Raw genomic sequence first — 57,373 nt, forward strand, 5'->3', positions numbered from 1 at the left:
TTGTGACTAATTAAATAAAGAAGTACAAATTGAAGACAACAATTTTAAATTAACCTTTGTGGTTTATTTCTAATTGACTAGAGAGATTTATACTCTCTAATCCATAAAACACATTAGAATGCATGGACGAGTAGTTAATGGGCCGGGTTGTGATTGTTGTAATCTTTAACTCTTAGTAAGATTGAATAATAAAAATAAATATAATAATGACTTCTATACAAAAGGATATTTTTTTTACATATTCGTATATGATCTGATTATTATTTTCATATATAAATAATATATTTGATGAACATATCTAGATGAAGGCATTTTATTAATTCAATGTGAATAAGAAGCTAGCCTTCACAGTCTAATAGCCAGTATTAACAAGAGTGAAACAAGCTAAACTCAAGCTTGATATATAAAAGTGGGAAAAGAAACAAGAGTGTTAAAATCAGTGTCCCATAGTGACACAACAAAATGAAGCAAAGAGTCCTGCACACATTAATTGTTGCATGTGCTTACATTTATTCTAAGAAATCTCATTAGGTCCATTATTTTTCCTTCCAATATAAGCTTATAATCAGCAAAAAGTTCTTGCTATATAAACTAACTCCTTGATCCAGAATATTTATGGGCCCCACTTTGTATAACATATATGGAGTACTTCGTTTTAGTATGCTTTGATCTAGTCAGCTTATTTTTTGTTGATCATAATATCATATTGAGCTTATTTTTTGTTGATCATAATGTCATATTGATCATTTTAACAAAAAAAAAAAAAAAAACCTTTTATTATTAACGCATTATCTCAAATATTATATGAATGCAAAGGTTATTTGGTCAAATTATAAAGTAATTATAATTGTAATAATGCTAAGAATTATTTACAACTTTTTATTGCATGATTATTACTGTTATTCGTTGTTGTTATTGGTTGACACTGCTTTAATATTGAGCTAGCCAGGCATATTATTGATATTACTAGCTAGTGTTTAAATCATGGCTAATCATAATTTCAAAAAAAAAAAAAAAAAAAAAAAAAAAAAAAAAAAAAAAAAAAAAAAAAAAAAAAAAAAAAAATTGTTATCATATTATTATAATTAATTATTTTATAACTACTACTATAGGTTACTAATAATGTTTATTTTCCAAAAGTAAAAGATACCCTAATACTTTATGTTTTAATAGTAGAATAATAAATAATACACGACAAAGGTCAAATAAAAATAAAAGTGTTACACGCCAAAGGTTTCTCACTTTACATGAGAAACTTTGAATTTTTTCCATCAATCACACAGTACAAAAGATGATGAATTCTTTGCACCTCTTTACTTATGCTTTGAGATGGTCGTGGCACGATTGGGAGGTACGAACATTGGTCTAACATGGCACGAAAATGACCTGATTTGGTACAATCCCGCAACAAATTCGATATGACATGGTTCGTTGTGGGTTATGAGCTATGTATGAAAATTATTTTTAAAATTTGGCCTATAAATTTAGAACGAGCACAATAGACTTACTTGGATGCATGTTAATTAGCTTAGTTTTGACTAATTTGTATATAAAATTGTTTAAGGAGTTAACTAGTACGACATGACAACACATAAAAACTACATCTATTGAAATTGAAATTTGTTACTCCTTGAATCTCATTTTACTTACTCCGTTTGACCCACTTTTGTAAGATCATTTTGTGTAAATGGAGCAAAAATGAGACAGAGAGTAATAAAAAGAGTTTTTTTGTCAGAAACTACCTAATACAACCTAAAATTTGTGAGAAACTACCTAATAAAAAAAATGTTATAAGAAACTACCTTATAAAAGGTAAAATGTTGTAAATTACTACCTTTGGCCGAATTTCCAATGTTAATCTAATTTTAAGGCGTTAACCTACCTCAAAACACCCCCGAAACCACCACAGAGGTTGCTTTTCAAGGTGGTAAGGTTATTTTTGGGGTGGTTAGAAGATATTCCGAGTTGGTCAGGGTGGTTTAATTTCGTGATTCGGGATTTTGATTTTTGGGGTTAGAGGTGGTGGTTTTGGAATTGGAGGGTGGTTTTGGCTTGGTGAAGGCAATTTCAAGTAGATTGTGTTGGTTTTAGGGTGAAAAGGGTGGTTTTGGGGGTGTTTTGAGGTGGGTCAATGGTAGATTTCCGGCGGAAGTAGTATTTTACAACAATTGACATTTTGTTAGGTACTGGTAGTTTCTTACAATATTTTACCTTTTATTAGGTATTTGTTTACAATATTTTTTTTATTTGGTAGTTTTTCACAAAATTTGGGCTTTATTAGATAGTTTTTCACAAAAAATCCTAATAAAAATCATATATTGACTGTTGAACATAAAAACAAGAGTCAACGCAAACATTGGGAGTAAGTACAAGATTCCTACAGTTTGGGCTGCACGATTTTTGCATGGAAAAATATGTTGTTGCGTGCAAATCAAATTTTGGTGGCGCAGAAGAGATCAATTATGGCGTAAATTGCACTTTTTTTCATAGTAATAATAATGATTAGTAAGATAATCATAATGTTTCAAGAAAGGAAAATGAGAGTGACAATGAAAATTCACAATTACAAATTTACAACTACCATTCCTACTCTTATCTGCACCTATATGACTAATGGCTTAGCTTTTGTTCCAGTTGGAATCCGACAGCCCGTATCCGAGATCCGTGAATACCCTATCGTCCAACTAAGCACCTACATAGGAAATGAGGATTAGCTAACCTCGGGGTGAATCCAGGGATAACCACTCCGATGATAAAGTTAGAAAGTGTTTAAGAGAAAGAAGAGATGATATGAAGAGAGAGAAAAAGAGAGAGAGAGAGAGAGAGAGAGAGAGAGAGCGTAATAAATGACTACCTTTTAATTAGGATAAACTCACCTATTTATAATGACTTCAACTACCAGGTGATTGCATGTCATGCAAACCATTTTATGCCAAGTGTTGATTAATCAACGCCACGTGCTAATAATATTCAAGAGGCCGATATCTATACCGTTATGGGATCTCACCGATATGACCCATACCCGTTTAGTCTGTGAACCAATAGATATCGGCACTGTACCAGTTATTGGTATCTTCCCGTACAGCTTTATCCTTAATTTTTTGGCTTTTAGTTGTCAATTTTCATTGTTAACGAATGTTAAATTAGCTATTAGCCTATTATGGCATTCATAATTCCATATGCCCAAATTTGAGCCCAGCTGCACTATTATCTATCAAGCTGTCATCAATCACAAAAGGAAATTACAACTCTCGTTCTCATAGATCATCCTTAGCTTCACAATGAATGAGTAGGGTGTTTACGGTCTGATTTAATTTGCTACAATTTGACATGGCCGGATTTTCTCAAAGCTAGAAATCTTCAGTCTTTTCACATCCACACCTTTCTCCTTTACTTAATTGTAAAAAGACAGTCCATAAATTAAATGATCAAATTAAACTTTTAGAGTTTCTGATATATGAAACTGATCAACTATAGAATTAAGTACTCCAAATAAAGACAAATTATAATAAGGAACCCATAGGTTAAAGATTAAACTCAATTTCTAGCAATTCCTTTTAGCGGACTGTGCCCCTTCCTAAAGCCACATGGGCCCTTCCTTTCACTGTATGTGTGACATGCGTAAATAGGGTTTATTCATCTCTATATATTTTTCTAATTATGACCAAATATTTAATATTCCCTCCTCTTTATACAGAGGTTTAGTACTAATGTACTATTATTGTCCTTTAATTTGGGATTGGCATTTTTTTCTCTTGTACATCCTATTATCCTAATTGCTCGATGTAATCAATATACAAAAAATCTAACAAAGTCATAGTGCACGAGCGTCATTTGAAAGATTAGTATGTACGAGTTTGACATGACATGACTGTTTCTTGACTCATTTTAGACAAGACTCATTTGAGCATAAGGCCCGTTGATACAATCGGTTGTAGTTTGGCTCTTACCCAACTTTAATTACTGATCAATTAACTAGTTTCCCACCCCCAAACCTCCTATTTTTTTTTCTTTCCTGATCATTAGTTTTGACCTCTTATGGTTGATAATATGTATACGAAGTAATAAACTACTAGTCTACTACGTACAAGCCAAGAACATTTAAATGACTTCATTTGAAACAATTAAACACAGAAATCCTATGAAATCAATAGACCCTAATAAGTTCCATTAATATAAAATATTCTATATATTTTTTTTATCTAGGAAGTGTTATTTGATAAAGAGATCAAGCTTTAATTTACTCATTTTCACCTCCAAAAATAGTTTCAAGAAAGATACAAGGTCGATCACCATAGTCATAGTTAAACTAGTTAAAATAAATTCTATAAAGTTCCAATAACTCTTGTGTCTCAGAAAAAGAAAAAAAAAAAAAAAAGTTCCAAAAACTCTACTATTTGTATACTTGGTATGAATTCCATAATGTTTAGGGTGAATATCATGTGAATAAAAACAAAAAACGTAAATCATAATTGTAACACCTACTTCTCCATCCCTTAGTCCCTTACCCTTAAAATCCACGCACTTCTTCCCCTCTCCTCTAGTCCACTTCCTCCCCCCCAAAAAAAGCTTTTATATATCTAAATTTCAACACAAAAAAACGTCCATTCCTTCTCTCTCTAAACCAAGCCTTCCATTGAAAAAAAAATAAAAATACAACTTTGTTTCCTTATTTCTTCTTTCAAAACACATTCTATGTAAGTATGTAATAAATAAGAAAGTACTAATATAGTAATAGAGCTAGCACAAGAAAAGTGATCCTAATTAATTTGAGAAGAAGCTAAGCTAGCTAATTAAGGGATAATTAGGAATTAATTAATGGGGCATCACACATGCTGCAATAAGCAAAAGGTGAAAAGAGGGTTATGGTCTCCTGAAGAAGATGAGAAGCTCATCAACTACCTTACCACCTATGGTCATGGCTGCTGGAGCTCTGTCCCTAGACTTGCTGGTTAGTGGTTCTTCTCCCTCTTTCTTTCATTTTTAATTTCGCGCCTTTTGGAATACTAGCCCCAAAACCCGTATCCTCTCTCTATATATATGTATATATGATCTATACTGATTTAGTTTTGCGTCGTCTTTCATAAACAAATTTTTGTTATACATTTTTTAGGTTTACAAAGATGTGGAAAAAGTTGCAGATTAAGATGGATAAATTACTTGAGACCTGACTTGAAACGTGGGAGTTTTTCTCCACAAGAAGCTGCTCTCATCATTGACCTCCACAGAATTCTAGGCAACAGGTTCTTCTTTCTCCCCCTTTTCTTTCTTCTTTTCCCCCCTTTTTTGGATTGACCGTTGAAAACAAGTAACATATTTTATCTGTTCACATTTCTATAGTATATATATATATAGTGGTCTTGATAGTGTAATTTGAATTGCTTCCATAATTTTACAAAACAGTGTAATTTATTTGAACAATGTTAGAAATCTATAGTTGTCTTGATGGTGTAATATGAATTAGTAAATATAATACTAAAACTAAGTTTGGTACTCGAGAGGTATAAATACATACATCTTGTCATCTTTAAGCATGATGTTTGATTATTAACATATAGTATTAATGATCATATTATATATGAATACGAAGTAATTACACCTATCATTTCTTCTTTATGATTTTTTTTTTTTTTTTTTGAGTGTAGATGGTCTCAAATAGCTAAGTATTTACCAGGAAGAACAGACAATGAAGTGAAGAATTTTTGGAATTCAAGCATTAAGAAAAAACTTTTCTCTCAAGTTGCTACCACCGTGGCCGCTACGACCTCCATGGGCTCCATCCCTAATACCATCACTGATGATCTTTATGTTAATTATCTTCCTACCACCAATTCCTCAAATAGCTTATTAGCTCATGATAATAATAATCATGATATTGGAGGAGGATTTACCACCTTTTATCCTTCTCTTAGCCCTAATTTGCTTTCTAATATATATGATTATCCAAATAATGATCTCATCCTTACCCAAGCTACCCCTCATAATTCAGTTCCACCCATTATTTCTTATGACAATCCTACATTATCATCATCATTAAGCTTTCAACACTTGATTAATGAAGTTGGTATTAATCAAAATCAACACCAAATTGTTACCCAAGAGCCAGATTACTCATGTCCACAATCATCAATTTATGCACCACCACCTTATGATGATGATGAGGCAATCACGAAGATGAAGCTAACAACAACGGCGGCGATGATGATGGCCGGAGAATTCCCAACCATGCCAAAATTAGAAACCATGTCATCCTCATCACCATCTCATCATCATAACAATTATAACTCCCTTATAGATGTTATTTCTAAGCCACAATTTGAGTACTATAATAATTATGCCCGTATGGTTGATCATGTCATGATACCATCCTCATCATCATCCTCATCATCGCCACCACGACCGCCACCATCATCATCGCCGCTAGCAGCAACAACAGCCTTACCATGTGGTGGCAGCCAAGTTGTTCTGAACCCTAGCACTCCTAGCTGTTGGAATGCCTGATTATGGTAAAACTTAGGCTTTTATAACATTTATTTCTTAGTACCTTTATATATGTAAATTTGGACTATATATAATAATTATGAACATTTTTAAATAAGCTTCATATATACAATAATGAGTATTAATCAATATTTGCTGGTTTTTTTCCAATTAATTTTCCATCAGAAGGAAACCTAAATATTTCTAGTTCAGGGTCTTAAGGAAGAAATATAGGATATGCATTCACATGTTTACCATTAAAATGAAATTTGGACCTACATGCATGAATACTATATAAGAATATAAATATGTTAATATGTATAATTAAATAATATGAATCGGTTATTTCTCTGTCAAAATTAGATTTCTATTTTAGGTACTTAAATGTCTCTTAGTGTATCAAGTACTTGTTCTATTAATTACTTTACCTGCTGTTTACCCTACAGTACCCCAGAAAATCTCAACAGTACAAAATTGTTCACAGATAATATTTGATTCTCATAAGTCAACTCTATGATCATTGAGCCAAAATATTACCTTAGACAGCTGTAAATTATTCTTTCATTTTTTATTTTTTTTGCAGTGTATAGATCAAATTAAATAAGTGAAGGTGATGTATCATATACATAGATAGGTATGTTTGTATGTAATCTTTATATGCATTTGATGGTAATTTGATAACCAAACAATATTCTAAGTGAATAATCTTTATACAAATATCGTATGGTACGTACTACTTTGTAATACTACGTAAGTGACAAGGAATTTTAGAACATATGAAGTGTTATAAGGATGTGTGTCGATCTACGTACAATGATGAACAGAAAAAACATGGAGTTATATACTTGAATTGTAGCACAGTTCATCATAGGTAGGGATGTCAATGGGGCGGGGCAGGGCGGGGCGGATGTTGGTTTTCCCATCCCCATCCCCACCTAACATTTTCATCCCCATCCCCATCCTCACAGCGGGTCCAAAATTAATTCCCATCCCCGCCCCACCGCCACCTGGATATCCACCTCCACCTAATCCCCACCAAAGACCCGCCTAATCCCCGCCTAATCCCCACCTAATCTCCGCCTCACAAATACACAACTACATAATTAATACGGATTACAATTAAAAAAAAATTCTTAATATTACACACGTTTTTATTTATAATATAAGTGTAGTAAAAAGTATTATAATTATCTTATAAAATAGTATAAAAGTATATAACTTTGTTTTTTAATATATATAGATGTGGGGATGAGGCAGGTACGAAGTGGGGTGGGACGAGTACAACTTAAAATCCACCCCCGCCCCGTCATCCATGGCGGGTATGGTTTTTATCCCCATTCCCGCCCCACCACCCGCCAAACCGTGACCCATCTTCGCCCCACTGGGGCGGAAATAGGGCGGGTCTCCTACTTAACCGCCCCACTGACATCCCTAATCATAGGTGTAGTAATATTTGGCAATAATTTTGATCTTATCATTAGAGAAAGAAGGGTACGTTGTCATGCAAAAAAAAAAATTCGGGTTAAAGGGAATTGAACTAGCTAGATTAAGTACTGAGTACAACGAAAGACAATTATACTTTGAACCAATGAAATACTTGCTCTAGCTCATCGTACGTACATAGGCAGCCAAGCTATTATTCCACAATTTTCAATATTATAATGTTAAATTTATTCCTCGACTATAAATGGATTCCAAGAATACTAACTTGAGGCATATTAGAGGTAATAGTAAATGATAGCTATTACGGTGTTCCATACATTAAAACTTAACTTATAGTTGGGCCATAATTTAACCTAGCTATAATCACATGTGAATTATCTAGGGACTCCAATGAACGAAGTTACACACGTACTACTCGTAAGAACTTCTACTTGTTAAACAAAATAGGAGAGCACTCGATCTTAGGTTGATGTAATATGAGGTTTACATGGACCAGAAGTAAGTGCCAGGGAAAAGAAAGACACTAATTAGTTGTCTTAACACATTGGTCCCATTCGACAAAAGTACGTAGTACTGTAGTAGTTAATGTATCGGAAACTATATATTAAGTATATAGTAATCGTAGACATTATACTTTATATATTACCTATAGAATTATGATTGTTCAATGAAATTAATTGCTTGATCTGTAAATAAACCTGAAAAATCATGACGAAATTATCACTTTTGAAAAAAAATATAATTGTGATGCCTCCCACTATTCTATAAAAGATTGCCTTCTTTCTTGACGGGGTTGGATTACATACAAGTACGTGTATGAATGTTGATCATCTAAACTTATTATTTAATAAAAGCTGGTTAATTATGATAATAGTATCATATCAGAACCTTTATCATTAGTGCTAATCCAGAACATCTAATTCTTCCTTTTGGGAGCAATTGACTTTTAATCAAACTAATAATTATTCTTTATGAAAAACTAAAAGGGAACAGTTACGTGGTATGAAATATATCAATAGAATTATTCAAAATCAATAAAGTAAGACATTTATTTAATATTTTGGGGGACATAGGTAGTGTTTAGTTGATATTAATTCAAAATTCACTTATTATCATCAGTAATTCAGCACGCTGTTGAACTATTCGTTAAACTCAGGCTTCCAATTGTTGCAAAATTGAGGAATTAATTCAAAATTCACTTATTATCTTCTTTTGGTCTTTTTATATACGGAGTTTTTCTCACTAGCATGATGTCCTCCTCATTACGTCGCAATGCAGGAATGATGATGAAGATGATGATGAGACAGGTAAAGCCAATCACTTTATTCCACTAAATCAGGGATATTGACTTTGGGAATTATGGGTATGATGTTCGGTGTGCATATTCACTGTTCGGTATGTTTTTAATCAAATGTAAAACTTTTTTTAAAAATTATAAACGAAAAAAAAACGCCGTCTGTGGGGATCGAACCCACGACCACGTGGTTAAAAGCCACGCGCTCTACCACTGAGCTAAGAAGGCTTTTGTTGAATAGTATATATATTATAAATTAATTCCCTTTTGTTAATTAACGTTCATTAGTATATCATCATCATAAACCAGTGAAACTGAGGGAGAATATCAAAGCAAAATAAGTACACCACTAGAATTTAGAATATGATTTAAAATTTAAAAGATTAGATTACTATAGTTGCAGAATAACAGAAGTCTACAAGTTACCCTTCTTTCTTACCAAGAATGTCATAGAAGTCTTTGGCATCAATGATTTTTGGCAAATAATTGACATTTAAATAAAGTTAAGATGTATCACGTGTTTAGAGAGGCTAATAGAGATTTGTTTTTTAATTAAATTTTGATGAAACTGTTTATAAAGTCATGAAGCCTATGCTACTCCTTAGTTCTTACGTATGGTAGGAAAAATCATACTACGGGTCTGTTCTCATTGACTGAAGTGAATTGAGCTGAACTGAACTGAACTGAGCTGAATTGAACTTAACTTAACTTATTAATTAGTGATTATTAACTACGGATTAGTGATATTTGATTATTTATTATTATACATATGTGTATATACAAATATACATATTAAAATATTTATATAATTAAAATATTTTCTTTTCGAAGAGGATGAAGAACTAACCGATTATGAAAATGTGTATCAAAAAAATATAACCATTTGAACAATGAATTGTATCAATATTATTATTATTATTATTATTATTATTATTATTATTATTATTATTATTATTATTGTCGTTGTTGTAATAAGAGCTTAAAAGAATGAAATTTGGCTTTATATCATTAGCAATATCATTAGACATAAACTGAACTGAACTTATTAGAGCTGAATAGAACTGATTGAACTGAAATGAAATGAAAATAAACCTATGAGAACAGGCCCTACCTCTGTTAAATTAAATATTATGTACAACTTTGAAATATTTTATATCTCTCAAAAAATACCCTAGTACATAACATTTAATGGAGGTATAGTTAGGCCGTCATTAGCTTAAGTATAGAGGTTGAATTCTAAGAGGGAATTGATGTTTAATCATCTATATATGCCCGAATTATGGATCAGGTACTCAAGCAGCTATACGCTTCAGTAAAATTCCTGCTATTCAGTATTCACCAGTCACCACCCATTGGTATTGATACTCGTTAGAAAGTACGGAGAACAACATACAATTCAACTTATTATTTTCTCCACTTGAATTCTAAAAGAAAATTAAATAAATCAACTGTTTATACAAACCAGCAAAGCTCGGTTTGACTTTAAAAATATAAAGCATCGTGACAATACTACCTGAGAGTACCAGCATCCTATCCAAACAAAAAGAAGGCTAATCCAGCAAACCCAATTAAGGAATTCACTTATGTGCTTTAATCTTACAAGGCTTGAGAGCAAATACAACTGATCAACACATAAAATCTAAGCTGTGACTCTGTGTCGTCCCTTTGCTATTCTCCGAGCAATCACTCTCCGCCCACCTTTTGTAGCCTTGCTGCAGAGTAGCAAGTAGTATATTAATAACACACATTGCCTGCTACAATCAGCCACAAATCTCTCTGTTTTTATGTTAGTCATCTCAATTAGCTTTTATTGGCAAGGAGTGTTAGGGAGAAGTTACTAAATCTCTGTAGCATGTTTTTTGATACACGTAATCAAAGCTATAGCACACATATTATGAAACTTTTGAATCCACCAGGCATTGTACTTTTCCTCTCCAAAAAGGAAAGGGCACCAAAATCCTTACATGACTTGGACTAAACCCTAAACCCTAAACCCTAAACCCTAAACCCTAAACCCTAAACCCTAAACCCTAAACCCTAAACCCTAAACCCTAAACCCTAAACCCTAAACCCTAAACCCTAAACCCTAAACCCTGAACCCCTAAAACCCTGAACCCCTAAACTCCTAAAACCCTAAACCCCTAAAACCCTAACCCCTAAACCAGAAACCTTTCATTGTTTGTGACTTGCAAGCAAGACCTTTGAAGGAGATACTTTAATTGGGTGGGGTATTTAATTGTCTGATAACTAGGAAATTAGTCAAATAATGCAGAGTTATTAAATCTATCTCTTTTACCCGTCAAAAATAAATAAATAAATAAATCTATCCCTTTGAAAAGAAAAAGTAAGCCCCATCATTAGAGGTTTTTTTTTTTCAAATGTGTAAAGCACAATATTTGGACTGCAAAAGTTTGTAATCAATTAATAATTGCAACTATCAATCAAATTATAATGTGAACAAAAGAAATTATACACTATTTTTAAACTTCTAACACTGCAAAAGAGCAAAGTGTTCCATTACGAAGGGCTACAACCCCCGCTAAAATAGCAGAGCAAGACGTACTTAAATTGATTATAAACTATAAGTCCTACTTGCTAAATGATTTCCTTCTCCAATGACAATGCTAGCTATAGCCAATCAGATAATTGACATCAGAACCATCAAAATTGTACAATATACTTTTTGTCAATTTAGAACAATCAATTTAGAATTTTTTTGTCAATTTAGAACAATCAATTTAGAATTTTTTTGTCAATTAAATTGTAAATGATCGAAGCAGTCCCAATCTAATTAAGCATGAGATTTTAGTAACTGAATTCTACCAGGATCATTGAACAGTGTGGATAACTCAATATTAATTGGTTAAAACGTCAATCTTACTTTTAAGACATTTTGGAACCTAGTGAGAAATTTGTTGATTGGGTGTAAAAATATTATGAAAGAAATGTATATTGCAATCAGTTATAAACAACCTCTTTTTGGCAGTTATCCAATTGGATATTGCATTGGACTTTATACTACTTGGACTTAATATTTTTGAAAAGTTGTACAGTAACATTGTTTGAATGTTTCATCGAGGGCGATCCAACCAGGCAACCAGCTAACGAAAATTGTGACTAATTAAATAAAGAAGTACAAATTGAAGACAACAATTTTAAATTAACCTTTGTGGTTTATTTCTAATTGACTAGAGAGATTTATACTCTCTAATCCATAAAACACATTAGAATGCATGGACGAGTAGTTAATGGGCCGGGTTGTGATTGTTGTAATCTTTAACTCTTAGTAAGATTGAATAATAAAAATAAATATAATAATGACTTCTATACAAAAGGATATTTTTTTTACATATTCGTATATGATCTGATTATTATTTTCATATATAAATAATATATTTGATGAACATATCTAGATGAAGGCATTTTATTAATTCAATGTGAATAAGAAGCTAGCCTTCACAGTCTAATAGCCAGTATTAACAAGAGTGAAACAAGCTAAACTCAAGCTTGATATATAAAAGTGGGAAAAGAAACAAGAGTGTTAAAATCAGTGTCCCATAGTGACACAACAAAATGAAGCAAAGAGTCCTGCACACATTAATTGTTGCATGTGCTTACATTTATTCTAAGAAATCTCATTAGGTCCATTATTTTTCCTTCCAATATAAGCTTATAATCAGCAAAAAGTTCTTGCTATATAAACTAACTCCTTGATCCAGAATATTTATGGGCCCCACTTTGTATAACATATATGGAGTACTTCGTTTTAGTATGCTTTGATCTAGTCAGCTTATTTTTTGTTGATCATAATATCATATTGAGCTTATTTTTTGTTGATCATAATGTCATATTGATCATTTTAACAAAAAAAAAAAAAAAAACCTTTTATTATTAACGCATTATCTCAAATATTATATGAATGCAAAGGTTATTTGGTCAAATTATAAAGTAATTATAATTGTAATAATGCTAAGAATTATTTACAACTTTTTATTGCATGATTATTACTGTTATTCGTTGTTGTTATTGGTTGACACTGCTTTAATATTGAGCTAGCCAGGCATATTATTGATATTACTAGCTAGTGTTTAAATCATGGCTAATCATAATTTCAAAAAAAAAAAAAAAAAAAAAAAAAAAAAAAAAAAAAAAAAAAAAAAAAAAAAAAAAAAAAAATTGTTATCATATTATTATAATTAATTATTTTATAACTACTACTATAGGTTACTAATAATGTTTATTTTCCAAAAGTAAAAGATACCCTAATACTTTATGTTTTAATAGTAGAATAATAAATAATACACGACAAAGGTCAAATAAAAATAAAAGTGTTACACGCCAAAGGTTTCTCACTTTACATGAGAAACTTTGAATTTTTTCCATCAATCACACAGTACAAAAGATGATGAATTCTTTGCACCTCTTTACTTATGCTTTGAGATGGTCGTGGCACGATTGGGAGGTACGAACATTGGTCTAACATGGCACGAAAATGACCTGATTTGGTACAATCCCGCAACAAATTCGATATGACATGGTTCGTTGTGGGTTATGAGCTATGTATGAAAATTATTTTTAAAATTTGGCCTATAAATTTAGAACGAGCACAATAGACTTACTTGGATGCATGTTAATTAGCTTAGTTTTGACTAATTTGTATATAAAATTGTTTAAGGAGTTAACTAGTACGACATGACAACACATAAAAACTACATCTATTGAAATTGAAATTTGTTACTCCTTGAATCTCATTTTACTTACTCCGTTTGACCCACTTTTGTAAGATCATTTTGTGTAAATGGAGCAAAAATGAGACAGAGAGTAATAAAAAGAGTTTTTTTGTCAGAAACTACCTAATACAACCTAAAATTTGTGAGAAACTACCTAATAAAAAAAATGTTATAAGAAACTACCTTATAAAAGGTAAAATGTTGTAAATTACTACCTTTGGCCGAATTTCCAATGTTAATCTAATTTTAAGGCGTTAACCTACCTCAAAACACCCCCGAAACCACCACAGAGGTTGCTTTTCAAGGTGGTAAGGTTATTTTTGGGGTGGTTAGAAGATATTCCGAGTTGGTCAGGGTGGTTTAATTTCGTGATTCGGGATTTTGATTTTTGGGGTTAGAGGTGGTGGTTTTGGAATTGGAGGGTGGTTTTGGCTTGGTGAAGGCAATTTCAAGTAGATTGTGTTGGTTTTAGGGTGAAAAGGGTGGTTTTGGGGGTGTTTTGAGGTGGGTCAATGGTAGATTTCCGGCGGAAGTAGTATTTTACAACAATTGACATTTTGTTAGGTACTGGTAGTTTCTTACAATATTTTACCTTTTATTAGGTATTTGTTTACAATATTTTTTTTATTTGGTAGTTTTTCACAAAATTTGGGCTTTATTAGATAGTTTTTCACAAAAAATCCTAATAAAAATCATATATTGACTGTTGAACATAAAAACAAGAGTCAACGCAAACATTGGGAGTAAGTACAAGATTCCTACAGTTTGGGCTGCACGATTTTTGCATGGAAAAATATGTTGTTGCGTGCAAATCAAATTTTGGTGGCGCAGAAGAGATCAATTATGGCGTAAATTGCACTTTTTTTCATAGTAATAATAATGATTAGTAAGATAATCATAATGTTTCAAGAAAGGAAAATGAGAGTGACAATGAAAATTCACAATTACAAATTTACAACTACCATTCCTACTCTTATCTGCACCTATATGACTAATGGCTTAGCTTTTGTTCCAGTTGGAATCCGACAGCCCGTATCCGAGATCCGTGAATACCCTATCGTCCAACTAAGCACCTACATAGGAAATGAGGATTAGCTAACCTCGGGGTGAATCCAGGGATAACCACTCCGATGATAAAGTTAGAAAGTGTTTAAGAGAAAGAAGAGATGATATGAAGAGAGAGAAAAAGAGAGAGAGAGAGAGAGAGAGAGAGAGAGAGCGTAATAAATGACTACCTTTTAATTAGGATAAACTCACCTATTTATAATGACTTCAACTACCAGGTGATTGCATGTCATGCAAACCATTTTATGCCAAGTGTTGATTAATCAACGCCACGTGCTAATAATATTCAAGAGGCCGATATCTATACCGTTATGGGATCTCACCGATATGACCCATACCCGTTTAGTCTGTGAACCAATAGATATCGGCACTGTACCAGTTATTGGTATCTTCCCGTACAGCTTTATCCTTAATTTTTTGGCTTTTAGTTGTCAATTTTCATTGTTAACGAATGTTAAATTAGCTATTAGCCTATTATGGCATTCATAATTCCATATGCCCAAATTTGAGCCCAGCTGCACTATTATCTATCAAGCTGTCATCAATCACAAAAGGAAATTACAACTCTCGTTCTCATAGATCATCCTTAGCTTCACAATGAATGAGTAGGGTGTTTACGGTCTGATTTAATTTGCTACAATTTGACATGGCCGGATTTTCTCAAAGCTAGAAATCTTCAGTCTTTTCACATCCACACCTTTCTCCTTTACTTAATTGTAAAAAGACAGTCCATAAATTAAATGATCAAATTAAACTTTTAGAGTTTCTGATATATGAAACTGATCAACTATAGAATTAAGTACTCCAAATAAAGACAAATTATAATAAGGAACCCATAGGTTAAAGATTAAACTCAATTTCTAGCAATTCCTTTTAGCGGACTGTGCCCCTTCCTAAAGCCACATGGGCCCTTCCTTTCACTGTATGTGTGACATGCGTAAATAGGGTTTATTCATCTCTATATATTTTTCTAATTATGACCAAATATTTAATATTCCCTCCTCTTTATACAGAGGTTTAGTACTAATGTACTATTATTGTCCTTTAATTTGGGATTGGCATTTTTTTCTCTTGTACATCCTATTATCCTAATTGCTCGATGTAATCAATATACAAAAAATCTAACAAAGTCATAGTGCACGAGCGTCATTTGAAAGATTAGTATGTACGAGTTTGACATGACATGACTGTTTCTTGACTCATTTTAGACAAGACTCATTTGAGCATAAGGCCCGTTGATACAATCGGTTGTAGTTTGGCTCTTACCCAACTTTAATTACTGATCAATTAACTAGTTTCCCACCCCCAAACCTCCTATTTTTTTTTCTTTCCTGATCATTAGTTTTGACCTCTTATGGTTGATAATATGTATACGAAGTAATAAACTACTAGTCTACTACGTACAAGCCAAGAACATTTAAATGACTTCATTTGAAACAATTAAACACAGAAATCCTATGAAATCAATAGACCCTAATAAGTTCCATTAATATAAAATATTCTATATATTTTTTTTATCTAGGAAGTGTTATTTGATAAAGAGATCAAGCTTTAATTTACTCATTTTCACCTCCAAAAATAGTTTCAAGAAAGATACAAGGTCGATCACCATAGTCATAGTTAAACTAGTTAAAATAAATTCTATAAAGTTCCAATAACTCTTGTGTCTCAGAAAAAGAAAAAAAAAAAAAAAAGTTCCAAAAACTCTACTATTTGTATACTTGGTATGAATTCCATAATGTTTAGGGTGAATATCATGTGAATAAAAACAAAAAACGTAAATCATAATTGTAACACCTACTTCTCCATCCCTTAGTCCCTTACCCTTAAAATCCACGCACTTCTTCCCCTCTCCTCTAGTCCACTTCCTCCCCCCCAAAAAAAGCTTTTATATATCTAAATTTCAACACAAAAAAACGTCCATTCCTTCTCTCTCTAAACCAAGCCTTCCATTGAAAAAAAAATAAAAATACAACTTTGTTTCCTTATTTCTTCTTTCAAAACACATTCTATGTAAGTATGTAATAAATAAGAAAGTACTAATATAGTAATAGAGCTAGCACAAGAAAAGTGATCCTAATTAATTTGAGAAGAAGCTAAGCTAGCTAATTAAGGGATAATTAGGAATTAATTAATGGGGCATCACACATGCTGCAATAAGCAAAAGGTGAAAAGAGGGTTATGGTCTCCTGAAGAAGATGAGAAGCTCATCAACTACCTTACCACCTATGGTCATGGCTGCTGGAGCTCTGTCCCTAGACTTGCTGGTTAGTGGTTCTTCTCCCTCTTTCTTTCATTTTTAATTTCGCGCCTTTTGGAATACTAGCCCCAAAACCCGTATCCTCTCTCTATATATATGTATATATGATCTATACTGATTTAGTTTTGCGTCGTCTTTCATAAACAAATTTTTGTTATACATTTTTTAGGTTTACAAAGATGTGGAAAAAGTTGCAGATTAAGATGGATAAATTACTTGAGACCTGACTTGAAACGTGGGAGTTTTTCTCCACAAGAAGCTGCTCTCATCATTGACCTCCACAGAATTCTAGGCAACAGGTTCTTCTTTCTCCCCCTTTTCTTTCTTCTTTTCCCCCCTTTTTTGGATTGACCGTTGAAAACAAGTAACATATTTTATCTGTTCACATTTCTATAGTATATATATATATAGTGGTCTTGATAGTGTAATTTGAATTGCTTCCATAATTTTACAAAACAGTGTAATTTATTTGAACAATGTTAGAAATCTATAGTTGTCTTGATGGTGTAATATGAATTAGTAAATATAATACTAAAACTAAGTTTGGTACTCGAGAGGTATAAATACATACATCTTGTCATCTTTAAGCATGATGTTTGATTATTAACATATAGTATTAATGATCATATTATATATGAATACGAAGTAATTACACCTATCATTTCTTCTTTATGATTTTTTTTTTTTTTTTTTGAGTGTAGATGGTCTCAAATAGCTAAGTATTTACCAGGAAGAACAGACAATGAAGTGAAGAATTTTTGGAATTCAAGCATTAAGAAAAAACTTTTCTCTCAAGTTGCTACCACCGTGGCCGCTACGACCTCCATGGGCTCCATCCCTAATACCATCACTGATGATCTTTATGTTAATTATCTTCCTACCACCAATTCCTCAAATAGCTTATTAGCTCATGATAATAATAATCATGATATTGGAGGAGGATTTACCACCTTTTATCCTTCTCTTAGCCCTAATTTGCTTTCTAATATATATGATTATCCAAATAATGATCTCATCCTTACCCAAGCTACCCCTCATAATTCAGTTCCACCCATTATTTCTTATGACAATCCTACATTATCATCATCATTAAGCTTTCAACACTTGATTAATGAAGTTGGTATTAATCAAAATCAACACCAAATTGTTACCCAAGAGCCAGATTACTCATGTCCACAATCATCAATTTATGCACCACCACCTTATGATGATGATGAGGCAATCACGAAGATGAAGCTAACAACAACGGCGGCGATGATGATGGCCGGAGAATTCCCAACCATGCCAAAATTAGAAACCATGTCATCCTCATCACCATCTCATCATCATAACAATTATAACTCCCTTATAGATGTTATTTCTAAGCCACAATTTGAGTACTATAATAATTATGCCCGTATGGTTGATCATGTCATGATACCATCCTCATCATCATCCTCATCATCGCCACCACGACCGCCACCATCATCATCGCCGCTAGCAGCAACAACAGCCTTACCATGTGGTGGCAGCCAAGTTGTTCTGAACCCTAGCACTCCTAGCTGTTGGAATGCCTGATTATGGTAAAACTTAGGCTTTTATAACATTTATTTCTTAGTACCTTTATATATGTAAATTTGGACTATATATAATAATTATGAACATTTTTAAATAAGCTTCATATATACAATAATGAGTATTAATCAATATTTGCTGGTTTTTTTCCAATTAATTTTCCATCAGAAGGAAACCTAAATATTTCTAGTTCAGGGTCTTAAGGAAGAAATATAGGATATGCATTCACATGTTTACCATTAAAATGAAATTTGGACCTACATGCATGAATACTATATAAGAATATAAATATGTTAATATGTATAATTAAATAATATGAATCGGTTATTTCTCTGTCAAAATTAGATTTCTATTTTAGGTACTTAAATGTCTCTTAGTGTATCAAGTACTTGTTCTATTAATTACTTTACCTGCTGTTTACCCTACAGTACCCCAGAAAATCTCAACAGTACAAAATTGTTCACAGATAATATTTGATTCTCATAAGTCAACTCTATGATCATTGAGCCAAAATATTACCTTAGACAGCTGTAAATTATTCTTTCATTTTTTATTTTTTTTGCAGTGTATAGATCAAATTAAATAAGTGAAGGTGATGTATCATATACATAGATAGGTATGTTTGTATGTAATCTTTATATGCATTTGATGGTAATTTGATAACCAAACAATATTCTAAGTGAATAATCTTTATACAAATATCGTATGGTACGTACTACTTTGTAATACTACGTAAGTGACAAGGAATTTTAGAACATATGAAGTGTTATAAGGATGTGTGTCGATCTACGTACAATGATGAACAGAAAAAACATGGAGTTATATACTTGAATTGTAGCACAGTTCATCATAGGTAGGGATGTCAATGGGGCGGGGCAGGGCGGGGCGGATGTTGGTTTTCCCATCCCCATCCCCACCTAACATTTTCATCCCCATCCCCATCCTCACAGCGGGTCCAAAATTAATTCCCATCCCCGCCCCACCGCCACCTGGATATCCACCTCCACCTAATCCCCACCAAAGACCCGCCTAATCCCCGCCTAATCCCCACCTAATCTCCGCCTCACAAATACACAACTACATAATTAATACGGATTACAATTAAAAAAAAATTCTTAATATTACACACGTTTTTATTTATAATATAAGTGTAGTAAAAAGTATTATAATTATCTTATAAAATAGTATAAAAGTATATAACTTTGTTTTTTAATATATATAGATGTGGGGATGAGGCAGGTACGAAGTGGGGTGGGACGAGTACAACTTAAAATCCACCCCCGCCCCGTCATCCATGGCGGGTATGGTTTTTATCCCCATTCCCGCCCCACCACCCGCCAAACCGTGACCCATCTTCGCCCCACTGGGGCGGAAATAGGGCGGGTCTCCTACTTAACCGCCCCACTGACATCCCTAATCATAGGTGTAGTAATATTTGGCAATAATTTTGATCTTATCATTAGAGAAAGAAGGGTACGTTGTCATGCAAAAAAAAAAATTCGGGTTAAAGGGAATTGAACTAGCTAGATTAAGTACTGAGTACAACGAAAGACAATTATACTTTGAACCAATGAAATACTTGCTCTAGCTCATCGTACGTACATAGGCAGCCAAGCTATTATTCCACAATTTTCAATATTATAATGTTAAATTTATTCCTCGACTATAAATGGATTCCAAGAATACTAACTTGAGGCATATTAGAGGTAATAGTAAATGATAGCTATTACGGTGTTCCATACATTAAAACTTAACTTATAGTTGGGCCATAATTTAACCTAGCTATAATCACATGTGAATTATCTAGGGACTCCAATGAACGAAGTTACACACGTACTACTCGTAAGAACTTCTACTTGTTAAACAAAATAGGAGAGCACTCGATCTTAGGTTGATGTAATATGAGGTTTACATGGACCAGAAGTAAGTGCCAGGGAAAAGAAAGACACTAATTAGTTGTCTTAACACATTGGTCCCATTCGACAAAAGTACGTAGTACTGTAGTAGTTAATGTATCGGAAACTATATATTAAGTATATAGTAATCGTAGACATTATACTTTATATATTACCTATAGAATTATGATTGTTCAATGAAATTAATTGCTTGATCTGTAAATAAACCTGAAAAATCATGACGAAATTATCACTTTTGAAAAAAAATATAATTGTGATGCCTCCCACTATTCTATAAAAGATTGCCTTCTTTCTTGACGGGGTTGGATTACATACAAGTACGTGTATGAATGTTGATCATCTAAACTTATTATTTAATAAAAGCTGGTTAATTATGATAATAGTATCATATCAGAACCTTTATCATTAGTGCTAATCCAGAACATCTAATTCTTCCTTTTGGGAGCAATTGACTTTTAATCAAACTAATAATTATTCTTTATGAAAAACTAAAAGGGAACAGTTACGTGGTATGAAATATATCAATAGAATTATTCAAAATCAATAAAGTAAGACATTTATTTAATATTTTGGGGGACATAGGTAGTGTTTAGTTGATATTAATTCAAAATTCACTTATTATCATCAGTAATTCAGCACGCTGTTGAACTATTCGTTAAACTCAGGCTTCCAATTGTTGCAAAATTGAGGAATTAATTCAAAATTCACTTATTATCTTCTTTTGGTCTTTTTATATACGGAGTTTTTCTCACTAGCATGATGTCCTCCTCATTACGTCGCAATGCAGGAATGATGATGAAGATGATGATGAGACAGGTAAAGCCAATCACTTTATTCCACTAAATCAGGGATATTGACTTTGGGAATTATGGGTATGATGTTCGGTGTGCATATTCACTGTTCGGTATGTTTTTAATCAAATGTAAAACTTTTTTTAAAAATTATAAACGAAAAAAAAACGCCGTCTGTGGGGATCGAACCCACGACCACGTGGTTAAAAGCCACGCGCTCTACCACTGAGCTAAGAAGGCTTTTGTTGAATAGTATATATATTATAAATTAATTCCCTTTTGTTAATTAACGTTCATTAGTATATCATCATCATAAACCAGTGAAACTGAGGGAGAATATCAAAGCAAAATAAGTACACCACTAGAATTTAGAATATGATTTAAAATTTAAAAGATTAGATTACTATAGTTGCAGAATAACAGAAGTCTACAAGTTACCCTTCTTTCTTACCAAGAATGTCATAGAAGTCTTTGGCATCAATGATTTTTGGCAAATAATTGACATTTAAATAAAGTTAAGATGTATCACGTGTTTAGAGAGGCTAATAGAGATTTGTTTTTTAATTAAATTTTGATGAAACTGTTTATAAAGTCATGAAGCCTATGCTACTCCTTAGTTCTTACGTATGGTAGGAAAAATCATACTACGGGTCTGTTCTCATTGACTGAAGTGAATTGAGCTGAACTGAACTGAACTGAGCTGAATTGAACTTAACTTAACTTATTAATTAGTGATTATTAACTACGGATTAGTGATATTTGATTATTTATTATTATACATATGTGTATATACAAATATACATATTAAAATATTTATATAATTAAAATATTTTCTTTTCGAAGAGGATGAAGAACTAACCGATTATGAAAATGTGTATCAAAAAAATATAACCATTTGAACAATGAATTGTATCAATATTATTATTATTATTATTATTATTATTATTATTATTATTATTATTATTATTATTGTCGTTGTTGTAATAAGAGCTTAAAAGAATGAAATTTGGCTTTATATCATTAGCAATATCATTAGACATAAACTGAACTGAACTTATTAGAGCTGAATAGAACTGATTGAACTGAAATGAAATGAAAATAAACCTATGAGAACAGGCCCTACCTCTGTTAAATTAAATATTATGTACAACTTTGAAATATTTTATATCTCTCAAAAAATACCCTAGTACATAACATTTAATGGAGGTATAGTTAGGCCGTCATTAGCTTAAGTATAGAGGTTGAATTCTAAGAGGGAATTGATGTTTAATCATCTATATATGCCCGAATTATGGATCAGGTACTCAAGCAGCTATACGCTTCAGTAAAATTCCTGCTATTCAGTATTCACCAGTCACCACCCATTGGTATTGATACTCGTTAGAAAGTACGGAGAACAACATACAATTCAACTTATTATTTTCTCCACTTGAATTCTAAAAGAAAATTAAATAAATCAACTGTTTATACAAACCAGCAAAGCTCGGTTTGACTTTAAAAATATAAAGCATCGTGACAATACTACCTGAGAGTACCAGCATCCTATCCAAACAAAAAGAAGGCTAATCCAGCAAACCCAATTAAGGAATTCACTTATGTGCTTTAATCTTACAAGGCTTGAGAGCAAATACAACTGATCAACACATAAAATCTAAGCTGTGACTCTGTGTCGTCCCTTTGCTATTCTCCGAGCAATCACTCTCCGCCCACCTTTTGTAGCCTTGCTGCAGAGTAGCAAGTAGTATATTAATAACACACATTGCCTGCTACAATCAGCCACAAATCTCTCTGTTTTTATGTTAGTCATCTCAATTAGCTTTTATTGGCAAGGAGTGTTAGGGAGAAGTTACTAAATCTCTGTAGCATGTTTTTTGATACACGTAATCAAAGCTATAGCACACATATTATGAAACTTTTGAATCCACCAGGCATTGTACTTTTCCTCTCCAAAAAGGAAAGGGCACCAAAATCCTTACATGACTTGGACTAAAGAAGTGGGGAGTCAATGATCAAATCATAATTTATTTCATCAGAGAATGGTTATCTGAAAATCTTACAATTTGCTACAAAAGAAAGTTGACAAACAAAGCGATGCACTTTATATGAGACAGAAGAGGAGACAAAATAACTCCATGGATAATGAACAGCAAGTAGTTTTATAATAATTCATAATGTAATGGGAAATAAAGATGGTTAACGCTTAGCCCATATATCCTAGTAGTTCTATAAAAGTTGAGAAAAATAACATTCCATCATAATCAGACAGCTCGTTAGTGATAAATTTTGACATATAAAATAAAATTAAAAAACAGGGACAAGTGATACTTACCGAGCAAAGAATCCGTGATTCCTTTTCCGGCGAAGGGTGCTAGGCTGGAAGGTTCTCTTGGGAAATAAGATCATTGCATCGCTTGAAGAATCATCGGCTGCACAGAATTAATGATATTAGATAATACATAATCAAAAATAGGTATACCACACGGTCATGAACTCATGATGCTGAGGATAAGAGTCATAACTCTCATAAGACAAACATGAAACTCTATAGTAAAATGATTACAAAAAGGTGGCACATAATATTCACTATCCAAACAGTCGGGAGCAGGGAGTTAGTCAAACTGACATCCATCAAAACCAGCTAAAATCAGCAGATCATGCAATTGTAGGGAAAAATATAGAAGGGTAATATTTCTTAGAACTCTTACATATTTTTGATCAATTGACCTACAACCTCACAGTAAGGAGATAATGCATTAAATTTTATTTGGCCTGACACAAAATTTGGTGCATTGAAAAAGTTGAATGAAAGAGATAAAATCCTGAAGACAGATTTAATTTCCATTTTTGCTGAAAGCAACCTATACAACTAACTGTTCCATCTCAGAAATATTGAAAACTTTCGGGTATCTAGTTCAATATTAACTGTAGTTAAAAGAGTATTTTTTTTTTATTCACAGACCATCGACAATTCTAACCATAATTTCTGAACAAAGCCTCATGATACAGGCACAAAACGAAAAGGAGATTGTGGAACAAGAATACATTGAGCTACCAAAATAATACAGTGTATGTTGGTTAACATTACAGAGACCATCGGCCCCTTGTCGTCTATACTATGCATCAAAAAATTCTTCATTTCTAAGCTCAAAATATGGGCAGCATCGCCTGATAGTCAAATATAGGCCAAAACTCAGTTACTAATTCAAGTATTCAAGCACATGACTACACTCTATTCAGCTCTTAAATGGACACAAAAGACTGTACACAATCATGCAAGTCCCCTAACACTTAGCTTTTCAGGGCACCACATCTGAGCTCTGCCAGAAGTCATAAGTTCATAACCCAGCAGAAAGCTCAACAACTAATTCAAATAACTTGCTAGCTTTCTATGTTTGAAAGAACCACAAGGATACTCTCCATACAATTTTAACTGCAATATTCCACTAACTTTACAGGCAAATAATCGTAGAACTGTCACCAACCATGTTTTCATCCATACAACAACCCACAAGTTTCAATTTGAGAAATAAAGTTCACTTGGCAGTTTGAGGTCAGTATCCTTTCCTGCTCTTCATGCTGATAGCAGGCAAGGAAATCATATAGATAGAGAACTGGTTGTGATTGTAATTTCATTGGTCCAAGCACAGCCGAGGGGGATGGAAGAGTCACTAAATGAAATCCTCCATTATAAAGGAGACGGAGTATATGTGCTTACAAGTTCCACTACTTTCTTTAAGCCATTAGATAGCTGGTTTCCCACATATGCAATGACCTTTTAAGCAAATCAAAGCTCCATTCGCCTCAGCACACAAATCGTGCATCTATTACAAGAACCAGCAGAGCAGCTTTCTACAACATACAATCCACCCATCGCAGCTAATATACTACAGAAGCTCACTCTCTGACCTCAAAGCTCAACCCCTAGGCAAGCTCAATCTTGTAACGTTAAAAAAAACTGAATCTTGCAACACACGTTCAGATAGCCTACTTTAACCTCACAGACCCAATTGGCTTACCCATAATCAAACACTCTATTATCTCTAATTGCTCAACTTTCTCTAAGTCTCTAACAGCTCAAGGGCCTCGCATTCGAGCAATACTCAAAAGGCAAGCTATAGCTACAATTTCATGATTCCAACTCAATTTCAAAATAATCATCCAAAAAAAGCCAACTATAGCTCAAAGTTTCAGCATTGTCTCAATAAATTCAACCACACAAAGATAACAAGATAAGCTATTCCGACTTTCTATGCACCCAATCAAATCCCAATAATTTCCCATTACCAAGTAAAAAAAAATGAATCAATTAATCATCAAATGTACGCACATTATTTTTAATCAAAACCCAAATAAATTGCAGAACAAAATTAATTTTAAAAAAGAGAGTGAAATAAAATTACCATCAGGCAAGAAGAATTCAAGGGAAGGCTGACCACAAGGGTTCAAAATCTTTGCAATCTCCAATCTCTTTTCTTGCTCCATCTTCTCGTTTCCTACATTTTCATGATCAACCAAACACGGCCTTAAATATAATTGAAAATTGATCAAATAATAGAGAAAAATAGGAAAAATGCGTACCATTGTTGTAGGAAGAAACGGCATCGTTTTGAAGAAGATACAGAGAGGAGTGAGGATTTGATAATGGAGGGGTAATCAAAAGCTTCGATGAGGGGTTTACAGAAGAAGAAAATAGGGTTTTCTGAGTTGATTTCTGGGTTAAGGTTGGGTTAAGGAATCGAGTTACGATTGAAGCTCCGGAACGGAGTAGGGTTTTAGCTGCCATTTTTGGGGACTTAGAGAGAGAAAGTGAAGAGGAGTGAGAAAGTAAATTGGAGTTTTTACTTTTTAGGAGAAAACTTAGTTATGGGCCTAAAATGGGCTGGGTTTGAGTTTGGATCATACCCGTTTGGGCCAAATCGACCCGATTCCATCAATTAAAAGCCCATTGCCCATCTTAGAAAACCCCAGCTTCTTCAACCTGCAGAAAAGAGTTCAAATTGTGGAGAGAGAAAGTGATGGAGAAGACAAGCAAAGAGCTGTTGCAATTGGAGCACAAAGACCCTTCTTATTCCTTTAAAGGTCATCTTTCTCTCTCTAACTTTCTCTCTCTACCTTTATTTTTGTATTAACTTTGTTTTGTAAAATAATTGGGGGAGAAGCAGAATCACCGTTGCTTGTTTGCGGGAAGAGCAAGAAATCGACAGAGGAGAAGCCAAATTCTGAAGGAAAGCCCTTCCCTGCGCCACTCCCTAAAAGCCAAGGTTTTTTTTTAGTACTCGGTTATTTTTTGAAATTGCAGTTTTATTATAAAGTTCTAGTAATTATTATAAGATGATATTCATGTATGATTGAACACCTAATACATTCATATTTAGAAATTTTGTATGAAATTAAAATTTTGGAAAATTTGAACATTGGGTAATTTGGGTTATATTGAAGTTGTAGAAAGGTTATGAATTTGTGGGTTTTTTGGATGTTGATTGTTGGAGGTGATGCAAAGTAAGTAAGGGAGAGATTATGTGTATCATATTTGGGAACTTTGAAGTTAGAAACTTGTGAAGAGTATAAACTATAAAGTGATGTTAATTGCTTAACACACCTATAGAATTGGACAATTGGTATTCACTCTTTGGGTGAAGAGGTGTTGTTGCTGTCTTCCCATTTCGGGTTTATGCATGAGATCGTATTCTAGAGTGTGCTTGAATTTAGCTTGTTGTGGTATTTTGCTGGTAATGTGTATGTTGTTGGGTTTGAGAGTGTGGAGAACGGTTCAAATTTGGCCGAGGAAGATATGGCTGTTTTACGAGGAGCTGTTCAGCAGGGGAACTCGGAGCGGCCGCTCCTCATAGAGGAGCGCCCGCTCCTTCGAGGCTCGTTTTGCCTATTCTTCCAGTTTAATGGTGCGACCGCTCCTGTCCATTGGAGCGCCCGCTCTGTCTCTTGGAGCGCCCGCTCCATTGGGTTTCTCGGGGCTCTGTTTTCGCGTTTGAGCCTCGGTTTTTACGGTCTTGATTTCTCCTTTGCTAGTTACTTATAATCTTAGCCCTTGGATTATTAGCACTATATATACTCATGATTTGTCATTGTAAGTGAGTAATAAGATGAGGGGAAAGATGTAGAGAGAGAGAGAGCCTCATGTAAACCCAAACACTTAGGGTTTGAGTGTTTGAGAGGGTGAGTTGGGGTGGGAGCTTTAATGGTAATTAAAGCTTGTAATCAACATTGTTCTTCATCAAATTGCTACTCCATATTGGATTGGTGGGTTTTTCTCCCGGTTCTCGGGTTTCCCACGGTAAATTCTCCTTATCTCGTTTATTGCTTGTTTTCCGTCTTCGTTGTTGTTAATTGTCGTTAATCGCAAACTTAGCTAGCACATTTGTTAATCCCTTTCAATTGGTATCAGAGCCAAGGTTGTTTTGGCGGTTTTTTAGGGTTAGTTTGTGTGGTATGCTTGTTGTTTGTGATTGGAAAGTCCAAAGATTGAATTTTTGGTGTTAAATTTTCAATTTTGGTGTTGTGGGTGTTCAAAATTTGAGTCTTTGGTATGGATTTCAATTGGTTGTTATTGAAATTGAAAAGTCTTGAATTTTGTGTTTGATTAACAATGGAAGACGGAGTAGGAGGATTGGAAACTATGGAGTGTTGATGTTGGAGTTGAAGGATTTCAAGAATTTCCCCATATTGATATCCGGTAGTAAACTCAACATCATTAGTGGCTATATGGTGTGTGTGAGGGAGGGCCATGGAGAAATTGTTGAGGGAACTCGGTTGAAGTTCATGGGACAATGGAGTGGTGCCTTGTAACCTTGGGAAACACATGGGTAGTCATGAGGGGTGTGTTCTTTGCGGAGGCATGGCTTGGTCGGATTGCCATTGAGGAAGAGCCATGGTTTTGGTGTTTCAATGGTGGAAGATGGCCGGGAAATGCATGTCAAGTGAAGGGGTCTCACATGGGTTTTGTGAGGTGATGTGAATCTTTGCAGTAGGCATTGTTGGTTGGATTGTCATTGGAGAGAAGCCGTGGTGTTCGGTGTTTCAATGATAGAAGAAGACCGGAAAGACGTGCCAAGTGAAGGTGTATCATGAAGGCTCACATGATGGTTGTGAGTGGTGAATGCACATGTGATTTAGCATGTGTGAAAGGCAAGTATGGGTGCTTGTTGAGGTGGGAGCATGGTAGGAGTGTTCCATCAACAAAAGGAAAATGCCCAAAGGCTTGTGTTTGTCACGGAGGGTGAGTTTGTGTGGAGTGCGGTTGGAGTGCTCGGAGAACTTGGAAAATCCCTTGGATAACGTGATGTTTATCAAAGTTGGTGTAGACTTTGATGTTTGCTTCCTCGGTTGAGAGGAGGTGTCATTTCCTTGGTGTAGAGGAAATGGGTGTGTTGTTGAGGTTGGTTGAGATCTCAATGTTTGCATTACCTTCTTGGTGCGTAGAAGGTAGTGTGTTGGAGTTGGTGTAAACTCCGGTTTGCTTCCTTGGTGTAGAGGAAGTGGTGCTTTCTTGGTGGAGAGAAAGTGGTTTATCAAGATTGGTGTTGATCTTGATGTTTGGTCTCCTTGGTGTAGAGGATTTGTGTTGGTCTCCTTGGTGTAGAGGAGATGGTGTTTCCTTGTTGAATAGGAAATGGTTGTGTCGAAGTTGGTGTAGACTTCGGTGGTGTTCCTTGGTGAAGAGGACATGTGTTGCACACATGGGTATTGTGTGTGGAATAGCAAGTGGAGCAAAGGATGTTTTGTTCGGGTGGGAGCATGGTGAGTTGTTCCGGGAGCAGTGTTGAATTCCTTTGGCTTGTGTGTCACTTTGGAGGGTGTGTTCGGTTTAGAGCACGGTGAAGTGCTTGGAGAACATGGCAAAGTCCCTTGGTTATGTGATGAGTTTGTCAAGGTTGGTGAAGACCTTGATGTCACTTCCTTGGTTTAGAGGAAGTGGGTTTGTTTTCTTGGTGTAGAGAAAACGGATCTTTGCTATGGTGATTAGCAAAGATGTTGATGACAATGGTTGGCTCATTGTGTTGGTGTGATCTTGTGATGATAAGTCGATTTCCGGGTTGGGAGATTGTGAGGCTTATGGAGAGATGTTGGTGCACAATGGAGAAGCCATGAGAGTATATGTGTAGTGTGGTTGTTCTCACACTTGAACCGATCTCCAGGTGGGAGATTGTTGGGTTTGAGAGTGTGGAGAACGGTTCAAGAAGGCAAAGGGGGGTGCATAGCTTAGGAGTTTAAGCTATGGGCTATTGCTTGGTGTTAAGCAATGGTGGACGACAAAGGGTTGACTTCAATTGACCATATCTCAAGATCTAAAAGTGATATTGAGATGATTCAAGTTGGAGGTGACAGCTTGTCTCAAGAGCTTTCCAACGACTGGTCATAAGCCAAATTTGGCCAAGAAACGAGGAAGATATGGCTGTTTTACGAGGAGCTGTTCAGCAGGGGAACTCGGAGCGGCCGCTCCTCATAGAGGAGCGCCCGCTCCTTCGAGGCTCGTTTTGCCTATTCTTCCAGTTTAATGGTGCGACCGCTCCTGTCCATTGGAGCGCCCGCTCTGTCCATTGAAGCGCCCGCTCCGTCTCTTGGAGCGCCCGCTCCATTGGGTTTCTCGGGAGCCTCGGTTTTTACGGTCTTGATTTCTCCTTTGCTAGTTACTTATAATCTTAGCCCTTGGATTATTAGCACTATATATACTCATGATTTGTCATTGTAAGTGAGTAATAAGATGAGGGGAAAGATGTAGAGAGAGAGAGAGCCTCATGTAAACCCAAACACTTAGGGTTTGAGTGTTTGAGAGGTTGAGTTGGGGTGGGAGCTTTAATGGTAATTAAAGCTTGTAATCTACATTGTTCTTCATCAAATTGTTACTCCATAGTGGATTGGTGGGTTTTTCTCCCGGTTCTCGGGTTTCCCACGGTAAATTCTCCTTGTCTCGTTTATTGCTTGTTTTCCGTCTTCGTTGTTGTTAATTGTCGTTAATCGCAAACTTAGCTAGCACATTTGTTAATCCCTTTCATATGTATATGACCATAGAAATGGGTTCAAATGAGATGAAAGCTTTCGTTTTAAACTTTTTGCTGTATGACTTATGTAGCAAAGCCAGGTATATTGTAAATGTTTTGCTTTAGCTTCATCATTGTACTCTCCATTGGTGACTATGGATTAGGATTGTACTATAATGTAGATATAATATACTCCACAATTTTAGCTTGTCCTCCTAATAACATGAAGTTCGTAACAAATATTTTTTCAAGATTTCTATAGAGCTTGTAACATTAAAAATACTTGCACTTTCTAAACTGATTTGCAGTGCTTGGTAAGGTAAAGGATTTCCTAGGAGTTATTTCTGAAGCTAACAAAACTCTACAGCTTAATGCAAAGGTACGAATCAACAAACCTTACTAAAAGAACTAGCGATTCTTGAGCTCTTCAATCTGCACCTCCTAATTTCTAATGTGAGCACACTTATTTGCAGGACAAACCTGAGGAATTTGATATTGAAGTTTTGCATGGTAATGAATCAGAGTACATTGAAATGGTATTGCCAAATTTTCTCACATCTACTATTGAATATTAGGTGACATCAGGAGTAGTATGTCAGAGCGTACTCTAATGGCTTAAAAATGTAGGATTTGATGCTGGGTGTTGCTGATCTTCAAACTCCAGAGGCCATGGAAGCCGCAGAGTCTGCAATGGCCGGAAACCAACCAGTTGTAGATTTACGTACCAATGACAGCTCTTCAGAATCAGACAGTAGCAGTGATGATGATGAGGATGACGGTGATGAAGATGAAAATGTGAAGGCTGATTCTTCTAAAGGACATTCAGATATGCAGGTAGATGGTTCTTCAAGACAGCAGTCAGAAAGTCGTATTAAGAGAAAACAGCCTAAGATTGTTGTGCTCCCATAAATCCCCTATTTACTTTGAAGAAATGAGTAGCAAATTGGAGATTATTGGAGATTTCGCAGGTGAAGATTGTTTCAAATTGCAAAGAAATTTAGGGTGCAGTGTTGTAACTCTTGTAAGAGATTACTCGTGAGCAGTCCGGATCTATATGTAGTCTAAATTTTGCTACTTTCCTTATACATAGATAGCTATTGTTTATTGTTATGCCCACATTATAGTTGGATGTTTGGAAGTGTGTAAACTTCTAATGAACAATGTTGCTTTTATCATATGCAAAGCATGTACCTTTTTGTTTTTGCTCTTGTTTCTTCATGGTTAGCTCTGCTTTCCTACTTTCTATGTCAATTATTTTGAGAAATTACTATTAAGGACCATTCTTTGTGAAATTTGGTTTTAGGCTTTTAAAGAAAAATAAATAAATAAAAAAAATTTAAAAAAATTATATGTACAATCTTGATGAATCAGACATTACGCATACTTTCAGCCTTTGAAAATATAAACACCTCAAACTGAAACAACAATGCCTGAATTTGAGCCACTGGTTCAGGAGATACCAAGATGGAAGACTTTTATACCAGAGCAGATGAAACAATTTTATAATCATCAATCTCTAACTCAACTTGATTACAAAATTTTGTTTGAAATACAACAGCCAAAAGCTACAACTCTACAAGCCACAACTTAAGAGAGGTGCTGAGGACAAATATAACCCCGTAGACTCTTAACTTGAAATGGTCTGGTGAAAAAGAAGCAAAAAGCCGGCCCTTTACAACATTCTTCAATTCTAAATAACAAGTGGAAGCATTTCCTTAAGCTTCCACAACTAGAGAAAAGCGAAGAATAAGAAAGAAAATGTAAACCTAAAATAACACAACATAACATTTCTAGATTATGTCACTTTGAACCGACAGCTTAATTATCGACCAATGATAGGAATATATAGACAGCTCTTATTGGTCTTCTTTGAAAGTAGACCTAATCCAATCTGCAGCCGCTGTATGAATGTCCGACTCCATGTAGGGAGAAAGAGATATGAGAGTAACAGCAACCTGTCAATAACCACCAAAATTTAAGTTCTTTATAGAGAACAGTGTACAAATTAAACTATTATCTGAAGATGCACAATAAAAGCCCTTGTTCTACATCAAATGAAGCAATCACCAATCGGCCAATGGGGGAGAAAAGTGGCTACATTTGGGAAAAAGAAAATGAAAAAAGTGTCCCTCATATTCTACTTACAAAATTGCTTTCAAGTGCTTTGATATCTGAATCTTCGTCCACTCCATCAAGTTCCTTGTCGATAAACTGAAAAGGATTCAAAGACATAATTGGTTCCCTTAATTATCAGTATGAGGCTTATATTAACAACTAATAATATTCCATTTGTGACTTGTGTATATCTCTGCAAGTGTGCAATCATGTAATAAACATACTATATGGAAGGATACTTGTTTGCCACAGTAAAAAAAATTATGCACGACTATCATCCCATTTTTGTTATACTTGCAGTATGTAAATAGATATGAAAATTCTATTGGATGTTATATTGTTGATTCTTATAAGTGTGTCCTGCAAAACATTTCTCACCTCAAGGCGGAAGTGCTTATTTACAACATGGTTAGCCTTGGATTTCCCAGCTAAACCAACTGATTCAATCTCCACATTCTTCTTTTGACCAGTCAGATGGCGAGCTGCACCCTAAGTTTCAAGAACCATTAGAAGAATAAATATCAAGATCTCTGCCAAGGAAGAAAAGATGAATAGATAAAAGTAAGCTGTAATGATCAATCAATGTCAATGTTAGAGTTTACTCACAGCAGCAGATGCATCTCGACCAAGTTGTGCAAGCTGAAAGCCTAAACAAGGTTGATTAGACATGAACGGATGCCTTTTGACAGATGTAGCCTGCCAACACAAAGTAGATCTCCACAAACTTTGCTTCGTCACCTTGAAGCCCTGTTGAAAAGCCAAGTGCATAGATTATTTCAGACTAAGCTTAGTTATCTTAAACCCAGCTGAGAGGTCAAGTTCGTAAGTTATCTAATACTATAAATAAGCTGTGAAAGGCCCCTAAAAGTTTGAAAATAAAATAAACGAAGACAAGAAGCTCAGTTCTATTAAATAAAGCCCTTTAACCAGCATCCCCTAAGATTCCTCAGGTTCTAGTAATGTTCACTCATTTTTGTCAGGAGTTGCAGAAAGACATGAACCTTATTTGTTAAGGGAAACGTAGGGATTTGCACGCTAAATGCACACTTTTTAGGGAAGACTCCATTTTCTATATCTCTAAGAGCAGCTTTAATTATTGGTACTGAAACAGCCACAGCATCCCTGAGATCAGTTTCCTGGCTTTCATTCTTCTTCCTGTAAACAAATCATAAGAAAATAAGTGTAAGTTACACTAATGACATTGTAGCTATATATTCCAACCAATAGATAGTCTTCAACTATACCAATTCAACGATATGGAAATTGAAGGAACACCGCCAATTAATGCTTCCCTTGCCCCAGCGACAACACCAGAGTAAAACCTAAAGGTCCATCAGTGACAAAGAATTCCAATGGAGAAAGCAAATATAGCACAAATCAAGCTCTGGATTCATTACATATTTACAAATAATATTCCAATTAAGGTGCATTTTGAACATTTGCTTCTTGTTTTTGTCATTGTAACAAAAGAAATTTATAGTTTTGCATTAATTACTTTTAGAGAAAGTGACTAGATATTAAAGATAACGTTAAAAAGTACACAGATTACTTACATATTATGACCACAATTTGAACCCTTGTTGATCCCACTAACCACCTAAACATAACACTAAATTGGTCAGCTGCAAGGCATAAACCCCTATGTATGCTCTCTATGTTCTGAAATTATGAAAACATGAGTGATACCAGCATAGGTTTGGACCAAGAAAATAAAGCCCCTGATAATGCCAGTGAAACACAATCAACAGGAGTCCCTGTAGTCAACAAAAGCAATAGCTCAGTAAACTAATAAAGCACCAACAGGACCAAGACCGAAAATAAAGTGATTGCATTAAAGAATACAATTGCACAATACGGCATAGGTTTAATGTGATTGTATGACAGGCTGCAAGATAAATATATTCAATTTCTCATATCTCAGGCTACTCTCAGGTTAAAAAAACCCGTCCAAGGATTGAGTCTAAGTGTGTAACATATCGAACCACCATAAGGTAGCCGAGTAATCGAGTATTGAGCTATTGACACCTTAGGTTAAATGAAGAGTCTAAGTAACAAGAATGCCAATAAACATCTTATCATCTTATCATTCTTTGGATACATTATCAACCACTAAGAGAGAACCAAGCATATATGGTCTAACCAAAAAAGAATCAACTTACCTAATTGAACATGAGGCAAAATTATGTGACAAATGCAAACTATCATAACATTGTAGGAAGCAGATTTTGGCCTAACATGAAAAGTACCTGAAACCTCAAAAGCTGTGGCAACATTCATCTCAACAGAACTTACAGCAATTGTTTCTCCAAATGTCACCCCATGACCTGATGTTGATTTATCCCTACCATCACAAATCAGCTTTAAATTAACCTAAAGGCAACCCATCTCAATACATTATCATATACCAAAATCAGAAATTTAATGAATAAAAAATAAACATAAATTCATACAAAAATATAACTTTGTATGTAATTTATAATAAACCAATCACAAATTTGTCAACAAAATCAAATTTATATTAACCAAAAGAGACAAACCCATTTCACAAAAATACAATGTCTTCCCACGCAACATATATAGAGAGGTACAACATTAAATTTGTATTATACACCCGGGTGTACCTGAAGCATCAGTTATCGGATATGGCAAAAGACGAAGAAACTTACATTTGAGGGGCACAGACAAAGACATTGTAAAGACCCTCTTTAACAAGAGCTTCAACAAGGTAGGTGAGCCCAGGGGATTCAATTCCATCACCATTAGTAACCAAAATTCTGGGTTTTGTACAGTCTTCATCTTCAAGATCAAGATTCACATTCTCAGTTTTTGAAGAAGATGAAGTGGGTTTAGAGGATTCATCTTGTTCTGCATCTTTCCTCCTTAAAAGAGCTTGATTAATGTTAGAAATCAAATTGGGTGGCATGAAATTGTTCTTCACAGAAATTGTCATTCTCAACACAATTTAAAAATTTTTTAAAAATTAAATCTTTAAAATTAGAAGAATTTCTGGGAGAAAATTTAAAAAGGGTTCTTTATTTGAGGTAAGAAGATGGTGTTCCGGTTTAAACGGTGTGTTGAGAGAAAGAATTTGAAAGGAGAGAGAGGGAAAAAGGAGGGGCTGGTTAAACAGAGGAATATTGAATAAACTGGCTGTCTTAATTATTGCTTCTTTTGTGATTAGATTGTGTAAAGAACATAATTGCTTCTTTTGTGGAGTAATTTAAGGTTTTTATTGGATGGGTTAACCTACTTTTGTACACCTCATACCTGTCATACCTTCTTCTTCCATGGCTTCCAATTTTGTTTTTTCTACTAGTATTTTTCAATCATGTTGTAGAATTCTACTCGTTCCTCTCTATATATATTATCTCGGTGATTGTGAAAGAAAATATAAATTTTTTTTTTAACGATCTAACTAGTGTTACTAAATAATTTGTACTTTGATTTCTTTTTGTATTGAGTATTGAAAATGCATGTACTAAAACTACTAATGTAATGGAACACTTTTAGACTAGTTTAACATAATTAGGTAGCGTATGGTCATTCCATACTTACAAATTCTATGTAATGATCAAGCACATTAAGGTATTATGTATGTAACCAATCTCATACTAGTGCATTTTTATTTTGTATGATTCTATTATTCAAGGTATCTAATCAATCTCATTTTCATAAGAATATGGCCGTGTTTGGGGAAAAGTTGAAAGCTAAAGCTGATTTTAACTAGTTGATTGTATTAACTGATTTGACTAACTTATTTTATTAGCTTATTATAGAAAAGTGTTTGGTAACTAGCTGATTGTTTAAACCTGGTTGATTATGTGAAATGACCAATAAGTTAATTGTGGGATAGGTAATTCATATAGGATTTTTAATTAAATGGGGGTATAAGTGTCATTTCTCCGTAAGAATTGAATAAGCTAATTGAAAAGGCTCATAAAAGGAACTTTTTGAAAAAGAGCTTATTTAGTGGAATAAGCTCTTTAAATAAGCTTCCTACTAAACACCTTGAATTAGCTTATTTAATAGTCAATAAGCTAATGTTGGTCAAATAAGCTAATTTTGCTTAAATAAGCTAGTTACCAAATATAGCTTATAAATAAGCTAACATAAGTAAAAGTTAATAAAAATCAATACTCACATGAGTTATCCCTAGTTACGATTTCTCGATTTTTGTTAGTAAAATAGCACACAACACCATCATTAACATAATGCTCAACCTCATTGATTAATGATTTCAGGTCATGTAATTACAAGCATTCAACAATACTACCAAAAAAAAAAAAAATGTATTAATTGGCTTCACATGATTATGCAATGTATATGTAACTTTCTATTTGATATGAAGTACTATAAACTTCAAAATTTAATATATTTATTGAAGTTCAATTTTAGTCTAATAAGTTCCAATCAAGTTCAATCCGGACCAATAAGTTTAATACGAAGTAAATTTTAGGTGAAAAGATGCAATCTAGATCTAATGTATGAAGCATTATACTCCCTCCAGTTTATATTGTCCTTCTTATTTAGAAGGTTTTTGTGAGACAAAATTAGTCAAACTAATAACATCAATATGAAATGAAGGGAGTATCATTTATTCAAATAGAACAAAAATAATGACTCCTATCAATGAATAAACGCGAATGAATTTTTTTTACACGTTCATCGATATATGAGACCAACCAATTGGATGTTGGTGTAATGGTGAATGGGACTACACTTGGTAGGGAGAACCTGTGTTCGATGACTTCGATCCTCCACAACAACAATTGGGAGGGGAATGGAATCTAACCACCATAACTGATCTCCGAATCCGGATTAGCTCAAAGGGTGAACCGGGTGAAACACCAAAAAAAAAAATCAATATATGAGACCAAGCACGACCAGCACGTGGTTGTCACACGCCGGCGCATAAGGGATATATAAACTTTCTTGGCTTCTTTAATGTCCACGGTGCTCCTTGAACCAGTGTGATTATTGGTACTATCTAAGTGTCAAAAGCCAACCCATGGGCTTCCATGTAAGGTGCCCACAAAACTTAGCCCAAAGTTAAGTTGCTAGAACATGAATACACGATTACTCATTTACTCGTAGCAAAAACAATATAGCACGTCGTTGGCAGAAAGAAAAATAAAAATTCCCTCCAGAAAAAGCCATCTTCTACTCAAAGCGGAAAGACAAAGTATATACCAAAACTATGGAAATTGAAGGTTCAGATGGTTCAAAATTCAAACTAAAACCAAATTCGACCACCATTTTTGGAAGAGGAAATGGGTTTTACTCAAACGACTTAACAGTTTCTCGTCGTCAAGTTTCGTTCGATTTTAATCCCTCAGAAGATCCCCAAACAGCTCCTAGGGTTTCATTTGAAGTCCTTGGAAAAAACCCAATTTGGGTTCACAAAAAACAGCAGGAAAATGGAAATGTTAAAGTTTTTAAGAGATTTCAAAGGGGTGAATTGGGTATTGATGATTTGTTCTGTGTTTCTGCTAAAACCCCTATTTGGTTTACTCTCAAGAATATTGAAGATGTTTTTGAAGAGAGAGAAAAGCAATGTGAGGAAGTTGAGGGAAGAATTAATGCTGATTTGAGTGAAAGTTTGGAAACTGCTTCTGGGTTTGAAGAAATTGAGGACATTGGGTTGGATTCTGTTGATCTTTCTAACATTGATCCAATTCAAGGTTTGTTCAATTTCTTCAATTTTATTTTACATAAATATAATTTGCAGTATTTATTTATGTATTTTCAGCATTAATTTATACCCATTTGCCTTACTGTATGTAATTTGATAGTGATTTCTGATTTGTGAGTACTAATTAAGTAATTATGGGTTTGTGGTTTTAGCTAGTGTAGGTATGTTTATGGCTTGATTGCTTAATCTTTTGCTGAGCAGGTTTAAGCGGTTTAGTGAATTTGTTATTGCAATTTGCAAAGTTGGAGAGTTTAGTTTTTGAAAGATTTGTGATGTAGCTGATAGTTTCATTGCTGTCTTCGCGAGGATAATGGATAATGAGCGAACTCACTGAGAATGCTAGTGTTTTGAGAGCTCTGATTGGAAAGAAAAATGCATTAGCTTTATATGTCTGTTTAAATTGTGCTTAATTGGTAAACTTAGTTGCGAATTTCTGGGATGCATTTCCTGGTGATTATCTGCTCTGTGATAGTGTGATCTGTATGAATATGAAAGTAATATTCATGGTAACAACTCTTCTTCCTTGTGTCACTGCAGAGTTTGGTTTTCTTATGATTGGACACGAGTTTGATCAGTATCCAAAACACATGATTTGTGATATCAAGAAATGGGATTGGTTCCTTGACGATCCTAAGAGAAATTCTGATGATGAGGAGGATTCTGAGAAGAAAGGAACTACAAGTGGAAGGAGGAAGAGGAAGAAAGCTAATAGAGGAGAAGATGATGATGTAGAAGAGGAGTGGACTGCTGAGAGTGAAGGCGAGGAATTAACCACAAATGCAAGGAAGGTTCAAAGACCAAAGTATGATACTCGATCAAAAGACCATGGTGTACGGCGAAAAGGTACAACATACAGGAAATCTTCCACCAACACAACAAGCACAAGGGAAGAGGAGGAAGAATCTGAAGACGATGAGGATGAGACCTTAGGAGGCTTTATTGTAACTGATGATGATGATACAGTAGAAGAAGATGGAAACGATGAAATGGACGAGGATGAAGAGGAAGAATTTATTGAAGATGAACTAGAAGATTAATGACCCTTGTATGTATAGTTTAGCTGCCAATTGTTTTTGCTGCACATTGTATATAAATGTATGAACGTATCAAATGTTTAGTGTTTGTTTACCTTCACTTCGATTTATTAAGGTGGTAGTATGAATTAGTTCCTGCGTTATATTCATCTTGTGAGAATTCAGGCTTTCTTAATGAATATATTCAAAATGCCAAGTACAAATTATATTACTACATGTTTAGGCAGCTGGTTCAAAATCGTTTTCAAAGAAATTTCTCATAATCAACTTAAAATTGTCTAATGAACTTTCAACATTTGGAAAAGAATTTCATAATCAAAAAAGATTTCTAAAAATAATTAGCAACAATAATTTTATAAATTTTTAGTAATAAAAGCAATATTGTTAAAGTTTTATTTATTTTTATGACGGAGTAATATCACCCAACATGGAAATTTAGAAATATATTGGCTTTTTTTTTTTTTTTTGAAAGAAAGAAAGAAAATATATTGTTAGTGTTAGGAAATAAACTAAACTTATCAAATACCAAAGAGATTTATTTTAGGAAAAGATATGATGATGTATTTGTTATTTATTTCTATCTTTTATGCTTTTCTACTTTGATGAGGATTGTAATTAGGAAACTAGATAGATTTTAGGAATATAATCAATCTAAGATTATTTAGGCTTGGGAAGCAAGTAAACTATCCTAAATTGATGTGGGATTTAGATTAGCCTATATAAGTGGGTTTAGGCTTTTTATTTTGTCAAAAAAAATTTGTAGGAACTTATGTTTGAGGGTGAGTTCCGTTATAAGAGTTTTATATGATACTCTTTATTTCAAGCATAGAGTGGAGAAGGTAATTTAAAGTTCGTTAACAATACGGTTACTGTGATCTACTGTTGTTCAGAAATTTCCAGATTACGCACGGAAATAATGGTGTTGAACCACCGCCCAACATAAAATCCGACTATTCGGGAATCGGGATATAAAATTCCACCTTCACATTTTCTCTCTCCTAATTCCCTAATCGCAGTGCGACTCCTTTGAAGCTCTTTCAACTTCCTTCTTGTACAGGTAATTCCTTCTCCCTCTGTTTTCTTTAATTATTCGCAAAATCCCTAATTTTCCATTGATAATTACTTGTAATTTTCACTAAAAAATGGTTTATCTCATAACATTTGACAACAATACCCTAGCTCTTGATATGAATCCTAAATTAACAACCTTAGGCAATCTTCACGATACTATTACTGATAAATTAGGAATTCCTAGTGAAAACCAATTTTTATTATCATCATCGAAAAGTGTAATTGGTGATGTTGATTGTGTAATTGCTGATTTGGGAATTCGATCGAATTCGACTTTAATGCTGTATATCCCTTTTTATGGTGGTATGCAAGCTCCTGTGCAGTCAAAGGGGAAGCTTGAATTCCTGAATGCGAAGCCCCCACCGAATTATGTTGCCGGGTTGGGTCGTGGGGCTACCGGGTTTACGACCCGGTCTGATATTGGGCCTGCCCGAGCAGCCCCGGACTTGCCTGACCGTTCCGCTACTACGATTGGTGGTGCTGCGATCCCTACTAGGGGCCGTGGGCAGGGGAAGGGTGCTGGTGAGGAGGAGGAAGAGGAGGAAGGAGAGGGAAAAGGGTATGATGAGAATCAAAAGTTTGATGAGTTTGAAGGGAATGATGTTGGATTGTTTGCGCTGGCGGAGTATGATGAGGATGATAAAGAGGCGGATGCTGTGTGGGAGGAGATTGATAAGAGGATGGACTCGAGGAGAAAGGATAGGAGGGAGACTAGGCTGAAGGAGGAGATTGAAAACTATCGTGCATCAAATCCCAAAATTACTGAGCAGTTTGCAGACTTGAAAAGGAAGCTGCATAATTTGTCTGCGGAGGAGTGGGATAGTATCCCGGAGATCGGAGATTATTCTTTGAGGAATAAGAAGAGGAGGTTTGAGAGTTTTGTGCCTGTGCCTGATACTCTGGCTTATGGGTGCAAAAGAGAAATGGCTTGCTGGTGATGTGCCTGCTGCTCGAGCCATTCTTCAAGAAGCTTATGCTGCTATTCCAAATTCTGAAGAGATTAGGCTTGCTGCTTTTAAGCTTGAATTTGAAAACCATGAACCTGAAAGGGCAAAAATGCTACTTGCTAAGGCTCGAGAAAAAGGAGGCACTGAAAGAGTTTGGATGAAATCAGCTATTGTTGAGAGAGAACTTGGTAATGTTTCGGAGGAGAAGAAACTTCTTGACAAAGGTCTGCAGCGGTTCCCATCATTCTTCAAGTTGTGGTTGATGCTTGGGCAGATTCATGAGCGGTCTAGAGAGCAAGCAAAGGCTAAAGAAGTTTATGAATCTGGTCTTAAAAACTGCCCACATTGCATTCCTTTGTGGCTTTCACTTGCAAATCTAGAAGAGAAGATGATTGGGTTGAGTAAAGCTAGAGCTGTTCTTACTATGGCTAGGAAAAAGAATCCTCAGAGTCCTGAATTGTGGCTTGCTGCTGTTAGAGCTGAATTGTGGCATGGCAACAAAAAGGAGGGTGATAACTTGTTGGCTAAGGCCCTCCAAGAATGTCCTAACAGTGGTATCTTATGGGCGGCTCAAACTGAGAATGTTCCCCGTCCACAACGAAAATCGAAGAGCTCAGATGCAATTACAAAATGTGACCAGGATCCCCATGTCGTAGCTGCCGTTGCAAAACTATATTGGCATGACAGGAAGGTAGACAAGGCAAGGAATCAGCTTAATAGAGCAGTGACACTTGCTCCAAATTTGAACTTCAGCATGGAAACGAGGACATTCAGAAGGAAGTGCTGAAACGTTGTGTCGCTGCAGAGCCCAAGCATGGTGAGAAATGGCAAGCCATTTCAAAGGCAGTTGAGAATGCCCACCAGCCAACTGAAGCAATTTTAAAGAAAGTAGTTATTGCGCTAGGGAAGGAGGAAAATGCTGCAGGGAACAACAAAAAGTAGGCTTTTTTCCTTCATATTGTCGATTGTTTTGCTTATTAACTATCTTGCATCTGTTGTGTTTATGCTATTTGTGAATCTTATTGTTATGCAAACTGTATCTAGGCATTACTCCTATGACTATTGACTATCCCTTTAATTACAACTAAAGCTGGCCTAATTATTTGGCTTAATTTTTTTTGTCTAGGTCCAATTGTTAGTTCTGTCATATATTCCCTCTTATAAAAATTCTATTTTTGCAGCTGCTAAGAGTGACAAATATGTTTCTTTTGTAACAACTATTATATATGCAAGTTGGGTGCCTAATAATCTGAGTCATAGGATCATTAGCTGCAGTTGATGCTTTTCTTTACTAGCAGGATGATGGAGTTATGGTTGTGAAGATGATATTATTCCTTTTTATGTAGCTGTACAAAATCCTGGGGATAGTTGAACAGATCATGAATGCAAAATTGCGTATCTTAATGGCTTTCCACTCAAGATAAAGATTTTGATGAATGATACATATTGGCGCAATTTGAATTCTTTACTATTTGCTGATATAAATGCTTTATTGGCAGTAGGCTGTGCCACATACGGGCAAAGACAGCCTGAAACATTCAGTCTATAGCCGGCACGCGTTATAGAAGATTGGTTGTTAAGCAAATGTATATACTTCCTTGATATTGATTGAGCATAATATTTATTGTACAGATATAATAGAGATAAGTCGGGAATGGGAAGCATATAAATGATATTTCAATGGTAGAAGAGTCCAGCCCTTCTACACAGGACATTATTTAACTATTCAAGGTCATCTTGCTGCTGCTCTATTTTGTTATGTGCACCGGACAATTTTCACACTCTCTACATTATTCAGTACAAAATAAGGAGTGTGACTGTTATATTGGTATGAAGAAGGCATGGATTCAGCTTTAATTGATGATGGAAATAATTTAGATCAGAATGCAAGCGTAGCTGAAGTTTATTTTCAGCAAGATCAGAATGGTTCTACTTCATGTAGCACGCATGTAAAAGATGAATATCATTGTGGAAAGTTGTTAACTCTAGTTTATCCAAAGGAAAATATGCTCTTAGAACTTCTGGGATAAAGAAACATGCACGTTCTGTAACTTGGGCTGATGAGAAACCCAATGATCTTTCCATTGGAAATCTCTGTGAGTTTAGAGAATTTAATAACACTGAAGAAGGTCCAAGTACTTCAAAAGGCGAAGAGGCAGAAGAAAAGGATGATTCCCACCGATTTGCCTCTGCTGAAGCTTGTGCGATGGCATTGATCCAGAAGCTGTTGCATCTGGGCAATCTGATGCTGATGATGCTGGTATAATCTGCATTCTGTGTGGCTGTTAATTTGAAAACACTGTTTGTGTGCAAAAGCCTAATTGCTCTGATTTTTCTTATATGTTGGTTGTTTGGTTTCAGTTTCTGAGGCTGGAATCGTAGTATTGCCACGGCCAAAAACATCAGATGAAGGGCAACATTCTGTAAGAGATGATGCATTAGAGAACTTAGCTAGGAAAAGTTGCCTAAGACACCAGGCAACTTAAATCGTGTTTTTGACTCCGATAACTCATGTTTTGATGCTTCTCCAGAAGGATTCAGCTTGACAGTAAGTTTTAATAATGTCACAGCTTCTTTGGTAAGTGGTAATAAATGGTGGTAATGAGATTAAATTTGTATATTACGGAGTAATTTGTAAGAAAAAATTCAATGTCCATTCTCATGGTAATGCTAGTTCACCCCAAATTATGTAAATTTCTTCACAAATTTTCATTACCATCCATCCATTTGGGATGGTATTGGGTGGAATTGAACAATAATGAGGAAAAACGCATGTTTGGGGATAAAGTTGCATTTCTATGTAAATATATTTCATTGTCAAATTACACTATTTCATTTCCATTACCGCTTTTTATAACTGGCTACCAAATGTGCTGTTAGCCTGTTAATACTTTCTTCAGTCCCACATGTCATTTTTATATACTCCGCTAAGCATTGTTTGGATCTCCAACTGTCACCATTTGCATTGATGTGGAATGCTCTCTTTTATTGGCTGACATCGTCCTCACTGGCTTATATATATATGGAAGAGATGAGAGTGTTCATGAAGAGTACATGTTTACAAATGGAAATGAATATCCCAGCAAAATAGTGCTTCCTGATGGCCCTCCAGAAATCAAGCAAACATTATCTGGTTATCTTGCCCGAGCTTTGCCTGGATTGATTGCTGATCTAAAATTGCCAACACCAGTGTCTACTCTGGAACATGAAGTGGTACTGAGCTCGAATTATCATTTTTTTTTTTTTTTTTTTTTTTTTTTTTTTTTTTGTAGCTCGTTGTAGCCGTACTTTGGTCACAGAAAGTGACAAACTGCTGGACTGTTTATTTATTTTGAGCATGTCTATTGCTGGATATGGTATTTTGATCTTGGACTCTTGGTCATTAATTGCTTGGTTGACCTCTCTTTCCCTGCCAATCAGTGATTAGTTGTGTTTATGCATTGACTAAAATCATGCTATTTTTAAACTCTAATGACATTTTTGCTTGCCATTCCTGTATATCTACTTTTGTAGTGGTGGATTTTACCAGTTCTACTATTTTGTTGATTGATTTATCTTGTTCTTTGTACTTTTTTTTTTTTTTTTTTTTTTTTTTTTTTTTTTTTTTTTTTTCCTTTCCTTTACCCCCCCTTAATGTTCATTATCTAATTGTATAAAGTGGCTCTGGCTGTTTTTAGTATGCTCCTTTATCTCATTTTCTTCTTCCTCTCCTCTTTTTGGCAAGAAGTTACTATTGATACAGTCATATGTGCTGTTTTCAAATCTTTGAGGCCAGTGTTCACTTCTAAGCTTGTTTGTATGTGGCTGAGTAGTTTGAAGTTCTTGGTGTTGGTGTACAAAAAACTTAGGAACAAAAACTTAGGATTATGCTTTTATGGATTTAATTTTGGTGGATATTGGGTAACCTCATTACTCATTGTGTTAATCATTCTCAACCACTACACTCTATGGACCATGGCTAATTGGCTATAGTGTTTTCCTTAAATTTGGATGATTGTAATTTCTTCTGATGTTGGATAGACCTTTTTTTCTATTTCTTGACGGAATTAAGCTTTTTTTATTGATGAGTATTAGGCCTTGTTCACTTCACCTTAAAAAAATAATATTAAGTAAAAATAATTTCAATTTAGTAAAATTAATTTTAGTTTAGTAAAAATAAGTTCAATTCAGTAAAATTCAGTTTTCTTAAAGAAGAATTATAATGTCTTCAAAAAAAAAAAAAAGAATTATAATAATCAGTAAAAATAATTTTAGTTCAGAATGCATAGCCAAGTTTAACTTTACTCCGAACGAGTAAGTGTTTTATTTTGTTTCTTGTCATGCTTTGTAAGAAAAAAGTTCACATATATCTAATGTTCCACCACATATAGATGGCACAAGCCACATAGTAATGTACCATGTTCAAGGTTATGTTGTGTCACGAGCTGGCCTAAACAAGTGTCATTATCTAAGAATGAATATTTTTCTATAATTGAAATTAGTAATCAATTATTTAGACTTTTCATAATGAGCTAATAATCCATCAACACTTAATATAAGTACTCCGTAGCGTTTTCCTTAAAAAAACTTATGAATGAAAATAATTAAGTAGTGTTATTTTAGAAAATCTAATCTAATCCACTAAAACCCCGTTCACTTCACCTTATTTTTGGTGAAGTGAAATTATTTTTACTGAAATAAAATTTTAGTTGCTGAACTTAAATTATTTTTACTAAATTTAAATTAATTAAACTGAACTGAACGGTAGACATGTGCTTTGACCATGTATGAGCCGCCCCTATAATAATTTCAACACAACACGCAGCTAGCGTGCTCATCACACGTATCTATTCAGCCTCACTTCATGCAAAGTTGCAAGTTCACCGAGATTCAAGAGGCAAACCCTATAACCATCTTTAATCTCCGTCCTTCCAAAAAAGAAACATGATCAAGCTAGGATTAGAACTTAACAAATGCACTTAAAACTTAATCCATTTCAAATTTATTACATTCACAAGGGGTGTGGGAGAGAAAGTTGGTTATAAAAGAAAAATCTATCCAGTGATACCAGTAGCAGTTGTACACTCCACAAAATCACTTTAAAAAGTATGGCCATGGCGATGACTACTCTTATTTCTAAAACTGCCATTTCCATTTGCCCTTCAACCACAACTTCAATGGTTATTGCATTTAACTCTGCCTCCGCATTTTGCCCTCAATTTAGGCCTAAACCCACTTCTCCTCTCTTCTCTAAACCTCTTTTTTCTCTCTCTTCCAGGCAATTTTCTTCTCGGATTATCAATGCTTCTGCCAAAGGTACTACCTTTTCTACTGATTCTTTTCTAAAGTTTTGAATTTTATCAGCTTTTCTGTGCTAGGTTTTTTTTTATGCTTTCCTGTGTCAATTATTTTTTAAAATTGGTTGTGATGTATTGTAATGGTTAACTGAGGTTGAAATTATAATTTTGATTGTGGTCTGAAATTAATGTAGAAGATGTTAGATACTGTCATATAAATATAGAACTTACAAGAATTTGCTGGGTTTAATCATGTAAATTCATAATTATCATATATTATGATGTATACAACAAACTTGAGCAAATGCCATGATGAATTGATGATAAAATGAAATCAGAAAAATAAGGAATTGTTTTAATTAAATGGAAATTGGACAATTCTTTCTGAATATTTTGAAATGAATCGGAATTTTTCGATTCAATGGGGAATGTTCATGTGACGGTTCTAAGTAATTTCACTGTAGATTGTTTTCATTTATGTCGATGAATAATGATGTTATAAATTTTAGCCAATTCTGAATATTAATGTGTATTATTGCAGATGAATTTTCAGGTCGTGTTGGGTTTCTTGGTCTGGGAATCATGGGTTCTCCAATGGCCCAAAATCTCATTAAGGCCGGGTGAGATTTGTATGAGCTTTTCTTATGTTAACTGTCAGGGTAAAATGAAGTATTTTGTCACAGAGCCCGAGTTTATGGATGGACATGATAGATTTTATGTTTAAGTATGTAGTACTTTTGAAATAAACATGATCTGCTTTTTTTTTTTTTTTTTCCCTCAAAGCTTTCGCTCGGTTGTTGCGTTTGAATAACCCCGTGTGTTTGGAAGACAGATTCTTTCTCCTTTGGCTTCTTCTGTAAATGCTCATGATGCGCTGCCAATTTTCTTAAGAACGTATTCCTGTTTTTTAAGAAAGCGTTTTTGCTGATTGAAATAAAAAATAATATCTGCATTCGTCTTCCATGAGTAATCTGCTGGATTTTCGAAATGTTTTTAGTGCTTATAGGATACTTGTAATGTACTACTCAGTGCTGCTATCTTCCTATTGTTATGACATTTTGATCTTCATGGTGTAGATTCGACGTGACTGTCTGGAATAGGACAAAGAGCAAATGTGATCCTCTCATCAGCCTAGGTGCTACGTAAGTTGCTGCGTGCATATATTATAACTTAATTATTCCTCGTGCTTATATAAGTAATCTTCAAACTGGCAGAATATAGGTCTAGTTGATATAAGTTTCATGTAGCAGTTAACTTCCTTGAAATGTTCATGTAATAAATTTGTCACTGGTACAGGTATAAACCCTCTCCAGAAGAAGTAGCTGCGTCTTGTGATGTGACATTTGCCATGCTTGCTGACCCTGATAGTGCAGTGCGTATGTTTCTTTTGTGTTCTCTTGCTTGGTTTTTTGTTTTTCCGCCTTGATATCAATATCTAAGCCTTTTGCATTAGATGGATGTTGCATGTGGGAAGAATGGAGCTGCAAATGGGATGGGTCCAGGCAAAGGGTACGGAGTTCTGCAGTAATGCCAGATATTTAGTTATATAGTTCAATGCTATTTCATCTACTGTTTTACAAGAGTAAGATGGTAGTTGTCCCCCTCCCCCCTCTTATACTTGCACTTCTACACCCAGGCTTAGACTCTAAGGCTATAAGTCAAGATGCAGTAATCTAGTGGAAGTGTTTTTATTAAACTGGATGCTTTATTTAATTCTCTCTGTCGGTCTAAATTTTAACTTTTGCTATTATATAGCGAGCTCAACCTTTTGCAACTTCAGCACCAATGTGTAATGAACCTATTAACATTTAACCAGTTTTGGTGTGTGGTGCTTTTATTTGTCACTTTATGAATATGGTTCTTAGTGAACCAGCGAATCGATTGCTGGTATGTTTCCTAATTCAACAGTTTTTAAACACTAAATATCAAGTATGGTACTTGGAGCAGATCCTTTGAAATAGACTTTACATATGTTTGCATTCCTTATTGTGTAGTTTAGGTGACATGAAGTTTTCTGTAATGGTGGAGGGAAAAGATAATAATTCATACTTCAAATAAAATTGTCTGTGTATGCCACAATATTAAGTTCTGATTACTGTTTGTAACTTTTGTTAAAATGAGATATGAAGGTATGTAGACATCTCAACAGTTGATGATGGAACATCTAAACTTATAAGTGAGCGTATAAAAGCAACTGGGGCATCATTCTTGGAGGTATTACTTTCTTCTTTCTTCTCTGCATGCTATAATCAGTCATCAGGACCACCCCCCCCCCCCCACCCACCCACACAAAAATAAATAAATAAATAAATAAAATAAAATAAAATAAAGAATGAACAAAGGAACTGCGGTGAAAGGTGTAAACGAAATGGTTCCTTGTAACATATGCAGAGTATTAAGTTAACATTTAAAACATTCTGAAGTTTATGCACTTCGTAACAGGCTCCAGTTTCTGGGTCCAAAAAACCAGCAGAGGACGGGCAACTAATTTTTCTCACAGCAGGTAACTCAATTATCTCTAGAATTAGTGTCATCTTTCCCAAATTGTATATATTGTATTATTCTACCTGGTAAATGTTTGTCAAAGTCCCATTTTTTATTGTTCGGTTCAGCTTATTACATCCTACTTTCTGTTTGAACAACTCTTGGAATTGCTAATTCACAGGTGACCAGTCTCTTTACGAAAAGGTTGCTCCACTCTTAGACATCATGGGAAAGGTACACTATCTTGGTTAGGTATTGATTCCCCTTAATATATTTATATGCCCCTCATATAACTTGCAGAATCATTTCAGTCAAAATTCTATCTTGGAGATATTGGCAATGGAGCCACAATGAAACTTGTTGTGAACATGATCATGGGAAGGTACTGGGACTATTAAATCCTGCATGCTTATTCATCTTGAAGGGAAATCATATAATATCTTCACTAATATTACATTCATGGCCATCTGCAATTTGCAGTATGATGGCATCGTTTTCTGAAGGACTGCTGCTTAGTGAAAAAGTTGGGCTGGATCCAAGTGTGCTTGTTGAGGTATATCCATAGAAGTATATAGCTAATTTGTTCACATTGTCTATTTTTTTTATGGTTGAGTATGGGATGAAGGTAGTAGTTTTTCTCTGTGACTTCTCCATATAAACCCTTATTAATCTTAATCTACATCCTACTTATGACAAACTTAAAAATTTAGAGTATACAAAGTAAATACTTTTCTGTTCTGAAATTTCAGCATGTACCACACCTTATTCTCTTTTGGAATCGAGATTTTTATATCCTAGTGTTACTGGATTTAGGACACTACACCATAAAGGAGCAATATTCATATGAATGTTGGTTATTTATGGTGTGCAACAGCCAACAGCCCACAGTGCAACCCATCTCCCAAAATTTTCTTGTTAATGCTTCCTATATCATTTTGCCTTTTGTTGCTTGAATTCAATTTATACCTGAGCTTAAAGAGTGCAAGATTCAAATTCAGAACCAGCAAGGTTGCATATCAGCATATGTATTACTGTGGTGTTCTGCGATTACATATGTTCTTCAATTTCTCTATGATCTGAGATTGTTTAGCAGAAGAAGCAAGGTTGCATATTAGCATATGTTTGCACCTCCTAAACAGTTTGTGTTGTTATGGTTGTATTTGCTTCCCAGGAAGTTTAAGACGGCTTTGAAAAGTTTGAGTTCATTGATACTCTTCTTTTATCATTTGTCTTAGTAAAGGAACGCATGCCTTTCTTTTGCCTTTCATGTCATAATACAGTGTAGGGTGCATACTTTTGCTCAAGTAAAAAAGCTAGCACCTAATGACTGGTGAGATTCCAAGTTAAGGGCGTATGGGGAGTCCAAGTGGGATAGATCATAGATGTTCTAAGACAATTTTTGACATTATAGTATAATTCTGTGTAACTAATCTCAGTTGACAGTAATAATATTCTTCGAAATCTTTGATTATGTGATGATTGCAGGTCATCACACAAGGTGCAATTAGTGCACCAATGTACAAACTTAAGGGCCCATCAATGATCCAATCCCAATATCCTACAGCATTTCCCTTAAAACATCAGCAGAAGGTCAGTTAACATTCAAACCATTTTTCCTACCAGAACTCCACTCATCAGCTTCCTTTGCTGAAAATATATTACCTGAATTTCAACACTTGTGGCAGGATTTAAGGCTTGCTCTTGGATTAGCAGAGTCTGTTTCTCAACCAATACCAATCGCAGCGGCTACAAATGAGCTTTACAAGATTGCCAAATCTCGTGGCCTTAGCGAGCAGGACTTCTCAGCTGTCATTGAAGCTCTGAAATCCAACACCACAGTATAAGCAGCAACAAGTTTAATCCTGTAGAAATCTGACTCACTTTTGCATGAATGCAGTGTACCAAATAAAACAAATCATACCGATTATTTTAATTCCTTCTTCACCCTCCCCTCTCTTAATATTTCTCAGTTTCTTGTTACATGAGTAGCCCTGAATCCTGATAAACCTTCACTTTGCATATCTACTTTGTGGGCAGAATTTCCACCTTTAATATGCAATTAAAAGTTATATATGGTGCTGATGAGTTGGAGACTATGTTTAATCGGAATGATATTAGAATCTTTCTCAAAGCTCTAGTGTCTATTTTATATTCAAGTGCAATATTTTACATCTGTATTATGTAGGATGCATGTTGTATCGGAATGCACCTACTATATATAATAAGGTGAGAATATTTAGGGTAATCCTATTTAATTTGCTTCATTATTTCCTTAAGAGTTCGCGTAGGGAGCCACTCACATGTCACATTTGCTTCCGCTCATCCTCATTAATAATATGTGCCATGGACACTCTACAACACAAGTGAGCAATTAACGTATATTTTTGTAAAGGAAACACTAAGCATAAAATTTATTGCAAATCAAGGTCCATCAAAGTTATATGTATTTATACGTTTTAAGAAATAGTTTATAAAAATTAACACAGAATTACCGTCGCTATCCCATCTTGCAATATAAATAAAGTTTGTCAAAACATATTGAAAATGAAGTCAACTTGCACACATCATCAATTCGTATGAAAAATAACTGATTCAAATGACTTAACCAAAATCTAATACGTAGTTGAAGTCATAACCTAAGTTGAAAATAAAATATTGCTGAAAATGTCTACTATCATCTAAATTCAAGTCTAATTTAAATGAACCGAATTCAAAAAAATTCAATTAAAACGTTGTTCTCAATTACGAATCCGATTATGTATAAATTTGGTGGGAATCAAAGTAAAGTATCAACCATCAGATCAATCAATTTCCAAAAACCCTATACAAGTATCAAATTCAATTTTGAAAAAAACCCAAGTTGAAGGACAGAATAACGGTGGCGTGCGACCGTGCGCGCAGTATTAAACAGGAAAGTCGTAAACAAAAGTCGTGCAGTTTAGGTTAAGTACCAACACTTAACCAGACAAAATAGGAGAGAGAATTTCGCTTCATTTTTTTAAAAAAAAATATAAACAAAAAAATAAACAGAGAAAGTTGCGAATTACAAACCGCCGACTCTCTCCCTCCTTCCTTCCTTCACTATCTTTCTTTCTTCTCTGCTAAAAATTTCATCTTTTGAAAAAATCAGGGCCAAAAATGAGCGATAATAACAACACCACCACCACCAACAATGATCAGATGAACTTATCTGATCTCGCCGTCAATCTCCCCGCCGCTGCTGCAGGTTTTACTCCTGAATTTTCTCGATTTTTCCCCCATTTTTTCGATTTTTTTTTTTTTTTTTCAATTTTGACGCTTTTTTGAAATTTGTTGTTGGTTTTTAGCTTTGAGCGCTGAGGATAGGGCTGGTCTTGTTAATGCGCTGAAGGTGGGTTTTCAATGGTTTTCTTAATCCCATTTTTCTGGAGTTGAATTTGTTGGTAATTATGAAATAGGTTTTTTTTTTTTTTTTTTTTTTTTTTTTTTTTTTTTTTTTTTTAAAATGGGGGTGATTAATTTTTGGTTTAGGGTTTTGATTTTTTGTAATTTTTGTTGGGTTTTATGTAGAATAAGCTGCAGAATTTGGCAGGAGAACATTTTGATATACTTGATTCATTAACACCAAATGTTCGCAAGCGTGTTGAAGCTCTTCGAGAGATTCAGGTTTTTCATCCTTTTTTTCTTCTTCTCATTTGTGTAATTTTTGTTTACATAATTTGTTATTCAGAAATTGTAATTATTCATTGAAAATGCAAGTTTTTCTCTTAATTGAACATTCACATTTTGATTCATAGTGGTGATTAGGGTAGTTTTAAGCTCATTTTGCGGTGTTGTATGACCGGTGAAGAGTATAGCCGTGGAAGAATTGTGTGATAATTATTTGATTTTAGGGTTTTTTAAGCATTATCTGCCAGTTGATTCTCAATTTTATGATGTTTAGGGTTTAATCATATCTTTGACTTGTCTTATGTGGTGGATGTGTTTGAATATGATACCATTTGATTATCTTTGTTGTAATCCTAAGAATTGCGATTTTGGCATTGCAAGTTATAATGTATTGACTGCTTATTAATCGTCGACACGTTGAAGAGATTGGGAAATATGTGAGTGTGGACTATTATGTTTAGGATAATTTGTGTATATATACTGAAAGTTTTGGTATTTGTTGTCACTTTGATTTTTGATGTCATTTTTACTCGGTGTTGTTATGTTAGCTGCTGCCTTGTCTTTTGTTTCTATATGAGTTTAATGTTGCTGATTGTAAACTGCAAAGTGTAGTAGAGAGAGATTTGTAATTATACTTACTGCATTGGACCACTTTGACTATAACACTTCTCCCCAAATCTGTTTTAGGGGGGAAAAGGGCTTGGATGTTTTAGGGTGTTATAAATGTTTTAAATTGGGTTTTCTTCACAGTTTAGGTTGTATACAAATTTTTGTTGTCATTTATGGCTTTTTTATGAGTGAATTGTTTTGTGGGAGTAGGAAGGATTTTGGGAGTGTGGGTATATGGCATTGTCCTTTATTTGTTTATTACCACCATATTTTTTTTTTTTTGAGGAATATTACCACCATATTTGGTTTGCATATATCAATGGGAATGTTTAACAAAAAGGTTTGAGTCGATCTTATATGTGTAATTATCAAGATATTAAAGGCCTTAAATTTTCCCCTTTCTCCATGAGTAATAGGGGAATATTAGGAATTAAGCTTTTGTAATTGATTTGCCACTTGTTAGTAATCGGAGGTTTATACAAGAAAAATAAACTGGTGTTTGCGTTTTACATGTGGATTTTGCATGATAAACATAATATTGGCTCACGTGGCCTCTGTGCTGTCAATAAGGGCTCGAGTGTCTATCTGTACCATTCATATCACCCTTCTCTTTTAGCATGCTGGCTCTGGGTTTTTTCTTTCATGAATTGTGATTCTCTGATACGCTTGTTCATATTGGGTTTAAAGTTCAATACAAATGTCCTGATACCATTTTCATACAGGGCCAACATGATGAGCTTGAGTCTAAATTTTTCGAGGAAAGGGCTGCTCTTGAGGCAAAATATCAAAAGCTCTATGAACCACTTTACACAAAGGTATGTTTGAACTGAAGTCATGGAACTACTTTTTTTTTTTTATCCCTCTATTTCTTCTTTAACTATACGGAATAATCACTTTTGGTTCATGTAACTGACCCCACTTATGGGATTAAGGCTTTAATTGATTGATTGATTGATTTCTTCTTTGACTGAACTGCAGTACATGTTATATGAATTTGATCAATGTTAAGTGCACTTATTCTGGTTTTATGTCTTCAACTACAGAGATATGATATTGTTAATGGAGTTGTTGAAGTTGAAGGTGTTACAAATGAAACCATGACAGAGCAAGCAGAGGAAGAAGCACCTGAAGGTAAGAAGTAACTCTTTATCCACTGTTTATGATTTGTAGTGATGTTGACTTGTTGAGGATCCTGCAAAGACTGATGTTAATGGAATGCAACTCTTATTATGTATTTTTGCTTGGCTCAGAGAAAGGTGTACCTAACTTTTGGCTCACTGCAATGAAGACCAATGATGTTTTGGCCGAAGAGGTGAGCAGTTTTTTTTCTCAATTTTTCCCCTGTTTTTGCGGATAAATTTAGCTCTCTTGATGAATTGGAATGGATATGTGACATAAGTTTATATTCCAGATTACAGAGCGGGATGAAGGAGCTCTCAAATATCTCAAAGATATCAAGTGGGTCAGGATTGATGATCCAAAGGGATTCAAGCTTGAGTTCTTTTTTGATACAAATCCCTATTTTAAAAATACTGTTCTTACTAAAACTTATCACATGATTGATGAGGATGAGCCTATTTTAGAGAAGGCTATAGGGTAAGCGGCTAACTGTTGGGAATTATCAATTTTCTCATGCACTCGATTGATTTGCATTCATCAATTTTCGCATGCACTCGATTATAATCTCTTTATTCCATTTGTGTAGAACGGAGATTGAGTGGCACCAAGGAAAATGTTTAACACAAAAGATCCTGAAGAAGAAGCCTAAAAAGGGATCAAAGAGTGCCAAACCAATTACTAAGACTGAGAGTTGTGAAAGCTTTTTCAACTTTTTCAACCCCCCACAAGTTCCTGATGATGATGATGATCTTGACGAAGATGCAGTAAGTTTGATTTCTCTAGTGCTTTTATCAATCAAGGCTCATGTAACGACTAACTACTACTACCAATTTGATGTACCGACAGGCAGAGGAACTTCAGAATATGATGGAACAAGATTATGAGATTGGGTTAGTAATCAAATTGTGATCGATGACATGGGTTTGTTTGGTACAAAATCAAAATCATTGTTTTGTGCTGCCTGCTAATGTATTTTCCTTGAACACTTCTTGTGACACAGCTCTACTATCCGAGACAAAATTATACCCCATGCTGTATCGTGGTTTACTGGAGAGGCTGTTCAGGGGGATGAGTTTGATGATATAGACGACGAAGGGGATGATGATGACGACGAAGACAATGATGATGAAGAAGATGACGACGAGGATGATGATGATGAGGACGACGACGACGACGATGACGAAGAAATTAAGATCAGGAAGAAGGTATAGATTCTGCAAGTAACTGTTTGTTACCCACAACCCCCCCCCCCCCCCCCCCCCCCCCCCCCCCCGCCCAGACTATCTTACAATATAAATCAGTGGATGGGGAGCTCTATTTTAAATGTGGCCTTTTAATTTTTCTTTTGCAGACATCATCTGGATCTAAGGTAAACTTTAACAGTCATTATTCGGTAGCTTGAGGATCTCTTGACAATACATTATATGTGAATTTGAATTGTGTGTTATCAACAGAAGGGTGGAAGAGCACAAGCTGGACTACCTGCAGGAGAGCGTCCTCCTGAATGCAAGCAACAGTAGTTGCTCTCGTGCTACCTGAAGAAACAGAAGCTTGACTGCGCATTTGGTCTATGCTGTTATATGGTATTGAGGTTTACTCCTGGAGTTTTGGTAGATGCAATTCCTTCTGTTATCAATTACTTAATTCATTGCGTCTTCCCTTTCACTTATGTGGAGGCTCTGTAATGTGCTTGGGTAGTGAGTGTTCTTTGTTCGATTTGTGGGTTTGAAAGTGAAGATTTGAAATATATGGGTTGTTTATATATTTATTCTCTTCATTTGCCTTACCATTGTTGAATCAATGCCTAAGGTCGTTTTGTCACTAAGCATATGTTTGATTACAAACTATTTTTTTTGCTGCATCCAAATTTGTATATATGTTCATGCTCTCCATTTTTGGAAAATTGACTGTTATATTCTGTTTTCATAGCAAGCTGTGACTAGGAACCCTACAAGTTGAGAACAGTTTGACTGGAAGTTTTTTTAACTTATTTCGTGGAACTAGTTTTGTTAGTTTCACTTAATATCTTCAATATTCGGCCCCAAACTTATTCCTAGACTGTAGACATTCTCACATTAATCTTCTAATTTTTCGTATAAATCTACAGACATTTTTTTTCCGGCTTTCTTCCCATTTCTATAATCTTGTACTAGATTAGTACTCGTGTGATGCACGATTTAATTAGAATAAAAAAAAAATCAATAAGAGAGTGTAAAATAATTAATCACAAAATGAGGGTTTTTGAAAAGAGAAAAATCATTAATATGTTTTTGATTAATTGATGTATACACTTTCATTTATTTTTAAGAATTATTTTTTTCCAATCTTGAATTTCGAAAGACAAAAATAGGAAAAAAAAAAATGATGTCATAAGCAAATTGGAGGGAAATTTTTTAATGAAAGGTGATGCGAGCGGTTTTTTCTTTAGTTATAGTTATAGATTTTAATTTAAAAATTTGTGGTAAATTTTCACTTTATCCCCTTTATTTTCAATTCTATTACGATTTTTAGAGTTAGGATGAAATTGGGGCAGATGTAATGAGTTTTTTTTTTTTTTTTTTTTTTTTTTTTTTTTTTTTCCTAGAAGGGTCTTTGATTTCTGTCGAAGCTACCAAGTTTATTGGATTATTTAGTGATCTAATGCTCTTTTAGGGCGTGTTCTGATTGGCTGAACTGAACTGAACTTATTGGAACTGAGCTGAGTTGAATTGAACTAAATATTTTATGAGAGAGGGAAATTAAAAAATGAAGTGAAGTGAAAATAATCTGAAGAGAACAGACCATGGACTTAGTAATGGCCATTGTTAATGGGATGAGAAAGTAGTAGATAATCAAAAGTTTCAGCTATA

At 34.6% G+C, this 57,373-nt stretch overlaps 8 protein-coding genes, 2 non-coding genes and 1 pseudogene across 12 annotated transcripts; 7 read left to right on the top strand and 4 right to left on the bottom strand.

Annotated features, from left to right (window-relative positions):
• Window positions 1–4,793: 4,793 nt before the first annotated feature.
• Window positions 4,794–6,501, top strand: LOC145572718 (uncharacterized). Its single transcript, XM_081631691.1, has 3 exons — window positions 4,794–4,951; window positions 5,114–5,243; window positions 5,646–6,501. Exons 1-3 carry the CDS (start codon window positions 4,819–4,821, stop codon window positions 6,499–6,501), a joined length of 1,119 nt encoding a protein of 372 aa, XP_081487817.1. The 5' UTR covers window positions 4,794–4,818.
• A 2,872-nt stretch (window positions 6,502–9,373) lies between these two features.
• Window positions 9,374–9,445, bottom strand: TRNAK-UUU (transfer RNA lysine (anticodon UUU)). The gene has a single exon. It is a non-coding gene; the product is annotated as a tRNA-Lys (tRNA).
• A 7,676-nt stretch (window positions 9,446–17,121) lies between these two features.
• LOC145572719 (uncharacterized) lies at window positions 17,122–18,829 on the top strand. The gene is made up of 3 exons (XM_081631692.1): window positions 17,122–17,279; window positions 17,442–17,571; window positions 17,974–18,829. Exons 1-3 carry the CDS (start codon window positions 17,147–17,149, stop codon window positions 18,827–18,829), a joined length of 1,119 nt encoding a protein of 372 aa, XP_081487818.1. The 5' UTR covers window positions 17,122–17,146.
• Window positions 18,830–21,701: 2,872 nt separating this feature from the next.
• TRNAK-UUU (transfer RNA lysine (anticodon UUU)) lies at window positions 21,702–21,773 on the bottom strand. The gene has a single exon. It is a non-coding gene; the product is annotated as a tRNA-Lys (tRNA).
• A 1,207-nt stretch (window positions 21,774–22,980) lies between these two features.
• LOC145571432 (uncharacterized) lies at window positions 22,981–26,369 on the bottom strand. The gene is made up of 4 exons (XM_081630465.1): window positions 26,112–26,369; window positions 25,934–26,026; window positions 23,863–23,959; window positions 22,981–23,257 (listed from the first exon to the last, which is right to left on the bottom strand). The coding sequence occupies exons 1-4, from the start codon at window positions 26,314–26,316 to the stop codon at window positions 23,185–23,187; spliced, it is 468 nt and encodes a 155-aa protein (XP_081486591.1). The 5' UTR covers window positions 26,317–26,369; the 3' UTR covers window positions 22,981–23,184.
• An 87-nt stretch (window positions 26,370–26,456) lies between these two features.
• On the top strand, window positions 26,457–31,732 carry LOC145571431 (uncharacterized). The gene is made up of 5 exons (XM_081630464.1): window positions 26,457–26,612; window positions 26,696–26,794; window positions 30,838–30,908; window positions 31,003–31,065; window positions 31,157–31,732. The coding sequence occupies exons 1-5, from the start codon at window positions 26,549–26,551 to the stop codon at window positions 31,436–31,438; spliced, it is 579 nt and encodes a 192-aa protein (XP_081486590.1). The 5' UTR covers window positions 26,457–26,548; the 3' UTR covers window positions 31,439–31,732.
• Window positions 31,733–32,027: 295 nt separating this feature from the next.
• On the bottom strand, window positions 32,028–35,810 carry LOC145571433 (uncharacterized). The gene is made up of 10 exons (XM_081630467.1): window positions 35,311–35,810; window positions 34,891–34,985; window positions 34,331–34,398; window positions 34,198–34,241; window positions 33,889–33,966; window positions 33,646–33,799; window positions 33,251–33,391; window positions 33,023–33,133; window positions 32,675–32,740; window positions 32,028–32,484 (listed from the first exon to the last, which is right to left on the bottom strand). The coding sequence occupies exons 1-10, from the start codon at window positions 35,592–35,594 to the stop codon at window positions 32,386–32,388; spliced, it is 1,140 nt and encodes a 379-aa protein (XP_081486593.1). The 5' UTR covers window positions 35,595–35,810; the 3' UTR covers window positions 32,028–32,385.
• A 1,956-nt stretch (window positions 35,811–37,766) lies between these two features.
• LOC145571434 (uncharacterized) lies at window positions 37,767–39,558 on the top strand. The gene is made up of 2 exons (XM_081630468.1): window positions 37,767–38,325; window positions 38,874–39,558. Exons 1-2 carry the CDS (start codon window positions 37,842–37,844, stop codon window positions 39,371–39,373), a joined length of 984 nt encoding a protein of 327 aa, XP_081486594.1. The 5' UTR covers window positions 37,767–37,841; the 3' UTR covers window positions 39,374–39,558.
• A 584-nt stretch (window positions 39,559–40,142) lies between these two features.
• On the top strand, window positions 40,143–45,295 carry LOC145569916 (protein STABILIZED1 pseudogene; annotated as a pseudogene). Its single transcript, XR_014096353.1, has 3 exons — window positions 40,143–42,326; window positions 43,021–43,648; window positions 43,750–45,295. The product of XR_014096353.1 is annotated as a protein STABILIZED1 pseudogene (transcript).
• A 1,122-nt stretch (window positions 45,296–46,417) lies between these two features.
• On the top strand, window positions 46,418–51,242 carry LOC145569917 (glyoxylate/succinic semialdehyde reductase 2, chloroplastic-like). The gene is made up of 12 exons (XM_081628878.1): window positions 46,418–46,683; window positions 47,206–47,284; window positions 47,741–47,806; window positions 47,961–48,036; window positions 48,118–48,173; window positions 48,794–48,878; window positions 49,107–49,167; window positions 49,330–49,382; window positions 49,460–49,530; window positions 49,629–49,701; window positions 50,634–50,738; window positions 50,834–51,242. Exons 1-12 carry the CDS (start codon window positions 46,476–46,478, stop codon window positions 50,990–50,992), a joined length of 1,092 nt encoding a protein of 363 aa, XP_081485004.1. The 5' UTR covers window positions 46,418–46,475; the 3' UTR covers window positions 50,993–51,242.
• An 886-nt stretch (window positions 51,243–52,128) lies between these two features.
• Window positions 52,129–56,349, top strand: LOC145569918 (nucleosome assembly protein 1;3-like). 2 transcript variants are annotated; one of them, XM_081628879.1, is made up of 12 exons: window positions 52,129–52,374; window positions 52,475–52,518; window positions 52,698–52,793; window positions 54,128–54,220; window positions 54,449–54,536; window positions 54,656–54,717; window positions 54,817–55,001; window positions 55,111–55,288; window positions 55,371–55,414; window positions 55,525–55,729; window positions 55,876–55,893; window positions 55,979–56,349. In XM_081628879.1, the coding sequence occupies exons 1-12, from the start codon at window positions 52,287–52,289 to the stop codon at window positions 56,042–56,044; spliced, it is 1,167 nt and encodes a 388-aa protein (XP_081485005.1). In that variant the 5' UTR covers window positions 52,129–52,286; the 3' UTR covers window positions 56,045–56,349. The 2 variants fall into 2 exon arrangements, with proteins under 2 accessions (XP_081485005.1, XP_081485006.1); XM_081628880.1 differs by lacking the exon at window positions 55,876–55,893.
• Window positions 56,350–57,373: the final 1,024 nt, after the last annotated feature.

This window comes from Chenopodium album, chromosome 12 (genome assembly GCF_948465745.1).
Source record: "Chenopodium album chromosome 12, dcCheAlbu1.1, whole genome shotgun sequence".
Classification (NCBI taxonomy): domain Eukaryota; kingdom Viridiplantae; phylum Streptophyta; class Magnoliopsida; order Caryophyllales; family Amaranthaceae; genus Chenopodium; species Chenopodium album.

What these genes read in the sequence shown, in the direction of transcription:
- LOC145572718 (XM_081631691.1), top strand. Translation starts at nt 4,819, where the DNA reads ATGGGGCATCACACATGCTGCAATAAGCAAAAGGTGAAAAGAGGGTTA. An exon ending in CTCTGTCCCTAGACTTGCTG is followed by an intron (nt 4,952 to 5,113) that starts GTTAGTGGTTCT and finishes TACATTTTTTAG; the next exon opens with GTTTACAAAGATGTGGAAAA. An exon ending in CACAGAATTCTAGGCAACAG is followed by an intron (nt 5,244 to 5,645) that starts GTTCTTCTTTCT and finishes TTTTGAGTGTAG; the next exon opens with ATGGTCTCAAATAGCTAAGT.
- LOC145572719 (XM_081631692.1), top strand. Translation starts at nt 17,147, where the DNA reads ATGGGGCATCACACATGCTGCAATAAGCAAAAGGTGAAAAGAGGGTTA. An exon ending in CTCTGTCCCTAGACTTGCTG is followed by an intron (nt 17,280 to 17,441) that starts GTTAGTGGTTCT and finishes TACATTTTTTAG; the next exon opens with GTTTACAAAGATGTGGAAAA. An exon ending in CACAGAATTCTAGGCAACAG is followed by an intron (nt 17,572 to 17,973) that starts GTTCTTCTTTCT and finishes TTTTGAGTGTAG; the next exon opens with ATGGTCTCAAATAGCTAAGT.
- LOC145571432 (XM_081630465.1), bottom strand. Translation starts at nt 26,316, where the DNA reads ATGGCAGCTAAAACCCTACTCCGTTCCGGAGCTTCAATCGTAACTCGA. An exon ending in CGTTTCTTCCTACAACAATG is followed by an intron (nt 26,027 to 26,111) that starts GTACGCATTTTT and finishes ATGAAAATGTAG; the next exon opens with GAAACGAGAAGATGGAGCAA. An exon ending in TGAATTCTTCTTGCCTGATG is followed by an intron (nt 23,960 to 25,933) that starts GTAATTTTATTT and finishes AATTCTGTGCAG; the next exon opens with CCGATGATTCTTCAAGCGAT.
- LOC145571431 (XM_081630464.1), top strand. Translation starts at nt 26,549, where the DNA reads ATGGAGAAGACAAGCAAAGAGCTGTTGCAATTGGAGCACAAAGACCCT. An exon ending in GCCACTCCCTAAAAGCCAAG is followed by an intron (nt 26,795 to 30,837) that starts GTTTTTTTTTAG and finishes ACTGATTTGCAG; the next exon opens with TGCTTGGTAAGGTAAAGGAT. An exon ending in AATCAGAGTACATTGAAATG is followed by an intron (nt 31,066 to 31,156) that starts GTATTGCCAAAT and finishes TTAAAAATGTAG; the next exon opens with GATTTGATGCTGGGTGTTGC.
- LOC145571433 (XM_081630467.1), bottom strand. Translation starts at nt 35,594, where the DNA reads ATGACAATTTCTGTGAAGAACAATTTCATGCCACCCAATTTGATTTCT. An exon ending in TTTGTCTGTGCCCCTCAAAT is followed by an intron (nt 34,986 to 35,310) that starts GTAAGTTTCTTC and finishes TTGTGATGGTAG; the next exon opens with GGATAAATCAACATCAGGTC. An exon ending in CTTGGTCCAAACCTATGCTG is followed by an intron (nt 34,242 to 34,330) that starts GTATCACTCATG and finishes TGTTATGTTTAG; the next exon opens with GTGGTTAGTGGGATCAACAA.
- LOC145571434 (XM_081630468.1), top strand. Translation starts at nt 37,842, where the DNA reads ATGGAAATTGAAGGTTCAGATGGTTCAAAATTCAAACTAAAACCAAAT. An exon ending in TAACATTGATCCAATTCAAG is followed by an intron (nt 38,326 to 38,873) that starts GTTTGTTCAATT and finishes GTGTCACTGCAG; the next exon opens with AGTTTGGTTTTCTTATGATT.
- LOC145569917 (XM_081628878.1), top strand. Translation starts at nt 46,476, where the DNA reads ATGGCCATGGCGATGACTACTCTTATTTCTAAAACTGCCATTTCCATT. An exon ending in TATCAATGCTTCTGCCAAAG is followed by an intron (nt 46,684 to 47,205) that starts GTACTACCTTTT and finishes GTATTATTGCAG; the next exon opens with ATGAATTTTCAGGTCGTGTT. An exon ending in GGGATGGGTCCAGGCAAAGG is followed by an intron (nt 48,174 to 48,793) that starts GTACGGAGTTCT and finishes TGAGATATGAAG; the next exon opens with GTATGTAGACATCTCAACAG.
- LOC145569918 (XM_081628879.1), top strand. Translation starts at nt 52,287, where the DNA reads ATGAGCGATAATAACAACACCACCACCACCAACAATGATCAGATGAAC. An exon ending in TCTCCCCGCCGCTGCTGCAG is followed by an intron (nt 52,375 to 52,474) that starts GTTTTACTCCTG and finishes GTTGGTTTTTAG; the next exon opens with CTTTGAGCGCTGAGGATAGG. An exon ending in ATTTTAGAGAAGGCTATAGG is followed by an intron (nt 55,002 to 55,110) that starts GTAAGCGGCTAA and finishes CCATTTGTGTAG; the next exon opens with AACGGAGATTGAGTGGCACC.